General features: G+C 38.3%; 3 protein-coding genes and 1 pseudogene across 3 annotated transcripts; 2 read left to right on the top strand and 2 right to left on the bottom strand.

The window, feature by feature from the left end:
- Positions 1-15,616: 15,616 nt before the first annotated feature.
- LOC126071072 (olfactory receptor 7G2-like) lies at positions 15,617-16,549 on the top strand. Its single transcript, XM_049875368.1, has one exon. It carries the CDS (start codon positions 15,617-15,619, stop codon positions 16,547-16,549), a length of 933 nt encoding a protein of 310 aa, XP_049731325.1.
- Positions 16,550-17,938: 1,389 nt separating this feature from the next.
- Positions 17,939-39,188, top strand: LOC126071069 (olfactory receptor 7G3-like). Its single transcript, XM_049875367.1, has 2 exons — positions 17,939-18,057; positions 38,237-39,188. The coding sequence occupies exons 1-2, from the start codon at positions 17,939-17,941 to the stop codon at positions 39,186-39,188; spliced, it is 1,071 nt and encodes a 356-aa protein (XP_049731324.1).
- An 11,435-nt stretch (positions 39,189-50,623) lies between these two features.
- Positions 50,624-54,841, bottom strand: LOC126071068 (mesoderm-specific transcript homolog protein-like; annotated as a pseudogene).
- Positions 54,842-59,035: 4,194 nt separating this feature from the next.
- Positions 59,036-59,974, bottom strand: LOC126071067 (putative gustatory receptor clone PTE03). The gene has a single exon (XM_049875366.1). The coding sequence runs from the start codon at positions 59,972-59,974 to the stop codon at positions 59,036-59,038; it is 939 nt and encodes a 312-aa protein (XP_049731323.1).
- Between the last annotated feature and the right edge of the window lie 12,115 nt (positions 59,975-72,089).

Below are 72,089 nucleotides of genomic sequence, written 5' to 3'. Positions count from 1 at the left end.
TTCTTATAACCAAAAGCACTGGGTGCCCGTGGTCCTTCTGCAGAACCCACCCACATATGTGCTTTAGGGAACAGGGATGCACTTTCCTCACAGACCCTCAGGGGATGGTTGTCAGCCCTCTGCCTTATTTAGAGTGTCGCCCTGCTTCAACCAGATACTGGTAAATACACCAACCACCCCTTCCCCTGTAAGACTGTAGGACAGAGCCGGTACCACACACTTGATGATCAGCTGCCTGGACACATGAGCCGAATCCATACAAGAAGGGTGCATGGACTCCTAGACTGATACACCTGATAAAAGCTCTAGCCATCTGGTGACAGGACGTTAGAGCTTCAAAGGCAAAAACAATCAAGGTAGCTCACTCAAGCAACTTATTTGGGCACAACAAAACAAAACAAAGCAAGAAGCTAGGAGACAGTAAGCAAACATAAAAGAAACTAGTACAATAACTTATAGAAGGCTCAGAGACAACAGTCAATACCAAATCACATAAAGAGGCATACCATGATTGCTTCAACAAGCTCTCAAAACAAAAAATCAAGGAATTTTGTGGATGAAGGGTGCCTTCCTGGAATTACCAGATGCAGAATACAAATGATTCATATACAGAACTCTTCAAGATATCGGGAACGAGATCAGGAAGGAGATCAGGTAATATGCAGAACAAGCCACAGAACACACAGGTAAAACACTTGAAGAAATTAAAAAGGTTACTCAGGAAAATAATGAAAAATTTAATAAGCTGCAAGACTCCATAGAGAGACAGCAATCAGAATTTCAGAAGGTTAACAATAAAATTACAGAGTGAGACAACTCAATAGAAAGACGGAGGAGCAGAACTGAGCAACTGGAAGGCAGAATTGGTGAGACTGAAGATAAAGCACTTGGCACCAATATATTTGGAGGCAAATCAGATAAAAGAATTAAAAAAAAAAAAAAACGAAGAAACCCTAAGAATCATGTGGGACTCTATCAGGAGACATAGCCTATGAGTGACTGCAGTACCAGAACAGAAAGGGATAATAGAAAAAACAGAGAGAATTGTTGAAGATTTTTTGGCAGAAAGCTTCACCGATATCATGAAAGATTTCTGTCCAAGATGCTCATTGAACACCACATAAGGCAGATCTCAAAAGAAGGTCACCAAGGCATACTATAACCAAACTTGCCAAAACCAAAGATAAAGAGAGAACTTTAAGAGCAGCTAGAGATAAACAAAAAGTCACCTACAAAGGAGAGTCCGTAAGAATAAAATTGGACTCCTCGGCAGAAACCACGCAGGCAAGAAAGCAATGGGATGACTTACAACTGCCAGCCAAAAATCATATACCCAGCAAAACTGTCTCTCAGGTATGAAGGTGAAATTAAGACATTTCCAGATAAACAGAAGTTTAGGGAATTTTTAAAAGCCAAACCGAAACTACAAGAAATACTAAAGGGACTTCTTTGGTTGGAAAATAATATCAGATATCAACCCAAGACTAGGAAACTGGACGGAGCAATCAGATGTCCATCCCGACAGGGAAAGGACAGAAGTAAATCAGGATTAAAGACAATGTTCAAAACAAGGCAACAGCGATGTCATTGTGTAAAAGAGGACAACAACACAACAATAAAGAGGGACTAAGAAATGTAGTCATAGATCTTTCACATGGAGAGGAAGACAAGGCGATATAAGGAAAGAAAAGTCAGGTTTAAACTTTAAAAAATAGGGGTAAATATTAAGGTAACCACAAAGGTGACTAACTATCACATTCATCAAAATAAAATGCAAGAAAAAAATAGAGATTCAGCAGAAACAAAATGAACAACGAATAACAGGAAAAGACAATACACAAAGATAAACTACTCAGCACAAAAAAATAAGTGGAAAATAGAAACTGTCAACAACACACAAAAAAAGACATCAAAATGACAGCACTAAACTCATAAAAAAAAAAAAACTCATACCTATCCATAATTATGCTGAATGTAAATGGACTAAATGCACCAATAAAGAGACAGAGAGTGGCAGACTGGATTAAAAAAAAATCTGTCTATATTCTCAGTACAAGAGACACACCTTAGACTTAGTGACACAGACAAACTAAAATTCAAAGGATGGAAAAGAATATATCAGTGTATCAAGCAAACAACAATCAAAAAAGAGCAGGGGTGGTAATATTAATTTCTGACAAAATAGAATTCAAAGTTAAATCCACAACAAAGGATAAGGAAGGACACTAAATAATGATTAAAGGGACAATATGCCAGAAGGATATAACCATATTAAATATTTATGCATCCAATGACAGGACTGCGAGATACATAAAACAGACTCTAACAGAATTGGACAGTGAGATAGACAGCTGCACAATTATAGAAGGAGACTTCAAAACACCACTTTTGGTGAAGAACAGGACATCCAGAAAGAAGCTCACTAGAGACATGGAAGATATAAATGCCACAACAAAAAACTTGACCTCATAGACATATACAGAATACTCCACCCAACAGCAGCCAAGTATACTTTCTTTTCTAGTGCGCACAGAACATTCTCTAGAATAGACCACGTATTAAGTCATAAAGCAAGCCTTAGCAGAATCCAAAACACTGAAATATTACAAAGTATCTTCTCTGACCATGGAGTCATAGAAGTAGAAATCAATAACAGAAAAAGCAGGGAAAAGAAATCAAATACTTGGAAACTGAATAATATCCTGCTCAAAAATGGCTGGGTCATAGAAGACGTGAAGGATGGGATAAAGAAATTCATAGAATCCAATGAGAATGAAAACACTTCCTATGATATCCTTTGGGACACAGCGAAAGCAGTGCCCAGAGGTCACTTTATGTCAATAAATGCACATATACAAAAAGAAGAGAGGGTCAAAATCAAAGAATAATCCCTACAACTTGAACAAATAGAAAAAGAACAAAAAAAGAAACCCTCAGGCACTAGAAGAAAGGAAATAATAAAAATCAGAGCAGAATTAAATGAAATAGAAAACAGAAAAACAATCAAAAGAGTTAAGAAGACCAAAAGCTGTTTTTGTGAAAAAGCCAACAAAATTGATAAACCATTGGCCAAACTGACAAAAGAAAAACAGGAGAGGAAGCAAATAACACAAATAAGAAATGAGATGGCGATATTAGAACAGATGCAACTGAAATTAAAAGAATCATATCAGATTACTAGAAAAAATTGTACTCTAACAAATTTGAAAACCTAGAAGAAATGAATGAATTTCTAGAAACACACTACCTACCTAAGCTAACACAAACAGAGGTAGAACAACTAAATAAACCCATAACAAAAGAGGAGATTGAAAAGGTAATCAAAAAAACTCCCAACAACAACAACAACAAAAAGCCCTAGGCTGGACAGCTTCTCTGCAGAGTTCTACCAAACTTTCAGAGAAGAGTTCACACCACTTCTGCTAAAGGTATTTCAGAGCATAGAAAAGGATGGAATACTCCCAAACTTATTCTATGCAGTCAGCATATCCCTGATACCAAAACCAGGTGAAGACACCACACAAAAAGAAAATTACAGAAATATATCCCTCATGAACTTAGATGCAAAAATCCTCAAAAAACTTCTAGTCAATAGAATTCAACACATCAAAAATAATAATAATAACTCACCGTGACCAAGTGGGATTCATACCAAGTATGCAGGAATGGTTCAACATTAGAAAAACAATTAATGTAATCCATCATATAAATAAAAAAAAAGACAAGAACCACATGATGTTATCAACTGATACAGAAAAGGCATTTGACAAAGTTCAACACCCATTCATGATAAGAACTCTCAGCAAAATAGGAACAGAAGGAGAATTCCTCAACATAATAGAGGGAATTTATACAAAGCCAACAGGCAACGGCCAACATCATCCTAAATGGAGAGAGTCTGAAAGTATTCCCCTTGAGATCAGGAACCAGACAAGGATGCCCTTTATTACCACTCTATTCAACATCGTGCTGGAGTTCCTAGCCCGAGCAATTAGGCTCGATAAATAAATAAAGTGCATCCAGATTGGTAAGGAAGAAGTAAAAGTATCTCTATTTGCAGATGACATGATCTTATACACAGAACACCCTAAAGAATCCTCAAGAAAACTACTGAAACTAATAGAGGAGTTCAGCAGAGGATCAGGATACAAGATAAACATACAAAAATCAGATGGCTTCCTCTACACCAACAAAAAGAACATTGAAGAGGAAATCACCAAATCAATACGATTTACAGTAGCCCCCAAGAAGATAAAATACTTAGGAATAAATCCTACCAGAGATGTAAAAGACCTATACATAGAAAACTGCAAGAGTACTGCAAGAAACCAAAAGAGAACTATGTAAGTGGAGAAACAAAGCTTGCTCATGGATAGGAAGATATAACATTGTCAAAATGTCTATTCTACCAAAACCTTCCTATAGATACAATGCAATTCTGATCCAAATACCAATGACAATTTTTTGATGAGATGGAGAAATAAATCACCAACTGCATATGGAAGTGAAAGAGGCCCTGGATAAGTAAAGCATTACTGAAAAAGGACAAGGTGGGAGGCCTCACTCTACCTGATTTTAGAACATATTATACCATCACAGTAGTAAAAACAGCCTGGTACTGGTACAACAACAGATACATAAACCAATGGAATAGAATTGAGAATCCAGACATAAATCCAACCACATATGTGCAGCTGATATTTGACAAAGCCTCAAAGTCACTTAAACGGGGAAAAGACAGTGTTTTTAACAAATGCTGCTGGCATAACTGGGTATCAATCTGTAAAAAGAAAAGAAAAGAAACAAGATCCATACCTTACACCATTGAAAAAACTAACTCAAAATGGATCAAAGACCTAAATATAAAATCTAAAACAATAGAGACCATGGAAGAAAAAATAGTAACAATGCTAGGAGCCCTAATACATGTCATAAACTGTATATAAAACATTATTAAAAATGGAGAAGAAAAACTAGATAACAGGGAGCTCCTAAAAATCAAACATCTATGCTCATTCTTTACGCACCTCAACATAAAGAAAACAAAAATCCTCACAACTGGACCAACAAGCAACATCATGAAAAACAGAGAAAAGATTGAAGTTGTCAAGGATTTCATTTTACTTGGATCCACAATTAACAGCCATTCAAGCAGCAGTCAAGAAATCAAAAGATGCATTGCATTGGGTAAATGTGCTGCAAACGACCTCTTTAAAGTGTTGAAGAGTAAAGATGTCACCTTGAAGACCAAGGTGTGCCTGACCCAAGCCATGGTATTTTCAATCATATCATTTGCATGTGAAAGCAGGACAATGAATAAGGAAGACCGAAGAAGAATTGATGCCTTTGAATTGTGGTGTTGGTGAAGAATATTGAATATACCATGGACTGCCAAAAGAACGAACAAATCTGTCTTAGAAGTACAGCCAGAATGCTCCTTAGAAGCAAGGATGGTGAGACTGCATCTTACATACTTTGAAGGTGGATTGACACAGTGGCTGCAACAATGAGCTTAAGCATAACGAGGATTGTAAGGATGGCTCAGGACTGGGGAGTGTTTCATTCTGTTTTGCATAGGGCCTCTATGAGTTGGAACCAAATCGACAGCACCTAACAACAGCAACATGGTCATCCAAAGACTTCACCAAAAGAGTAAAAAGATTATCTACAGACTGGGAAAAAGTTTTTAGCTATGACATTTCTGATCAGTGTCTTATGTCTAAAATCTACAGGATACTGCAAAAAATCAACTATGAAAAAACCCAATTAAAAGATACGCAAAAGATATGAACAGACACTTCACTGAAGAAGACATTCAGGTAGCTAACAGATACATAAGGAAATGGTCTTCTTCATTGGCCATTACAGAAATGCGAATCAAAACTACAATGAGATTCCATCTCACTCCAACAAGGCTGGCATTAATCCAAAAAATACAAAATAATAAATGTTGGAGAGGTTGTGGAGAGATGGAAACACTTCTACACTGCTGGTGGGAATGTAAAATGGTACAACCACTTTGGAAATTGATTTGGCACTTCCTTAAAAAGCTAGAAATAGAACTACCATATGATCCAGCAATCCCACTCCTTGGAATATATCCTAGAGAAAAAAGAGCCTTTACACGGACAGATATATGCACACCCATGTTCATTGCAGTACTGTTTACAATAGCAAAAAGATGGAAGCAATCAAGGTGCCCATCAGCGGATGAATGGATAAATTATGGTATATTTGCACAGTGGAATACTATGCATCAATAAAGAAAAATGAGGAATCTGTGAAACCTTTCATAACATGGAGGAATCTGGAAGGCGTTACGCTGAGTGAAATTAGTCAGTTGCAAAAGGACAAATATTGTAAGAGACCACTATTATAAGAACTGAAAAAACAGTTTAAATAGAGAAGAAAATATTCTTTGATGGTTATGAGAAAGGGGAAGGAGGGAGGGAGAGGAGTTTTCACTAATTAGAAGATAAGAACTACTTTAGGTGAAGGGAACGATAACACATAATGCAGGTGAGGTCAACACAACTGGACTAAACCAAAAGGAAAGAAGTTTCCTGAATGAACTGAATGCTTCAAAGTCCAGTGTGTCAAGGGCGGGGGTTTGGGGACCATGGTTTCAGGGGACATCTAAGTCCATTGGCATAATAAAATCTATTAAGAAAACATTTTGCATCCCACTTTGGAGAGTGGCATCTGGGGTCTTAAATGCTAGCAAGCAGCCATCCAATATGCATCAACTGATCATAACCCACCTGGACCAAAGGAGAATGAAGAACACCAAAGACACAAGGTGATTACTAGCCCAAAAGACAGAAAGGGCCACATAAACCAGAGGCTGCATCAGCCTGAGACGAGAAGAACTAGATCTTGCCCGGCTGCTACTGATGACCGCCCTTACAGGGAACACAACAAAAAAACACTGAGGTAGCAGGAAAAGCAGTGGGATGTGACCTCAAATTCTCATAAAAAGACTGGACTTAATGGTCTGACTGAGACTAGAAGGACCATAGAGGTCATGGTCCCCAGACCATTTCTTGGCCCGAGATAGGAACCATACCCAAAGCCAACTCTTCAGACAGGGATTGTACTGGTCTATGGGATAGGAAATGATATTGGTGAGGAGTGAGCTTCTTGGATCAAGTAGGCACATGAGACTATGTGGGCAGCTCTTGTCCGGAGGGGAGAAGAGAGGGCAGAGGGGTCAGAAGGTAGCCAAGTGGACATGAAAATAGAAAGTGGAGGGAAGTAGCATGCTGTTTCATTAGGGGGAGAGCAACTAGCAGTATATAAGCGAGGTGTACATAAATTTTTATACGAGAGACTGACTTGATTTGTAAACTTTGACTTAAAGCACAAAAAAATTAAAAAGAAAATACACTGTCCATTCATGTTGATATTTTTGAGGGGCTCTCTTTTCAGATCAAGTGGTCTGTTGTATCTATTCCTGCATCAGGATCACAGGTCTTAATTATTATAGCATATCTCTCACCTAAAAATAAGTTTGCTGTCTTAAGGAACATACCCCAAGCAACAGTCAGTTATAACCACCAAGGTACATTACATGAGAGGTAGACTGATTATTTGATTCTTTGTAATCTACTTCAACAATATTGGTAACAAAGAGCCATGATCTCAAACTATAGTGGAAAACAAATGTATATTGAACCTACTAATCTGAAATTGAGAAAATTTGGTAGAAAAATTTTAAAAAGCATGTAAAATGTCTGTTACATGTTCAGTCCATATTGATTACAGAAAATGTATTAGAAAGGGCTAAATATAATATGTACAAACCTGATAAACCTCTAATGAGTAATGTATAGAAATAGTCGTTAGTGTACATTTTTCAGGATACATTTGCTATATTTGTATTTGTATTGGGAATTCATACACCCATATAAACGCACTGTACTTTTGAGCCTGCATGTGGTATCATTCTTCCTGATGTTGTTAGGACAGCAGTTCTTTTCAACATACCTAATGAAAGAAGACTAGAGTCAATTACAGAAGGTAGGTGTGTCCATGTGTGTAAGGTACTTGAAATGGATGTGAGCAGAAGGAGATAGAGAAAAGAGGAAGTGACGGGTATCAATGCGTATTCCTGGCCTCTCAGAATGAGGGAGTCAGCCAAAGTGAAGCTCTTCCTTCTCTGAGACTTACTCCGTAAGGATTTGCAAAAGAATTTGACTAATGAGGAGCTTTGGATATTGAACGCTCTAAGGTTGCAGAGACTATAAATAGTCTGCCTGTGGCCATGCACTCAACAACCCTGACCAGGCCAGTAGGTAGCACATCTGAGCCTTGTCCCAGGGACCATCACTTTCCACAGGAGGCTTCCTGGCCCATCCCCTCTCCTCTGTGCTCCATCAATACAGAGCTTCCATTTTTATCCTTCAACTTCCTGGGAGAACTGAATGTCATTCCTTAGTGCTGGCACCAAGGTAATTTGACACCTAGTTTATCCTTTGAAAATAGGGAGAGGTCTTTGTCTATCAGCCTATTTGGGGCAGCAGTGAGTTGTGTACTGGTAGAAGAGGAGCAGAGTGGAATCATAGGTGAGGTCCCTGCCTAATTATTCATCACCTTATTGACATACTTCCTTGTACATTTGCAGCAATACTTGAGCAGGTCTCATTCTGCTAATCATCTACTCTGACCCTCAAGCTCCATGAATTTTTTTCCAACCCCAAAAGAAACCTGTCCTTGCTCAATTTTTATAAATGTTTTAGATTCTTTAAAATTTTCTTTTATTTCTTTGGCAGGGGGCTGGGGCATGTGGTCAGCTTCTCCTTATCTTTCAGTACTTGGGTCTTGACACCCTTTCGTGGGGGTATCTTTGGCCTTGGCCCCATTACTGGGCTCTGAGGACTCAGAGTGGAGTTGGAGAACCAGGTTGACTCCACAAGCTACATCTGAAGTGTACCAGTGTTCTATTAAATATTTTAAAGAAAATACAGCACAGAGTAATAGGATAAACACCTATGTACCAACGCTTCCAGAATTAATGAATGCTGACATTTTGCCATTTTTTTTTGTTAAAGTAACAAAATGGTACACATAAAGAAGACATACTCTTTATAGTCCCCTCCATTTCCCTTCTTTGCTTCCTAAGAGGCAACCACAGTCTCGAATCTGGTTGGTCTCCAGTGCAGTTTAAAGTGTGTGTGTGTGTATGAAAAATATATAATTTTTTATATATACCCCAGTAAAAATGCCCATCACCTGGAAAAAGCATAAATTGTGATGTGATCGACTGGAATATCTTAAGGTAGTTAGAGTTAATGAATCAAAACAAAGAATACCAAGACTGATAAATTATTAAATGTATTATTTTTAAGGAGTAATTAGAGTATATAAATGTATTAAAGCAAAACAAAAACATTGCTTATGGATAGCATCATAATAATAAATATATTGAATACACAGGGGACTAATGTATAGAAGTTCTGTGTTGTTCACCTGGAGGAGGGAAAAATACTGAGATGTGAAAAATAAAGGAGGATTTCAAATAAACATGCATTATTTCATTAAAAAAAATAATGGAAACATGGCAACATATTTTTTAGATAATATTGTGTTTTTGATGAAGATTTACATAGCAGGTTAGGTTTCCATTCAATAATTTCTACACAAATTGTTCAGTGACATTGATTTTAATTTGATGGTGCAGAGTGGTGAAAAACCAGGATTTTATTATTTTTCTCTGTACTTCTCAGCATGCTTGAAATGTTTCGTGATAAAAAAAATGTAAATTTATATCTATGTTATTTTAAAACTTATTTAAATTTTCCCTTCCTATACCTGTCATTTTAGACAAGGTACTTTTTTCTTCTGAGTTTTCATTATTTGTGTTGATACATCTAGATCTAATTTATTCAATTTAATTGCTACATATTTTATAATATATCATTAGAGATGAACATTGATATCATTCATATTCATTGAGGTTCTTTCTTCCCTTTGCTTTTTTACATGAGGAAGAGTCCCAGTGGACTTTTAGCATATCTATTCCTCCGTAAAATTTGTAATTATCTTGCTAGGTATGTCCTTTCTCTCTCTACTCTTCCCTGATTCTTGTGCAACAATTACTCAGTTCTATAATAAGCCATCAGGTTATGCCCATGCAGAACAAATCAGAACAGGAAATATTGAGACGATGTCATTTGTTGAACACCATACTTGATGGTTTTGTCTATTCATTTTCATCCTTACAAAATTGCAGTAAGGTTTTATGATGGTTCCTATCATACAATGAGGTGATGGAAGATTCTCAAGGAGTTCTAAAAATATCTTTGTTGATAAAGCAAGTGCTACAGGCTGGATTAAAGTCAGGAGTGTCTGTGACCGAATGTTAAACCAATTGATTGATGCTATTAAGGTTGCTGGAAACCCTGGTGGCATAGTGGTTAAGGGCTACGGCTGCTAACCAAAGGGTCGACAGTTCAAATCCACCAGGCGCTCCTTGGAAACTCTATGGGGCAGTTCCACTCTGTCCCATAGGGTCACTATGAGCCAGAATTGACTTGACAGCTCTGGGTTTCATGGTTTCTGGTTATTAAGGTTGCTTGTTGTCAGAACTTCATGCTTATGGCCAGAGCCTCTTTTCAAGCAGCCTGGATGTTTGTGTTGGGAGAGCAGAGTTTGTTTGCCTTGTGCCATTAAGCTAAAAAAACAAGGATCCTAATGAGTTGTTCATTTTTGAAATAGACACTTTCACAGACTTTTTCTACAGCATTGGTTTATAAGAATAAAGGGGAAATGTATCGAAGATGTAGTCGATCAACTGTTACCTGTTTTAGAGATCGAGATATCTTCAGGGGTCTCATCTTAATATCGGAAAAATGGGAGTGTCCTGGAGTTGATCTCAGTACACAGCCTCAGGATTCCCAGAAGAGCCAGTGCCCATGCTTCCTGACCCAGGTTTGATGGGGCCAAGCCAGGAACAGAAGGAAAGAAGATTCAAAGTATCACAATTGATTTTCATATTACCTTTTCTAACATATGCTAATTATACAGTGTAGACTATGAGTCAAAACATAAAAAGGAGAGGGAATGGATGAAGCTATTGAGCAGGGAGGGGTTATTCGAATACTCTGTCATAAAAAGGGAACGAGGAAGGGAGGAACAGATCCAACGTGCTATCTGGAAAGAGAGGAAAGGAATGAAAAAATTAATCTGAAAGTAATAATCTATTAATAGAGATTAATTATGAGTTCTATTCCATTTGAAATTTGAAATTCTATGGTTTCTTTTTCCATTGATTTACATGTAAAAATGTGAGTGGCAGTCAAACAGAAAAGAGTTTATATGTGTTTATTTCATACATTGTTGCATTTGGGAAGGTCAAGAATTTCTAAAAATAAGTTCCATTATCTTATTCAGTCATCTCTATAGCCTTAAATAGTACTTCACAACGACCAGATGTCAGGCTCCTTGCTGAGCAACTTGTATTGATTGAATTTTTTAAGTCCCACAACTACATAAATATTTGAGGTGTCCAGTTGTACTTTGCTCAGTGTCTTTTTTCTCCTTTAAGGCTGACTTGACAATCTTTCTTCTTTTTCTACTACCATTGAGATCCTCCGGTAAGCAGCTTAGATGTTTGTGTTGGTAGAGTGTGTCTTTCTTATTCTTGGCTCTGCTCGTTGTTGTTGTTCGGTGCTAACAAGTCAGTTCTGACTCCTAATGACCCTATGTACAATAGAACAAGTCACTGTGCCATCCTCATGATTCTTGTTATGCTTGAGCCCATTGTTTCAGCTGCTGTGTCAATCCATCTGGTTGAGGTTCTTCCTTGTTTTTACTGACCCTCTACATTACCAAGCATCATGTTCTTCTCCAGGGATTGGAGATAACATGTTCAATGTAAGTGTGACAAATTTTCACCTACCTCACTTCTAAGGACAATTCTGGCTGTATTCCCTCCCAGACATATTTGTTCATTCTTCTGGAAGTCCATGGTATTATAAATATTCTTTGCCAACACTATAATTCAAATGCATCGATTCTTCTTCAATCTTCCTTATTCACTGTCCATCTTTCCCATGCATATAAGATGATAGAAAATACCATGCTTTGAACCAGGTGAATCTTTGTCCTCAAAGTGACACTTTTCATTTTTAAGACTTTAAACACCAGTGACTGAAGACCAGATGAGTTGTGGATGACATCAAGGACATCATGCATTAAGAAAGAAAAAGGTCATTAAAAAGACAGGAAATGAAGTAAAGACCAAAATGGATGAAGAAAAGACTCTGAATCTTGCTCTTGAACTTCAGTAGCTAAAGCAAATGGAAGAAATGTTGAAGTAAAAGAGCTGAACAGAAGATTTCAAAGGTCAGCTAAAGAAGAAATATTAAAGTATTATAATGAAATGTGCAAAGACCAGGAAATATAAAACCAAAATGGAAGAACATGCTTGGCATTTTTCAGGCTGAAAGAACTAGGAAAGAATTCAGACATAAAGTTGCAATTCTGAAGAATTCTATGGGCAAAATATTGAACAACACAGGAGGTCTCAAAAGAAGATGGAAGGAATACAGAGTCACAACACCAAAAAACATTGATCAATGTTCAACCATCTCAGGAGGTAGCAGATGATGCAGAACCAGTTGTATTGAAGGAAGAAGTCCAGGCTGCACTGAAGTCATAGGTTAAAAACAAGTCTCTGGAAATTGATAGAATACCAATTGAGATGTTTCAAATAACAGATTTAATGCTGAAAGCAGTTGCTTGTCTATGCCAAGAAATTTGGAAGACAAATTTCTGGACAACTGACTGGAAGAGATCCATATTTGTGCCCTTTGCAAAGAGAGGTCATTCAATGGAATACAGAAATTATTGAAAAATTTCATCAATATCACAAGTAAAATTTTGCTGAAGGTAATTAAAAAATGGTTGTAACATGTTCATCAATAGGGAACTGTCAGAAATTCAAACAGGATTCAGAAGAGGATGTGAAACGAAGAAGAGAATTTGAAATGAGGTACATCATTGCAGATGTCAGGCTGATATTGGCTAAAAGCAGAAAATACCAGAAAGATGTTTACCTGTGTTTTATTTACTATGCAAAGACATTCAGTTGTGTGGATCGTAACAAATTACGGATAACATTGTGCAAAATGGGAATTCCAGCACACTTAAGTGTGCTCTTGCAGAACTTGTACATAGACTGAGAGGTAGTTGTACAAACAGAACAAGGACATACAGCATGGTTTAAAATCAAGAAAGGTGTGCAACAGGGTTTTATCTTTTCACCATGCTAATTCAATCTGTATTCTGAGGAAATAATCTTGGAAGCAGAACTTTATGAAGAAGAATGGGGCATCAGGATTGGAGGAAGACTCATCAGCAAACTGCAATATGCAGATGATACACCCTTGCTTGCTGGAAGTGAAGAGGACTTGAAGCACTTACAGATGGAGATCAAAGACTACAGCCTTCAGTATGCATTAGACCTCAACAAAGAGAAGACAAAAATCCTCACAACTGGACCAATAAGCAGCATGATGAACAGAGAAAATGTTGAAGTTATCAGGGATTTCATTTTACTTGTATCCACAATCAGTGCCCATGGAAGCAGCAGTCAGGAAATCAGATGACATTGCATTGGGCAAATCTGCTGCCAAAAACCTCTTTAAAGTGTTAAAAAGCAAAGATGTCAGGATTTTGCTTAGGACACACTAACAAATTGTTGCTTTTTTTATTTTCCAGTTTTTGAAGACTCATGCATTCCTCTTTCCTCCCATTCTTCTGTTTTGGGAAAAAAGGATGTGCTACGTATCACCTTGTTGCCCTGGTGGTGCAGTGATTAAGAGCTCTGTTGCTAACTGAAAGGTTCGCTGTCCAACCCACCAGCTTCTCCATGGGGGAATGATGTGGCAGTCTATTTTCCCAAAGATTTCAGCCTTGGAAACTATATAGCAGTGTCACTCTGTTCTATAGGGATGCTGTAATTTGGAATCAACTCTGTAACAATGGGTATATACCATTTATGAAGATAATGTTTCCATCTTGAAATAAATGGAAGAAAAGAGTCTCATTGACATAATAGGATAACAGCTTGAGATTTCAGGTAGCACATTCTGTCTTGACTTCAGTTCCTGAGTGTGGGTCCTGTCTTGATGCTGTCACTACCTATGTGGTCAGAGTTTAGATAACCCTGAATACCGGGGAAAGCACTTGGGTTTTAATTCAGCTGGAACTTTTCAAAAGGCAAGTGATGGAATCTGTTGACCCTTCAGGATGCCTGGTCATCCCCTACACAGAGGTTGTATCATGTGGTGGTATGATGTATGCTCTAAGATCTCACAGCCTGAGTTCAAATCCTGTTAGTGCTGTTTTCCAGAGTACCATGTACTTTGTATCTGTAAATTCACCACACTTCTCCTTTACCTTCACTTGAGGTCATGGATATAATGTAGGAAAATAGAAGTTCCTAATTCACATCTCTGTTGTGAGAATAACTAACAGCAAATCCTGAAAACTTCCTGAAATAGTCAGGACTCAGTAAGTGTTAGTAGTAGTAATGGCAGCAGTTTTTGACAATTATGATATTTATTATTATACATTCTAATAATACTGCTATTAATTAGAACAATAATAACAAGGACTAAGAACTTAAATGATGGGACTTTAAATGGAAACAAAAAATTGAAAGGTATGATTTTGAGGAAGAACTGAAAATGATTGAGTCAAGGGCTTGAACTCCTAGCCAAGTCCCTCTGCAGAGCCTGGTGAGCCAGGTCCCCATCTCCTCATGAAGTGCACCACATCTGTTCCTCCCTGCAGATGAGCTGATTGTACATGGGCCATAATGGTTGATGTTCTAGAAGAGTGGCCCTCAAAGTGTGGCCCCAGGCCATTAGCAATAGCATTTGAGAATTTGTTAGAAAGAACAAATTTAGAGCCTTAGATTCCAAATTCAGAAGCCAATACTCTGTGGGGGCTCAAAAAGCCCTTCAGCTAATTCTGATGAAAAGCAGTTTGAGAACCATTGCTCTAAAACACAGATGTAGAATTTGTTTTTCTGCTAGTTTGAAGGCTTTGGAAAATTCCAAAGGTAAAAACCATGTACTTTTTTCTATTTCATTCCTATTACTGGGCACAATGTTGATAAACAGTATTCAATAAACACATAGATATTACCTACGTGGTCAGAGACTTCAAGACTTTTAAAGCAAAGAGCCCTGGTAGCATAGCGTTTAAGAGCTTGGCTGCTAACTAAAAGGTCAGCAGTTGAAATCCACCAGCTCCTTCTTGAAAAACCCTAGGGGCCAGTTCTACTCTGTCCTGTAGGGCTGTTATTAGACTGATATCACTCAAGGCACACAACAAGAACAAAATCAAGGAGACCACTTGGGTATTTATTCAGATGGAAATGTTTTTGTTGATATGATAACAGAAGTGATAGAAAACAGAAGAAGGGAGGAAGGTAGAGAGGATGGGACAGAGGCAGATGAAAGGAAAGAGTGGGAGAGGGAAGGAGACAGAGAAAATATTTGTAGTGTTCACTTCATTTCACAATACAAATGTGAGGATTTCTCTAAAATAAGCAATCTTTGTAGATCTCTTTCCTATCACTTCCATCATCAGACTAATCAACAACATGACATCAGAAAACCAAACTGGTGTAGCAGCATTCTCCCTCCTGGGGCTCTCAGAGGATTCAGAACTGCAGCCCTTCCTCTTCGGGCTATTCCTGACCATGCACCTCGTCACTGTGTTGGGGAACCTACTCATTATCCTGGCCATCAGCTCAGACTCCCACCTCCACACCCCCATGTACTTTTTCCTCTCCAACCTGTCCTTCACTGACATCTGTTTCAGCACCACCACGGTCCCCAAGATGCTGATGAACATCCAGACACAGAGCAAATCCATCAGTTACACAGGCTGCCTCACCCAGGTTTGCTTCCTCATGATATTCGCAGGCATGGAAAATTTTCTTCTTGCAGCAATGACCTATGACCGCTATGTGGCCATCTGCCAACCACTGAGGTACACAGTCATCATGAACTCTCACCTCTGTGGCCTGCTGATTCTCCTCTCCTTGTTCATTAGTTTGGTGGATGCCCTGCTCCACAGTCTGATGATACTAAGGCTGTCCTTCTGCACAGACGGGGAAATCCCTCACTTCTTCTGTGAGCTTGCTCTGGTCATCAAACTTGCCTGCTCCAATACTCTTGTCAATAACATCCTGACATATTTACTAAGTATACTGGGTGGTGTTACTTTCCTTGGGATTATTTTCTCTTACATTGAAATTGTTTCTTCCATTCTGAGAATACCATCAGCTGGTGGAATGTATAAAGCTTTCTCCACCTGTGGGTCTCACCTGTCAGTGGTTTTCTTATTCTATGGGACAGCTTTTGGGGTGTACATTAGTTCTGCAGTTACTCATTTTTCCAAGAAGACAGCAGTAGCCTCAGTGATGTACACTGTGGTCCCTCCAATGATAAACCCATTTATCTACAGCCTGAGGAACAGGGACATGAAGGGAGCCTTGAAGAATCTCCTGTGGAGAACATCTTTTTCATGATTGTATTATCTGCCTTAGCCTTGGGCTTCTAGATGAGTCATAGTGAAATTGTACTGGGGGAATCAGAATGTTACATTTTTGTGGTAATGAGAGTCTTTTTTTTTTTTTTTCATTTTGATGATAAAAAGCTTTATATGTTTATCAATTCAAATGCATTTTTACTTATGAGTATATTTATTTATTTATACATGCTTCTGTCTTGTGACAATTTTTACCTTATTAGCAAGGCGTGTTAAAGCATTTATTTATTTATGTTTATTTTGGTAACTATATACGTAATGAAACATTTGTCATTTCAACATTTTTTACATGTGCCATTTAGTGACATTAATTACCTTCTTCATGTTGTGCAATCATCACCACTATTCATGTTTAAATTTTTCCATCACTCTTAGCCAATGTCCCTAAGCAATGAGTCTCCCTTTCTTTTTTCTTACTCACTGACCCTGATAAGCAGTAATAAACTTTGGTCTCTATACACTCGCTTATTCTAGGTATTTCATTTATGTGGGATCATATAGTATTTGTCCTTTTGTAACTGACATTTCATTCAGCATATTGTTTTCAAGGTTCATCTATGTTGTAGGATGTATCAGGACTATTTCTGTTTATGGCAAGTAGTACTCCATTGCATTATGACATTTTGCTTATCCATTCATCTGTTGACGGGCATTTAGCCTGTTTCTGCCTTATGGCTATTGTGAATATGCTGCAATGAACATTGGTGTACGAGTATCTGTGTTCTTGCCTTCAATTCTTTTGCTACAATGGCTATATACCATAGTGACTAACAGTAGTGCAAAATAGGTATGGAAGCTGACTTTGCTCCTCTCTAGCTTTGTGATATTTGATTGACTGTGTGCTAGGACAGGTTTCCCTCCAGGTTACCAGATGGCTGCATCACTTACAGGCATTGTATACCGGAAAGCTGACCATGCCTTTTTTTCTTTTCTTTTTCTTTAATAAAGAGGTTACTTTTCCAATGACTCTTTTAGAAGACATCCTTTCACAGCTGATGTGCCTGAATTGGGACATACAAAACCCTTCATAAACCATTCTCTGGTTAAGGGAATGGAATTATTATGAGTGGATTTGACATATCACCTACAGCAGTTGTTCTCCAGCGTTAATGTGTATGAGAACTGGTGAAAAGAACTTGTTAATTCCCAGATTCCTGGGCTCATCCTCAGCGATTTTGGTAGCCCTGGTGGTGCAGTAGTTAAGCATTTGCCTGCTAACCAAAAGGTAGTGAGTTTGAATCCAACAAATGCTCCTTGTAAACCCTATGGGTGCAGTTCTACTCTACCCTATGGAGCTGCTATGAGTCAGAATTGACTCAACAGCAATGGGTTTGGCTTTGGTTATTGTGAAGTGGGCCTGTGAATGTGCATGTCTGACAAGCTCATAGCTGATTTCACTGTGGACAGTCCAAGTATTACAGTTGAAGTGACACTGATCAAGAATGCAATTACCGTTGGGAACGCAGTAGGCACCATGTCTGGCATACCGTAAGTACTCAATGAAATTTAGCTAATATTGTATTCCATATATAGCCATCTATTCTTGGACCTTGCAATCTTTTTGCTTTCACACATTTTTTAGCATTTGCTTTAGCAGTTAGTTTTCCTCATCTTTATTTAAATATGTATCAGTGTTTTGAGTGAATCTAGTAATATAATCAAAGACACAATTATGGGTTTTGCAGGCTAAGATGAATTATGTTTCCCTGACAGTTAATTTGCTTTGATTCCTTCTCATTGATTACCTGCTAGCAATGAGTTTGACTTCTTTTTACCTCGTGTCACCCTTTCTGTTGTTTCTTATTCATTTCAGATGAAATCCACACATCAAATGTGCTTGAATAAAGCTAATAAGGCCACTGTAGTCTTTGAAGGACTCAACTGTATAGGGGAGGTGTTGGATGTGACACTATAGGGAAGCAAGGAGAAAGTTTGGTTTTATCGAGGATCTTTTTTGATCTAAGGAGATAATTCACAGTGAGAATGGATGACTCCCTGGAAAACTGAATGCCAGAGAGCCTTTTGTTCTCATCCTCACTGACTTCCATTATTTTCACCACCACTTCTGGGGACAGCTCTCGGACTGGCCTCCACGGCATTTGCTAGGGCAGAATTTCACCCAGTGATGGCCTTAGCCACCTGCAGCATCTTGGGTCTTTGTTAAATCTGCAGCTAGCTGCCCCTCATTCAAGGACCACTGACTCTGGACCCTGTGGATAGGCCCTTAGAGAAAACATGGTTAAAAAAACCCTTGTGAAATAGTGATGAGTTCTATATTCTGGAAACATATCTTTAATACTAGAATGTATTTAAAATATGATACATGAAAGATTACTTTTTGTGAAATGTAGCACACGTATAAAATTTGTGTAATTTAACTATTTTTCTTATAGAATATTCATATAATATGAACATATATGTCCACCACTTAAATGGAAAAATAACATTTACAGTCATCTAGAATCCTCCTGTAAGACTCTCAGTCTAATCATCCTCCCTCTTGCCAAGAAATAACCACTATCCTGAATTTTGTATTTAACATTTTCTTAGCTATTCCTTATATTGGGTTGAATCCTATGAAATTCCCAGCGTTTCACTCTTTTTGACATATAAAAGTACTGTTTTCATGTATTTCAACATAATAGTCTTACTACCTCTACATATATTCCTTTCTTCCACTTCATAAATGGAATCTATGGAAAACCCGCAGCTAACATTGTACTTAATGGACTGCATACTTTCCTTTTGGATCAGGAACAAAAAAAGGGTGTCCACTCATTCTATATCTATTCAACTTGCGGGGGAGGTTGTAGACAGGGCAATTATGCAAAAAAGGAAGAATAAGAAGAGGAAGAAGAAGAAGTAAAAGGCACCAACTTGGAAAGGAAGAAATAAAACTCCCTCTATTTGCAGATGACATAGAGAAAATCCTAAAGAATCTGCTAAAATCCTATTTGGACTAATATACACTCTCAGCAAGGTTGCAGGATACAAGATCAGTGTGCAAAAGCCAACTGAATTTTATATACTTGAAATAAACAATCCAAAAATTGAAACTAAGAGGAACGATTCACTTTGCAAAAGCATCAAGAAGAATACAATGAAATGCTTAGGGATAAATATAATAAAAGAAGTGTAAGACACATTTTTAAAAGTGCAAAATATTGTAGAAATAAATTTGAGAAGATCTAAATAATTAGAAAAAATACACAATATTCATGAATTGGAATGCTGCAAAAGGTCTCTTTAAAGCCCTGAAAAGCAAAGATGTCACTTTGAAGATTAAGGCATGCCTGTCCCAGACCATGGTGTTTTCAATTGCCTCATGTGCATGGGAAAGCTGGATAATGAATGATGAAGACCAAAGAATTGACGCCTTTGAGTTATGGTGTTAGTGGAGAATATACCGTGGACCGCAAAAAAATGAACAAATCTGTCTTGGAAAAAGTACAACCAGAATGCTCCTTGGAAGCAAGGATAGCAAGATTATGTCTCATCTATTTTGGACATGTTATCAGGTGGTATCAGTCCCTGGAGAAGGATGTCATGCTTGGTAAAGTGGAGGGTCAGCAAAAACGAGGATGACCCTCAACAAGATGAATTGACACAGTGGCTGCAACAATGAGTTCAAGCATAACAACGACTGTGAGGATGGTGCAGGACCATGCAGTGTTTAGTTCTGTAATTCATATGGTCACTATGAGTCGGAACTGACTTGATGGCACCTAACAACAACAACATGAAATACAGATGGCCTCTAGAGTGGGGACCCAGGATAGGGACTCCTTTTGTCTAGATCTAAGTGTATTACTGCCTCCAAATTATAAGATTAAATTTTAATGCTACCTAAAAGATTCTTTAAAAAGTGTTTTTTTTTAATTAAAAAAAAACCTAGTGGCATAGTGGTTAAGTGCTATGGCTGCTAACCAAAAGGTCGGCAGTTTGAATCCACCAGGTGCTCCTTGGAAACTCTACGTGGCCAAGAAATAATAGGTACCCAAATTAGAAAGAAAAACATAAAGCTATTTATATTTGCAGGTGACATGAGAGATGATGTAGAGAAAATCTTAATCCGCTAAGACACTATTTGGACTAATAAATGCAAGGTTGTAAGATACAAGATCAATATACCAAAATCAATTTTATTTCTATATACTTGCAATGAATAATCTAAAAATGAAATTAAGCAAAAAATTCCATTTAGAAAAGCATCAAAAATTAAAGAATAAACTACTTAGGAATAAGTTTTAGAAAAGAAGTTTAAGACATGTATTGAAAAGTAAAAGCCATTGTTGACATAACTTTAAGATCTAAATAATTAGAAAAAATACATCATGTTCATGAGTTGGAAAAATTAGCATTTTTAAGATGGCAATATTCTCCAAACTGATCTACTGATTACACAATCCCTATAAGAATTCCCCCCACGTGTCTGTCAGTTTGTCGTACTGTGGGGGATTGTGTGTTGCTGTGATGCTGGAAGCTATGCCACTGGTATTCAGATACCAGCAGGGTCACCCATAGAGGACAGGTTTCAGCTGAGCTTCCAGACTAAGAAAGACTAGGAAGAAGAACCCAGCAGTCTACTCCTGAAAAGCATTAGCCAGTGAAAACCTTATGAATAGCAGCAGAACATTGTCTGATATAGTGCTGGAACATGAGCCTCCCAGGTTTGAAAGCACTCAAAAGATGACTGGGGAAGAGCTGCCTCCTCAAAGTAGAGTCGATCTTAATGATGTGGATGGAGTAAAACTTTCAGAACCTTCATTTGCTGATGTGGTACAATGCAAAATGAGAAGAAACAGCTGTAAACCTCCATTAATAATCGGAACCTGGAATGTACAAAGTATGAATCTAGGAAAATTGGAAATTGTCAAAAATGAAATGAAACACATAAACATCGATATTCTAGGCATTAGTGAGCTGAAATAGACTGGCATTGGCCATTTTCAATCGGACAATCATATGGTCTACTATGCTGGGAAAGACAACTCGAAGAGCATAGTGTTGCATTCATCGTCAAAAAGAACGTTTCAAGATCTATCCTGAAGTACAACGCTGTCAGTGATAGGATAATATTCATATGCCTACAAGGAATACCAGTTAATACAACTATTATTCAAATTTATACACCAACCACTAGGGCCAAAGATGAAGAAATAGAAGATTTTTATCAGCTGCTACAGTCTGAAATCGATCAAACATGCAATCAAGATGCATTGATAATTACTGGCAATTGGAATGAGAAAGTTGGAAACAAAGAAGAAGGATCAGTAGTTGGAAAATATGGCCTTGGTGATAGAAACAATGCCGGAGATCGAATGATAGAATTTTGCAAGACCAACGACTTCTTCATTGCAAATACCATCTTTCACCAACATAAACGGCGACTATACACATGGACTTCGCCAAATGGAACACACAGAAATCAAATTGACAACATCTGTGGAAAGAGATGATGGAAAAGAGCAATATCGTCAGTCAGAACAAGGCCAGGGGCCGACTGTGGAACAGACCATCAATAACTCATATGCAAGTTCAAGCTGAAACTGAAGAAAATCAGAGCAAGTCCATGAGAGCCAAAATATGACCTTGAGTGTATCCCACCTGAATTTAGAGACCATCTCAAGAATAGGTTTCACACGTTGAACACTAGTGACTGAAGACCAGATGAGTTGTGGAATGACATCGAGGACAGCATCCATGAAGAAAGCAAGAGGTCACTGAAAAGACAGGAAAGAAAGAAAAGACCAAGGTGGATGTCAGAGGAGACTCTGAAACTTGCTCTTGAGCATCGAGCAGCAAAAGCAAAAGGAAGAATTGATGAAGTAAAAGACCTGAACAGAAGATTTCAAAGGCTTCTCGAGAAGACAAAGTAAAGTATTATAATGACATGTGCAAAGAGCTGGAAGTAGAAAACCAAAAGGGAAGAACATGCTGGGTGTTTCTCAAGCTGAAAGAACTGAAGAAAAAAATTCAAGCCTCAAGTTGCAATAGTGAAGGATTCCATGGGGAAAATATTAAAAGACGCAGGAAGCATCAAAAGAAGATGGAAAGAATACACAGAGTCATTATACCAAAAAGAATTAGTTGATATTCAACCATTTGAAGAGGTGGCATATGATTAGGAACCGATGGTACTGAAGGAAGAAGTCCAGGCTGCTCTGAAGGCATCGGCGAAAAACAAAGCTTCAGGAATTGACGGAATATCAATTGAAATGTTTCAGCAAACAGATGCAGTGCTGGAGGTGCTCACTCATCTATGCCAGGAAATATGGAAGACAGCTTCCTGGCCAACTGACTGGAAGAGATCCATATTTATGCCTAGTCCCAAGAAAAGTGATTGAACTGAATGTGGAAATTATAGAACAATATCATTAATATCACATGCAAGCAAAATTTTGCTGAAGATCATTCAAAAACGGCTGCAGCAATATATCGACAGGAAACTGCTAGAAATTCAGACCGGTTTCAGAAGAGGACGTGGAACCAGGGATATCATTGCTGATGTCAGGTGGATCCTGGCTGAAAGCAGAGAATACCAGAAGGATGTTTCCCTTTGTTTTATTGACTATGCAAAGGCATTCAACTATGTGGATCATAAACTATGGATAACGCTGTGAAGAGTGGGAATTCCAGAATACTTAATGGTGCTCACAAGGAACCTTTACATAGATCAAGAGGCAGTTGTTCAGACAGAACAAGGGGATACAGATTGGTTTAAAGTCAGGAAAGTTGTGCCTCAGGGTTGTATTCTTTCACCATACCTATTTAATCTGTATGTTGAGCAAATAATCCGAGAAGCTGGACTATATAAAGAAGAACAGGGCATCAGGATTGGAGGAAGACTCATTAACAACCTGCGTTATGCAAATGACACAACCTTGCTTGCTGAAAGTGAAGAGGACTTGAAGCACTTACTAATGAAGATCAAAGACCACAGCCTTCAGTATGGATTACACCACAACAGAAAGGAAACAAAAATCCTCACAACTGGACCAATGAGCAACATCATGATAAATGGAGAAAAGATTGAAGTTGCCAAGGATTTCATTTTACTTGGATCCACAATCAGCACCCATGGAAGCAGCAGTCAAGAAATCAAAAGATGCATTGCATTGGACAAATCTGCTGCAACGGACCTCTTCAAAATGTTGAAGACCAAAGATGTCACCTTGAAGACTAAGGTGTGACTGAACCAAGTCATGGTATTTTCAATCACATCATATGCATGGGAAAGCTGGATAATGAATAAGGAAGACCAAAGAAGAGTTGACGCCTTTGAATTGTGGCATTGATGAAGAATATTGAATATACCATGCACTGCCAAAAGAAGGTACAAATCTGTCTTGAAAGAAGTGCGGCCAGTGTGCTCCTTAGAGGCAAGGATGGCGAGACTGCATTTTGTATACTTTGGACTTGATGTCAGGAGGGATTAGTTTCTGGAGGGCATCATGCTTGGCAGAGTACAGGATCAGTGGAAAAGAGGAAGACCCTCAATGAGGTGGATTGACACAGTGGCTGCAACAATGCACTCAAGCATAACAATGATTGTAAGGATGGCGCAGGACAGGGCAGTGTTTCGTTCTGTTGTGCATAGGGTCGATATGAGTCAGGACTGACTCGACGGCACCTAACAACAATAACAACATAAGAATTCCAGATTATTTATTTACACAAATTGACAAACTGATTCTAAAATTCGTATGGAATTACTAGGGACATAGGATAACCAAAGCAATCTTGAAAAAGAAGGACAAAGTAGGAGAACTCACACTTCTTGATTTCAAACTTACTACAAAGCAACAGTAATCAAGATAATGTGCTACTAGTGCAAGAATAGACATATAGATCAATAGATTAGAATTGAAAGTTTAGAAATTAACCCATATATATACAATCTATATATATATATACACACACATGTACGTAGAACTCATCTCAACAAAGGTGCCAAGATCATCCAATGGGGAAAGAATAGTCTTTTTGATAAATGGTGCTAGGACAAATGGATAAAACCACATGCAAAATGATAAAATAGGATGATTACCTCAAATGAGATTTAAAAAAAAAACTCAAAGTGAATCAAGGGCCTGAATGTAAGAACTAAAACTGTGAAATGCTTAGAAAACACACGGACAAATCTTGACCTTGGATTTGGCAAAAGATTCTTAAATGTAGACCAAAAGCACATGCAACCAAGGTATGAGGTCCCCCTGTCTCTCTGCTTGCTTCTCTGTTTTATATCCCAAAAGAAACATGCTCAAGACACAATCCAATCCGTAGATTTGAGTTCTGCCTCGTCAACGCAACTGCCGCCCATCCTGCCTCGTTAACATCATAGAGGCAGGATTTACAACACATAAGAAAATCACATCAGATGTCAAAACTGTGGACAATCATATAATACCGGGAATCATGGCCCATCTAAATTGATACACACATTTTTGGGGGGACACAATTGAATCCATGACAGTTGTTAAAAAATTAGAATCTATTCAGAGGAAACTTTCTGCTCAGATAGTGGTATTTGAAATTACCAATGAGAAGTTTTAAATCCATATTGTGACCCAGAAATTAGCTATGAATTGTGTATATTACGTGCAAACATTGTAATGGGATAGATTTAGGAAATACTATTGGAATCATTATTCCCTTTTCTTGAGCACGCAGAATATGACCCAGCTGGACCTGGACACACAAGAACTCACAAGGGCACATCAACTGGGCCCTGAGTTAAAAAGACAATAGTTAAGACAACGTTGGAAAATATCTTTTAGGGATCCTTTCACATAAACCAATCAAACAGAACACAAAAGACTTTCCACTCTTTTTTTTTCTATTAGCATTTAGTGAATAGAAAATTGGTTGGACCAATGAAGACCCTCTGACTGTCATTACTGAAACCTGTACCAATGATTGTAGATCACATTTTCTAGCTAATTCCTGAAAAGAAGAAGCTTTTCCAATGGTTTTGACCATTTGTAATGTTAATATATACTGATGACTCTGTAATGTTCCTTGGACTCTGGCAGACATAGCTTTAGGAGCATGCTTCCCCGTTTTCCCATTCTTCCCTATTCTGTAATATTTCCTTGGACTCAGATAGACATGAGTCTAGCAACATCCTTGTTTGTTTTCCCTTCTTTCCTATTCTGCAATATTTCCTTGGATCTGGGTAGACATGAGCTCTGGCAGCATGCTTGTCCACTTCCCGCTCTTGCCTTTTTGAATATATGCTGAATAAAACTTTCATTTTGCTTTATTAAACTTTGTGATGTTTTTACCCTACAACAGGTTATATATGGTTTTATTGCAGAAAAAAAAATAAACACTTTTACTTTTATCATACACCTTTTTTAAAGCACTGTATAGATTCTTAATGTAAACATAGTATCATGTTTCATGTATATTACATCCTGTATAGGTACAGATTTAAAAGTAATATAAATTGTAATATAAATATAATTTAATATATATTTTATGTTGAAATATAAATTTAAAAATGAATTGCAAAATGTGCAACAGTCGCAAATATTGAGTTTGCTGTGAGTACCACTGCAATGCCTTTTGGAACATGAAGAGAATACACAACAATACTGAGAAAAGAAACTTCATAAAAACTAAACATTAATGCTATCTGAGGAGAAGGATTTGATAAATTAGCTAATTTGTGTTTTTCTGATTAAGTACTTCCTCCATTCAAATTCAACCTGCTTTCTGGAGCTTAATCTCTCACTGATGTCATCAGCATCACAACCCATAGAGCTTCATGGCATTTAGATGTACTCACCTTTGTCTCAATGATTTAGGCCAAAAATGATGAAATATTCTTGCTGGGGCCCTGCATGGTATTGTAAATCTCAAGAGTGGAAGTTCAAGGTTATGAGTCATACAAGATTATAAGTGTTGGAAGTGCTCAAGGCTCATGTATTCTTTAATAAATCTATTTTTTGAATCTTTATGAAATATACAGAGCTTCTAGAGTGGGGCCAGGGTAGGGATTCCTTTTGCTTAAATCTAAATTTATTGTTGTTGTTGCTGGGTGCCACTGAGTTGATTCCAACTCATAGCGACCCTATGCACAACAGAACGAAGCACTGCCCGGTTCTGAGCCATCCTTATAATCGTTGTTATGCTTGAGCTCATTGTTGCAGCCACTGAGTCAATCCACCTCATTGAGGGTCTTCTTCATTTCCTCTGACTGTGTACTCTGCCAAGCATGATGTCCTTCTCCAGGGACTGATCCCTTCTGACAACATTTCCAAAGTATATAAGACACAGTCTCGCCATCCTTGCCTCTAAGGAGCATTTTGGCTGTTCTTCTAAGACAGATTTATTCATTCTTTTGGCAGTCCATGGTGTATTCAATATTCTTTGCCAACGCAATTCAAAGGCATGAATTCTTTTTTGGTCTTCCTTCTTCACTGCCCAGCTTTCACATGCATATGATGCGATTGAAAATACTATGGCTTGGGTCAGGCACACCTTAGTCTTCAAGGTGACATCTTTGCTCTTCAACACTTTAAAGAGGTCCTTTGCAGCAGATTTGTCCAATGCAACGCGTCTTTTGATTTCTTGACTGCTGCTTCCATGGGTGTTGATTGTGGATCCAAGTAAAATGAAATCCTTGACAACTTCAATCTTTTCTCTGCTTATCATGATATTGCTCATTGGTCCAGTTGTGAGGATTTTTGTTTCCTTTCTGTTGAGGTGTAATCCATACTGAAGGCTGTGGTCTTTGATCTTCATTAGTAAGTGCTTCAAGTCCTCTTCACTTTCAGCAAGCAAGGTTGTGTCATCTGCATAATGCAGGTTGTTAAAGACTCTTCCTCCAATCCTGATGTCCCATTCTTCTTCATATAGTCCAGCTTCTCGGATTATTTGCTCAGCATACAGATTGAGTAGGTATGGTGAAAGAATACAACCCTGATGCACACCTTTCCTGACTTTAAGCCGATCAGTATCCCCTTGTTCTGTTTGAACAACTGACTCTTGATCTATGTAAGGGTTCCGCATGAGCACAATTAAGCGTTCTGGGATTCCCATTCTTTGCAATGTTATCCATAATATGTTATGATACACACATATTATTAATGATATTGTTCTATAATTTCCACATTTGGTTGAATCACCTTTCTTGGGAATAGGCATAAATATGGATCTCTTCCAGTCAGTTGGCCAGGAAGCTGTCTTCCATATTTCTTGGCATAGACGAGCGAGCACCTCCAGCACTGCATCTGTTTGTTGAAACATCTCAATTGATATTCCATCAATTCCTGGAGCCTTGTTTTTCGCCAATGCTTTCAGAGCAGCTTGGACTTCTTCCTTCAATACCATCAGTTCCTGATCATATGCCACCTCTTGAAATGGTTGAATATCGACTAATTCTTTTTGGTATAATCACTCTATGTATCCCTTCCATCTTGTTTTGATGCTTACTGTGTCATTTAATATTTTCCCCATAGAATCCTTCACTATTGGAGCTTGAGGCTTGAATTTTTTCTTCGGTTCTTTCAGCTTGAGAAACCCCAAGTGTGTTCTTCCCTTTTGGTTTTCCATCTCCGGGTCTTTGCACATGTCATTATAAGACTTTACTTTTTACCCATCACTAGCTTAAGACAAAAACATTACTATCACCATAGATTCCACTGGAACAGGCATCTAATCACATTACCCTCCCCATTCCCAGTGACAACTGTTACCAGGAATTCTGTATTTATATATATATTTTGATGTTTTTCTATTAGGTTATATTCTATGAAATTTCTATCATTTGATTTTTTTTTTTTTTTGCTTTACAATCTGTCATTTTCAAAGTATTCAATAGACTATATCACTGCTGTATGAATCCCTAGATGACTTATGAAAAAACGTGCCTCTTTTTTTTTTAGGGAACATATTAAAAGTTTAATTGTAACGGATAAATTTGGGGTCTTGATTGTTTTTCTCACCATTGTGCTTCTCAAGTTCAATCCTATTGTTGGGTGTAGCACTAATTCATTTATTTTCAATGCTGTATACTTTTATATTAAGCATGGAAAATTAAAGAAAAAAAGCCTCTTCTCTGATGTCACTGAGACTGTTTTGAGATAGTTTTTTGCTATTGTGAATGAAATTGTTTCAGTATTTTTGTACACGTCCCTGGTGCAAATTAGCAAGAGTTTTATATTTGGGATGATGTTTTTGGGTATTGAGGAGGGTCTCTTCACCTCCCTGTAGTTTCAAAGAGTTTTCCTAAGTGATTGAATCAATTAAAATTCCCATTAGAAGTCTCTGCTGTTTTGCATCTTCACCAAAATATTTTCATTTTTTGTGACTATTTAGTGGGTATAAACTACTGTTGTTGTTGTTAGGTGCCGTTGAGTTCATTCCGACTCATAGTGACCCTATTCACAACAGAACGAAACACTGCCCAGTCCTGCGCCATCCTCAAAATCGCTGTTATGCTCGAGCCCATTGTCGCAGCCACTGTGTCAATACACCTCGTTGAGGGTCTTCCTCTTTTCCACTGACCCTGTACTTTGCCAAGCATGATGTCCTTCTCCAGAGCATGATCCCTTCTGACAACATGTCCAAAGTATGTAAGATGCAGTCTCGCCATCCTTGCCTCTAAGGAGCATTCTGGTTGTACTTCTTCCAAGACAGATTTATTCGTTCTTCTGGCAGTCCATGGTATATTCAATATTCTTCGTCGATGCCACAATTCAAAGCCATCAATTCTTCTTCGGTCTTCCTTATTCATTGTCCAGCTTTCACATGCATATCATGTGATTGAAAATACTATGGCTTGGGTCAGGCACACCTTACTCTTCAAGGTGACATCTTTGCTCTTCAACACTTTAAAGAGGTCCTTTGCAGCAGATTTGCCCAGTGCAATTCGTCTTTTGATTTCTTGACTGCTGCTTCCATGGCTGTTGATTGTGGATCCAAGTAAAACGAAATCCTTGGCAACTTCAATCTTTTCTCTGTTTATCATGATGTTACTAATTGGTCCAGTTGTGAGGATTTTTGTTTTCTTTCTGTTGAAGTGCAATCCATACTGAAGGCTGTGGTCTTTGATCTTCATTAGTAAGTGCTTCAAGTCCTCTTCACTTTCAGCAAGCAAGGTTGTGTCATCTGCATAACGCAGGTTGTTAATGAGTCTTCCTCCAATCCTGATGCCCGATTCTGACTGGAAGAGATCTACGTTTATACCTATTCCCAAGAAAGATGATCCAACAAATGTGGAAATTATTGAACAATATCATTAGTATCACACAAAAGCAAAATTTTGCTGAAGATCATTCAAAAATGGTTGCAGTAGTATATGCACAGGGAACTGCCAGAAATTCAGGCCAGTTTCAGAAGAGGACGTGGAACCAGGGATATCATTGCTGATGTCGGATGGACCCTGGCTAAAAGCAGAGAATACCAGAAGGATGTTTACCTGTGTTTTATTGACTATGCAAAGGCATTCGACTGTGTGGATCATAACAAATTATGGATAACATTGCATAGAATGGGAATTCCGGAACACTTAATAGTGGAGGAATCTTTCCATAGATCAAGAGGCAGTTGTTTGAACAGAACAAGGGGATACTGGTTTAAAGTCAGGAAAGGTGTGCACCAGGGTTGTATTCTTTCACCATAACTATTCAAAAAACTATTGTTACATAATTTTAATATATATTACGAGATTGAGAGCTCTTTCACATGCTAATATTTATTATGAGATTGAGAGCTCTTTTGGGAAGTATATGTTTATGGTATTTCTAGTGAGCTCTTTGTTTTTATTAAATAATGGATCCATTTTCTGTAACACCACTTCATACATTAACTCTCCATTTATATGTTGATCTTTTTGAGAGGGCTCTATTTTCAAACCAAGAGACCTGTTTTATCTATCCCCGTATCAGAATTGCTGGTCTTAATTATGGTAGCATACCAGTCAGAAAAAAATAAGTTTGCTGTCTTAAGGAACACACCCCAAATAACTGTTAGTTTACAACCACCAAGTTACACTGTATGACAGTGACTGGTTATCTGATCATCTGTAATCTACTTCAACATTATTGATAACGAAATGTGCTAAACTCAACCCACTGTGGAAAAGAAACGTATATTGCAGCTACTACTTTGACATTGGGAAAAGTTGGTAGTAAAACTTTAAAAAAGGGAATAAAATATCTGTTACATGTTCAGTCCATATTGATTCCTCAAAGTATTTTAGAAAATGCTGAATATAATGTGTAGAAACCAGATAAAACTTCAATGAGCAATATATACAGAAATAGTTGTTAGTATTTGCATTTTTAGGATACATTTGATATATTATCACTTGTATTTCTATTAGGAATTCATATCACTACATAAATACACTATATTTTTTAGCTTAAATGTGGTGTCAGTCTTCCCAATGTTGTAGTTAGCATAGCGATTACTTTCAATGTATATAATGGAACAAGACTAGCATCAGTTACAAATGGAGGTGTGTCCATGTGTGTGAGGTACTTGAGATGGATGTGAAAAGAAGGAGGTGGAGGGAACAGGAAGTGATGCATACCAGCGCATCGTCCTGGCCTCTCAGAATGAAGGAGTCAGCCAAAGTGATGCTCTTGCTCCTTTTAGACTTGCTCCATAAGGATTTGCAAGCAAGTTTGACTAATGAGGAGCTTTGGATATTGAACCCTCAAGGGCCACAGAGACTACAAATAGTCTGCCTGTGACCACCCACTCAGCAGCTGGCCCAGGTCAGTAGGCAGCACACCTGGACCTCCTCCCAGGGGCCATCACTTTCCACAGGATCCTACCTGGTCCTTCCCCTGTCTTCTGTGCTCCCTCAATACAGAACTTCCATTTTTATCCTTCAACCTTCAAGGGAGAACTGAATGTCATTCCTTAGTGATGACACCCAGGTAATCTGGTATCCTCTAGTTTATCTTTTGAAAATAGGGAGAGGTGGTTGTCTATGAGCCTATTTGGGGCAGCAGTGAGTTAAGTACAGGTAGAAGAGGAGCCGAATGGAATCATCTGTGAGGTCCCTGCCTAACTGTTCATCATCTTCTTGACATAATTCCTTGTACTTTTGCACAAGTACTTCAGCAGCTCTCAGTCTCCCAATCACCTACTCTGACCCTGAAGTTGGAGAGATTTTTTTTTTTCATCCTCAAAAAACTGTCCTTGCTCAATTTTTATGAATGTTTTAGAATTCTCTAAAATATTCTCTTATTTATTTGGCAGGGGGCTGGGGCATATGGTCAGCTTCTCCAAATCTTTCAGTTCCTTGGCCTTGACACACTTTAGTAGGGGGGATCTTTGGTCTTGACCTGATTACAGTGATACGAGGACTCAGAAAGTAGACGGAGAACCAGGGAGACTGCACTAACTACATCCCAAGTGAACCAGTGTTCTCTTAAATATTTTAAATGTAGCACAGCACAGAGTAATAGGGCAAACACCCATGTATCAATGTTTCCAGAATTAAAAGATGCTGATATTTTGCCATTAAAGTTCTTCTTGTAAAGTAACAAAATAATGCGCATGAGTAAGACACATCCTTTATATTTCCTTTCATTTCTCTTCTTCCTTTCCTAAAAGACAACCATGGTCTTGAATTTCATTGGTCTCCGGTGCATTTTAAACTGTGTGTGTGTGTGTGTGTGTGTGTGTGTGTACCACAATAAAAATGCCCATCATCTAGAGAAAGGATAAATTGTGATGTAAACAAAGAATGGAATATCTTAAGGTAGCTGGAGTTAATGAACCAAAACAAAGTATACCAAGACTGATAAATCATTAAATGTATCATTTTAAGAAGCAATTACTGTATATAAAAGTATCAAAGCAAAACTAAAATATTATTTATGGATAGAATCATAATAGAGGTATTGGAAACACAGGAGATTAACACATGCAAATTCTGTGTTAGTTTTCCTGAAAGAGGGAAAAACATTGAGAATGTGAGAAATAAGGGAGTATTTCAAGTAAGTACACATTATTTTATTAAAAAAAAAAAAAGTGTGGCAACATATTTTTTAAAATAATATGTTATTGTGTTTTTGCTGAAGATTTACACGGTGGTTTAGGTTCCCATTCAATAATTTCTACAGAAATTATACAGTGACGTTGGTTTTAATTTGACGGTGGAGCGTGGTGAAAAAACAGGCATTTATTGGTTTTCTCCATACTACTCAGATCCTTGAAATGTTTCAGAATAAAAAGTGTAAATTTATATGTACGTCACTTTAAAACTTATTTAAATTTTTCCTTACTATAGATGTCATTTTAGACAAGGTACTTTTCTCTTTTGGGTTTTCATTATTTGTGTTGATACATCTAAAAAGGTGTACTTTATTCATTTTAATTTCTATACGTTTTATATCATTAGAAATGAACACTGATATCATTCATATGCAGTTGGATTCTTTCTTTCCCATGCTTTTTTACATGAGGAAGAGTCCCAGGAGAGTTTTAGCATATCTATTCCTCCCTAAAATTTGTAGTTATCTTGCTAGGGATGTTTTTTCTCTCTTTATACTTCTTTTATTTTGGTGCACCAATTACTCGCTTTTATAATGAACCATCAGGTTGTGCCCATGCAGAACAAAACACAACAGGAAATACTGAGAGGGTGTCATATGCTGAACATCTTGTTTGAGGGTTTTACCTGTTCATTTTTCATCCTTGTAAAATTCCTGTAAGGTTTTGTGATGGTTCCCACTATACAATGAGGTAATGGAAGATTCTCAAAGAGTTCTAGAAATATTCTTGTTGATAAAGCAAGTGCTAGAGACTGGATGAAAGTCGGGTCTGTCAGAGTCCAAATATTACACCAATTAATTGATGCTGTTAAGGTTGCTTGTTGTCCAGACCCCAAGCTTAAGGTCAGACTCTCCTGTCAAGCTGCCTGGATATTTGTGTTGAGGGGGCAGAGTTTGTTCACCTTGTACAATTAAGAGAAAAATGTAAGATTCCTAATGAGTTGTTCACCCTAGAAACAGGCACTTTCACGACTTTTTCTAGAGCATCCGTTCATTAGAAAAATGGGAAAATGCATCGAGATTGTAGTCAATCAACTCTTACCTGGTTTCAGGGATCCAGGTATTTTCAGAAGGCTCATTTTAACATCAGAAATGGAAGTGTACTAGAGTTTAACTTGGTACACAACCTCAGGATTCTCATAAGAGCCAGTGCCCATGTTTCCTACCCAAGGTTTGATGTGGCCCAGCCAGAAACAGAAGGAAAGAAGTGCCAAAATTCCACGACTGATTTTCAATATTTCTTTTCATAACACCTGCTGCTTATACTATGGAGACTATGAGTCAAAACATAAAAGGAAGAGGGGATGAACGAAGCTACGGAGCAGTGAGGGATTATTCCAATCCTCTGGCATAAAATGGAAGAGAGGACGAGAAGGACAGATCACAGTGGGCTATCTGAAAAGAGAGGAAGAAGACAATAAATTTAGAAGTAAAAACCTATTAATAAGAGATTAATTATTCCATATGAAATTTGAAATTCTGTGGTTTCTTTTTCCATTGATTTACATGTAAAAATGTGAGTGGCAGTTAAACAGAAAAGAGTGTATATGTGTTTATTTCATACATTGCTGCATTTGAGAAGGTAAGGAATTACTAAAAAATAAGTTCCGTTATTGTATTCAATTATTGTGATGGTCTTAAATAGTACTTCACACTCACCAGATGCCAGGCTCCTTGCTAAGCAACTTGTATTGATTAAATTTTTTAAGTCCTACAACTATATAAGTATTTAATGTGTCCTCTTATACTTTACTCAGTGTCTTTTTTCTCCTTTAAGGTGACTTGGCAATCATTCTTTTTCTACTACCATTGAGACCCTCTGTAAGAAGCCTAGATGGTTGTATTGATAGAGCATGTCTTTCTTATTCTCAATTCTGCTTGTTGTTCTTTTTGTTAGGTACTAGCGAGTCAGTTCTGACTCATAGTGACCCTATGTATAACAGAACAAAACACTGCCTGGTCCTGCACCATCCTCATGATCCTTGTTATGCTTAAGCCCATTGTTGCAGCCACTGTGTCAATCCATCTTGTTGACAGTGTTCCTAGTTTTTGCTGACTCTCTACATTACCAAGCATCATGTTCTTCTCCAGGGACTGGAGATAACATGTTCAATGGATCTGAGACAAATTCTCACATATCTTGCTTCTAAGGACCATTCTGGCTCTACTCCCTCTGAGACAGATTTGTTCGTTCTTCTGTAAGTCCATGGTATTGTAAATATTCTTTGCCGACACCATAATTCAAATGCATCAATTCTTCTTTAATCTTCCTTATTTTTTGTCCATCTTTCCCATGTGTATGAGACCATTGAAAATACCTTAGCATGAATCAGGTGCATTTTAATCCTCAAAGTGATATCTTTCATTTTTGACTTTAAACACCAGTGACTGAAGACCAGATGAGTTGTGGATGACATCAAAACGTCATACATTACAAAAGCACAGGGCCGTTAAAAAGATAGGAAAGAAATAAAAGATCAAAATGGATGTCAGAAGAGACTCTGAATCTTGCCCTTGAACACAGAGTAGCTAAAGCAAATGGAAGAAATGTTGAAGTAAAAGAGCTGAACAGAAGATTTCAAAGGTGAGCTTAAAGTATTATAATGAAATTATAAAGTATTATAAAAATTAAAGTATTATAATGAAATGTACAAAGACCTGGAAATACAAAACCAAAAGGGAAGAACATGCTTGGCATTTTTCAAGCTGAAAGGACTGAAGAAAGAATTCAAATCTTGAGTTGCAGTTCTGAAGAATTCTATGGGCAAAATATTGAACAATACAGGAAGCATCAAAAGAAGATGGAAGGAATACACAGAGTTACTACACCAAAAAAAAAAAAAAAAAAAAGATCTGTGTTCAGCCATTTCAGGAGGTATCATATGATGACAACCAGTTGTATTGAAGGAAGAAGTCCAGGCTGCATGGAAGTCATTGGTGAAAAACAAGTCTTCAGAAATTGATGGAATACCAATTGAGATATTTCAACTAACAGATTTAATGCTGAAAGTGGTCACTCGTCTATGCCAAGAAATTTGGAAGACAGCTACCTGGACAACTGACTGGAAGAGATCCATATTTGTGCCCATTGTGAAGAAAGGTGATTCAACGGAATACAGAAATCATTGAACAATTTCATTAATATCACAAGTAAGTAAAATTTTGCTGAAGATAATTCAGAAGAGGATGCAGAACAAAGGAGAGGATGTGATATGAGGGATATCATTGCAGATGTTAGATGGGTATTGGCTAAAAGCAGAGAATACCAGAAAGATGTTTACCTGTGTTTGATTTACTATGCAAAGACATTCAATTGTGTGTATCATAACAAATTATGGATAACATTGAGAAAGATTAAAATTCCAGAACAGTCAAGTGTGCTCATGCAGAGCCTGTACATAGGCTGAGAGGCAGTTGTTCAAACAGAACAAGGGGACACAGCATAGTTTAAAATCAGGAATAGTGTGTGTCAGAGTTGTATCTTTTCACCATGCTAATTCAGCATGTATGCTGAGGCAATAATCTTAGAGGCTGGACTTTATGAAGAAGAACAGGGTATCAGGACTGGAGGAAGATTCATTAACAACCTGCAATGTGCAGATGACACAGGTTTGCTTCCTGAAAATTAAAAGAGCTTGAAGCATTTGCAGATGAAGATCAAAGATTACAGCCTTCATCACCATGGATTACACTTAAATATAAAGAAAATGGAAATCTCACAACTCAGACATTAAGCAACATCATGATAAAGGGAGAAAATATTGAAGTTGCCAAGGATTTCATTTTACTGAGATCTACAATGAACGCCCACGGAAGCAGCAGGCAGGAAATCAGATGGCGTATTGCATTGGGCAAATCTGCTGCCAAAGACCTCTTTAAAGTGTTAAAAAGCAAAGAGATCAGAATTCTGCTTAGGACACACTAACAAATTGTTGCTTTTTTTTTCTCCAGTTTTTGAAAAGCACGTATTTTCTTTTTCCCCCCATTCCTCTGTTTTGGGGGAAAAAAAGATGTACTACATATCACCTTGGTGCCCTTATGATGCAGTGATTAAGAGCTCTGTTGCTAACTGAAAGGTTGGCAGTTCCAATCTGCCAGCTTCTCCACCGGGGGATGATGTGGCAGTCTGTTTTTGCAAAGATTTCAGCCTTGGAAACTCTATACAGCAGTGTAACTCTGTTCTGTAGGGATGCTATGAGTTGGAATCACCTCGTGGCAATGGGTATATATCATTTATGGGAATAAAGTTTCCATCTTCAAATAATTGGAAGAAAAGAGTCTCATTGCCATAATTGGATAACAGCATGAACTTTCATATAGCACACTCTATCTTGACCTCAGCTCCTGACTGTGGGTCTTGTTTTGATGCTGTCACTACCTACGTGGTCAAAGTTTAGGTGACTTTGAATACCACGGAAAGCAACTGGGTTTTAATTCAGCTGGAACTTTTCAAATGGCAAGTGACGGAATCTGTAGCAAATCCTAAAAATGGCTTGGAATTGCTAGAGCTCAGTAAGTGTTAGTAGTGGTAATGGCAGCAGTTTTTGACAATTTTGACATTTATTATTATCAATTCTGATGATACAACTATTAATTAGAACAATAACAACAAGGGATAAGAACCTAAATGATGGGACATTCCAATGGCAATAGAAAATTGAAAGGACAAATTTTGAGGAAAAAATGAAAATGAAGAAGCTTGATTGAGTCGAGGGCTTGAACTCCTCCCCAAGTCCCTCTGCAGAGCCTGGTGAGCCAGGTCCCCATCTCCTCATGAAGTGCACCACATCTTTTCCTCCCTGCAGATGAGTTGATTGTACATGAACCACAATGGATGACGTTCTAGAAGAGTGGACCTCAAAGTATAGTCCCAGGCCATCAGCAATAGCACTTGAGAATTTGTTAGAAAGAACTATTTTAGAGCCTTAGACCCCAAATTCTGAAGCCAATAGTCTGAGTGTGGGGGCTCAACAAGTCCTTCAACTGATTCTGACAAAAAGCAGTTTGAGAACCATTGTTCTAAAACACGGATGTAGAGTTTGTTTTTCTGCTAGTTCGAAGGCTTGGGAAAATTCCCAAGGAAAAAGCCATGTATTTTTTTCTCTTTTATTCCTATTACGTGGCACAATGTGGATAAAGAATAGATATTCTATAAACACATAAATACTACCTATGTGGTCAGAGAGTTGAAGACTTTTGAAGCAAGGAGCACTAGTGTCATAGTGTCTAAGAGTTTGGCTGCTTAACAAAAGATCAGCAGTTCAAATCTACCAGCTGCTCATTGGAAACCCTAGGAGGCAGTTCTACTTTGTCTTACAGGATTGCTATGAGTCTGATTTGACTCAAGGCACAGAACAACAACAAGAAAAAAAAATCAAGGAGGCTATTTGGGTCTTTATTCAGGTGGATATTTTGGGGGAGATATGGTGCAGTGGTATGGTAATGGATAAGAGAAAAAGCAGAAGGAGGGGGGAAGGGAGGATGGGAGAAAGACAGATGAAGGAATAGAAAGAGGGGGAGGGAGAAGGAGAGAGACAGAGAGTAGAAAGATTTGTAGTATTCACTTCATTTCACAATACAGATGCGAGAATTTCTTTGAAATAAGCAACCCTTTTAGATCTCTTTCCTATCACTTCCATCATCAGACTCATCAACAACGTGACATCAGAAAACCAAACTGGTGTAGCAGCATTCTCCCTCCTGGGGCTCTCAGAGGATTCAGAACTGCAGCCCTTCCTCTTCGGACTATTTCTGATCATGTACCTCGTCACTGTTTTGGGGAACCTGCTCATCATCCTGGCCATCAGCTCAGACTCCCACCTCCACACCCCCATGTACTTTTTCCTCTCCAACCTGTCCTTCACTGACATCTGTTTCAGCAGCACCACGGTCCCCAAGATGCTGGTGAACATCCAGACACAGAGCAAATCCATCAGTTACACAGGCTGCCTCACCCAGGTTTGCTTCCTCATGATATTTGCAGGCATGGAAAATTTTCTCCTTGCGGCAATGGCCTATGACCGCTATGTGGCCATCTGCCAACCACTGAGGTACACAGTCATCATGAACTCTCACCTCTGTGGCCTGCTGATTCTCCTCTCCTTGTTCATTAGTTTGGTGGATGCCCTGCTCCACAGTCTGATGATACTAAGGCTGTCCTTCTGCACAGACAGGGAAATCCCTCACTTCTCCTGTGATCTTGCTCAGGTCATCAAACTTGCCTGCTCCAATACTCTTGTCAATAACATCCTGGTATATTTACTAACTAGTATACTGGGTGGTGTTCCTCTCCTTGGGATTATTTGCTCTTATATTAAAATTATTTCTTCCGTTCTGAGAATACCATCAGCTGGTGGAATGTATAAAGCTTTCTCCACCTGTGGGTCTCACCTGTCAGTGGTTTTCTTATTCTATGGGACTGCTTTTGGGGTGTACATTAGTTCTGCAGTTACTCATTCTTCCAAGAAGACAGCAGTAGCCTCAGTGATGTACACTGTGGTCCCTCCAATGATGAACCCGTTTATCTACAGCCTGAGGAACAGGGACATGAAGGGAGCCTTGAAGAAACTCCTGTGGAGAACATTTTCTTTTTCATGATTGTGTTATCTGCTTTAGGTTTGGGCTTCTAGAATGAGTCATAGTGAAAGAATACTGGGTGAATCAGAATGTTAGAACCTTCTAGTAACAAGTTTTTGTTTTTTACATTTTGATAATAAAAATAATTTTATCTTTATATTTATTCTTATGCATTTTTACCTATGTATGTATTTACTTACACATGCTTCTGCCTTGTGACAATTTTTACCTTGTTAGCAAGACATGTTAAAGCATTTATTTTTTTATGTTTAATTTGGTCAATATGTATGTAACAAAACATTTGCCATGTCAACATTTTTTGCTTGTACTATTCAGGGACATTAATTACATTCTTCATGTTGTTCAACTGCCATTACTACCCATTTTCAAATTTTTGCATCACTGTTAGCTTAGTATCCCCTACACAATGAGTCTTCCTTTCTTTTTTCTTCCTCACCACCCCTGACAACCACTAATAGAGTTTGGTCTCTATATACTTGCCTATTCTAGGTATTTCATACAATTGGGATCATAAAGTATTTATTCTTTTCTAACTGACATTTCACTTGGCATAAGGTTTTCAAGGTTCATCTATGCTGTAGCATGTGTCAGGGCTTTATTTATCTTTATGTCCAGCAGTATTCCATTGTATGGATGATATTTTGTTTATCCATTCATCTGTTGGTGGGCATTTAGCCTGTTTCCACCTTATGGTTATTGTGAATAATGCTGCAAGGAACATTGTGTACAAGTATCTGTGTTCCTGCTTTCAATTCTTTTGCTACAATTATTATATACCATAATGACTAACAGCAGTGCAAAATAGGTATGGAAACTGATTTTGCTTTTCTCTAGCTTTGTGATATTTGATTGATTGCATACTAGGACAGGTTTTTCTGACGGTCTCCAGTTGGCTGTATCACTTGCATGCATTATATCCCAGAAAGCTGACTATGACTTCTTCTTCTTTTTTTTTTTTTAAATAATGAGGTGACTTTTCCAGTGAGTCACTCAGAAGACATCCTTTCACAACTTATAAGCCTGAACTGGGACATACAGACCTCTTCTTTATTCTCTGATGAGGGGAATGGAATTATTATGAGTTGATTTTACATATCGTCTAAAACAGTTGTTCTCCATCCTTAATGTGTATGAGAACTGGAGAACTTGTTAATACACAGGTTCTTGTGTCCTTCCTCTGCAATTTCGGCACCCTGGTGCCATAGTGGATAAGCATTTGACAAATCCGGCAGCTGCTCCTTGTAAACCCTATGGGGGCAGTTCTATCCTGTCCTATAGGGTCGCTATGAGTAGGAATTGCATCAACAGCAATGGGTTTGGTTTGGGTTTTGGTTAGTGTGAGGTGGGCCCATGAATGTGCACTTCTAACAAGCTCATATGTGATGCCTGTGTGCATAGTCCAAGTATTACACTTTGTGTGACACCGATCTAAAATGTAATTACTGTTGGAAACTCAATAGGCACAATATCTGGCACACAGTAAGTACTCATTGAAATTTAGCTAGTATCATTGTATTCCATATCTAGTCCCCTATCCTTGGTCCTTTCAATTCTTCTGCTTTCACACATTTTTTAACATTTTTTTTAACACTTAGCTTTGCTTACCTTAATTTAAATATATATCAGCATTTCAGGTGAACCTAGTAATATAAACAAAGACATAATTATTGGGTTTGCAGGCTAAGGTGAATTATATTTTCCTGACAGTTGATTTGCTTTGATTCCTTCTCATTGATTACTTGCTAGCAACGACTTTCATTTTTTCATTTATTTCTTGTGTTACCATTTTGATTGCTTCTTTTTCATTTCGGATAAAATCCACACATCAAATGTGTTTTAATAAAGCTAATAGAATCACTGCAGTCTTAGAAGGACTCTGCCATGTCGGGGAGGTGTTGTATGTGGTGCTATAGGCAACCAAGTAGAAAGTTTCCTTTTACTGGGGATCACTTTTAAACTAAGGAGATTATTCCTGGCGAGAATGGATGACTCCTTGGAGAATTTAGTGCCCAGAGAGCCTTCTGTTCTGGTCATAACTGAGTTCCATTGATTTCAGCACCACTTCTGGGGACAGTTCCCAGACTAGCACCAAAGGCCTTTGCTAGGGCAGTGGTTCACCCAATGATGGTCTTAAATCTCCTGCAGCATTTTGGGCCTTAGTTAAAGCTGCAGCTTCCTGGACCTCATTCAAGGACCAAAGATTTTGGACCCTGCGGATTGATCCCTAGGGAAAGTATGTTTAACAAGACCCTTGTGAAATAGTGATGAGCTCTATGTTCTGGATCCATAGTTGTAATACTAGAATATATTTAGAATCTGGTGTATGAAAGACTTTTTTCAATTTTATTTGTGAAATATGTCATACGTAGAAAGTGTGTGTAACGTACCTGTAGTTCTTGTAGAATCTTCATATAATAAAAGCACATAACCATCACCTAAATTGAAAAGTAGATAATTATGGTCATCTTAGAATCCCCCTGTGAGGCCCTCCCTATCTCCCAGAAGTAAGTACTATCCTGAATTTTGTATTTATCTTTTTTTTTTTTTTTGCTGTTCCTTATTTTGAGATGAAGCCTATGAAATTGCCGGCATTTCAATTTTTGATCTACTGAACTTCCAATTCCATGCATTTCAACAAAATAGTTTTACCACTTCTACATACATCCCTTTCCTCCATCTCATAAATGACATCTATGAAACACTCACAGCTAACATTGCACTTAATGGGCTGGGTGCCTCCCTCCAGGATCAGGGAAAAAAAAAAAAGAATGTCCATTCTTTCTACTTCTACCTGTGGTGGCAGTTCTAGCTAGGGGAATTATGCAAAAAATAAAAAAATAAATAATTAATAGGTACCCAAATTGAAAAGGAAAAAGTAAAGCTATCTGTATTTGCAGATGTTATGAGAGACAATGTAGTGAAAATCCTAAAGAGTCTACTAAATCACTATTTGGACTAATAAACACACTCAGCAGAGTTGCAGAATACAAGATCAACATGCATAAATCAACTGTATTTCTACATACTTGCAATTAATAAACCAAAAATATAATTAAGAAAAGAATTCCATTTACAAAAGCATCAAAAAGAATACAATACTTAGGAATAAATGTAAACAAAGAAGTATAAGACGTATATTGAAAAGTACAAAACATTGTTTAAATAAACTTAAGAAGATCTAAATAATTAGAAAAAATACACCATGTACATGAATTGTTAAAAAAAATTTTTTTTGAATTGTTAAGATGGCAATATTTTCCAAGCTGATCTACAGATTAAACACAGTCCCTATCAGAATTCCAGATTTTTTTTTATATAAATTGATGAACTGATTCTAAAGTTCATATGGAATTGCAAGGACACAGAATAGCCAAAACAATCTTGAAAAGGAAGAACAAAGTAGGAAAACTCACACTTGTTGATTTCAAACTTACTACAAAGCAATAGTAATCAAGATAGTGTGGTGCTGGTGCAAAGACAGACATATAAGTAGATTAGAACTGAGAGCCTTGAAAGATATATATATACATATATAAAACTCATCTCAACAAAGGTGCCAAGATCACCCAATGGGGCAAGACTAGTCTTTCTGACAAATGGTACTAGGACAAATGGATAGCCACAAGCAAAAGTATAAAGTAGAACTCTTACCTCAAATGAGATTTAAAAAAAAAAAAAACTCGAAGTGAATCAAAGACCTAAATGAAAGCACCAAAAGTGTAAAACATTTAGAAAACATAGGGGCAAATCTTGACCTTGGGTTTGGCAAAGGATTCTTAGATATGGTACCAAAAGATGCAAAAAATAAAAAATAGATAAATTGAGTTTGAAAACATTATGCTTCAAAGGGTACCATGAAAGAAATAAAAAGACAATCCATAGAATTAGTGAAAATATTTGCAAACCACATATATTACATTTTTAATCAAACATGAAAAGACAACCAACTAAAAAAAAAAAGGACTTGAATTGATGTTTCTTCAAAGAAGAAATGCATAAGAAAAAATACTCAACATCACTAATCTTCAGGAAAATGCAAAGCAAAACTTCAGTGAGATACCACCTCACATCCACTAGGATAAAAAAAAATAGCACCTATTAAAAAAATTTTTTTAATAAAAGAAAAAAAAAACAAACGTTGGCAAAGATGTGGAGAAATTGGAACTTTTACACATTGTTGAAGGGAATGTGAAATGGTACAGCCATTTTGGAAAATATTCTGGTAGTTCCTCAAATAATTAAACATAGTTGCCATATGACCCAGTAATCTCATCCTAGGAATATATAAAAAAAAAGAAAACATAAGTCAACTCAAAAAATTGTACACAAATGTTTATCACAGCATCTCAAATGACCATCAAGTAATGGATGGATAAACAAAATGTGATTTGTATGCAAATTGGAATATTATTTGGCCATAAAAATGTATGAAGTAGTGCTACATGCTATAACATGGATGAAGTCTGAAACATTATACTAAGTGAAAGGAGCCAGTCACAAAAGACCACATATTACATACTCCTATTTAAATAAATTACCCAGAACAGGGAAATCTATAGAGAAAGAGAATAGCTTAGAGTTAGCTTAGGGCTAGGGGTGGGTGTGGAATGAGAGGATAGGGAGTGATAACTAAAGGGCACACAGATTCTTTTCCAAGTGATGAAAATGTTCTAAAATTGACTGTGGTGATGGTTGCATATATCTGTGAATAGACTAAAAACCATTGAATTGTGCACTTTGAATTAGTAAATTGTACAGCATTTGATTTATATCTCAATAAAGTTGTTAAAAAATTAAAATCAATTTGGAGGAACTTCGCTTAGATGGCAGTAATTGAAACTATCAATGAGAAGTTTTAAAACCATATTGTGACCCAGAAATTAGGCATGAATTTATATATCACATGTGCACATTGTAATGGATTATAAATGGTAAGTTATTATTGCAGAAAAAAATTATAAATGTTTTTAAGTTTATCATATACCTTTTTAAAAGCATTATCTAGATTATTACAGTAAACAAATAGTACCAAGTTTCATGTATATTACATCCTGTGTAGGTACAGATTTAGAAGTAAAATAGTATTGCAGAATGTGCAATGGTTGCAAATGTTAAGTTTGATGTGAGTACCCTTGCAACATCTATTGAAACATGAAGAAGATACTCAGCACTACTGGGAAAAGAAACTTTACAAAAACTAAACATTAATGTCATTTGAGAGGAAGGATTTGACAAACTAATTCGTGTTTGTTCTTACTTAACTAAATCCACCATTCAAATTCTCCCTGGTTTCTGGAACATAATCTCTCACTGCTGTCCTCAGCATCACAGCCCATAGAGCAGTGCGGCATTTAGGCACAGTCACCTTTGTCTCAATGACAGGCCAAAACTGATGAAAAATTCTTGTGAGGGGCCTGAGTGTTATTATAAATCTCAAGAGTGGAACTGTAAGATTATGAGTCATATAAGATTACAAGTGTTCGAAGTGCTCGAGGCTCCCATACGTTTTAATAATTTTTTTTTGAACGTTTATGACATCTAGAGGGCCTCTAGAGCTGGGGCCCAGCATAGGGACTCCTTTTGCCTAGATCTAAGTGTATTACCGCCTCCACATTATAAGCTTAAATTTTAATACTACCTAACCGATTTAAAATCCTAGTTTGCAACATAATTGGATTGTATTAATAACATCAAGAATTTCTTAACATTATGTTCATAATAAATTATGAATTTAATGTGAGTTTTGTGAAGACAAGAATTCACAGAGAGAGGGCACCTGGGCTCAATGATAAGCTGTTCTTTGATGTTAGATGTCATCGAGTCCATTCCAACTCATAGTAAGCTTATACACGACAGAGTGAAACACTGCCCAGTTTTGTGACATTCTCACAATCCTTTCTATGTATGAACCCATTGTTGTAGCCACTGTGTCAATCCATCTCGTCTAGGGTCTTTCTCTTTTATGCTGACCCTCTGTCATACCAAGCATGATATCCTTCTCCAGGGACTGGTCCCTCCTGATAACATGTCCAAAGTATGTGAGATGAAGTCTTGGCATGCTGGCTTCGAAGGAACACTCTGTACTTCCAGGACACACTTGTCCCCTTTTATGGTAGTCCATGGTATATGCAATATTCTTTGCCCAAACCATAATTCAAATGTGTCAATTCTTTTTTGGTCTTCCTTATTCATTGTCCAGGCTTTGCTTTCATACGAGACAACTGAAAATGTGATGGGTTGTTTCATGTGCACTTTAATGTTCAAAGTAACATCTTTGCTTTCCAATGCTTGAAAGAGGTCTTTGCAGCAGATTTGCCCAATGCAATGTCATTTGATTTCTTGACTGCCTCTTCCAAGGGTATAGATTGTGGATTCAAGTAAAATGAAATCCTTGACAACTTCAGTGTTTTTTTCATTTATTGGGATGTTACTTTTAGTCTGGTTGTGAGGATTTTTTTGTTTGTTTTGTTTATGTGGAGGTGTAGTCCATATTGAAGGCTGTAGCCTATGAACTTCATTAGTAAGTGCTTTAAGTCCTCTTCACTTTCAAGCAAACAAGGCTGTCATCTGCATGTAGCAGGTTGTTAAATCAGTCTTCCTTCCATCCTGATGCTGTGTTCTTTGTATAGTCCAATTCTCAGATTATTTGCTCAATATACAGATTGAATAAGAATTGTGAAAGGATATAACCCTGACACACACTTTTCCTTATTTCCAACCATGCAGTATCCCCTTGTTCTGTTCTTATGAGTGCTTCTCGGTCTATGTATAGGTTCCACATGAGATGATTATTTGTTCTGTAATTCCCATTCTTCAAAATGTTATTTGTATTATTTTATGATCCACACAGTAGAATGCCTTTGCATTGTCAATGAAACAAAGGTATTTCTGGAATATTCTGCTTTCATCCGAGATCCATCTGATACCTTATTCCAATTTCTCTTCTGAATCCAGCTTGAAAAAAGTTTTGATATCTTCACAAAATTTTACTTATGTGTGATAATAAAGATATTGTTCAATAATTTCCACGTTCTGTTGGGTCACCTTTCTTTGAAATGGGCACAAATAAGAATCTCTTCCACTCTGTTGGCCTAGCAGCTGTCTTCCAAATTTCTCAGCATAGACAAGTGAGCACCTCCAGCACTGCATCCATTTGTTGAAACATCACAATTGGTATTCTGTCAATTCCTGGAGCCTTGTTTTCATCAATACCTTCAGTGCAGGTTGAACTTCTTCCTTCAATACCATCAGTTCTTGATTGTATGCTACCTTGTGAAGCCATTGAAGATGGACAATTCTTTTTGGTACAATGAATCTGTGTATTTCTTCCATCTTCTTACAATGCTTCCTACGTCTTTCAATATTTTGCCCATAGAATACTTCAAAACTGAAACTCAAGTCGTGAATCTTTTCTCCAGTCCTTTCAGCTTGATAAATGCCAATCCTGTTCTTCTATTTTGGTTTTCTAACTCCAGGTCTTTGCCTATTTCTTTATAATACTTTGTCTTCTCAGGCTGCCCTTGGAAATCTTTTGTTCAATCCTTTTATGTGATTATTTCTCCCCTTTGCTTTAGCTACTCTAAGTTCAAGAGCTAGTTTCAGAGCCTCTTCTAACAGCCATTTTGGTCTTTTCTGTATTTTTGATGACTTTTTTGTTTTCTTCATGAATGATGTTTTTGATGTCATCCTGCAACTTGTCTGATCTTGGGTCTTTAGTGTTCAATGTGTCAAATATATTCTTGAAATAGTTTCCAAATCCAGGTGTGAGATACTTAGGGTTGTTCTTTGGCTCCCACTGACTTGTTTTAATTTTCTTCAGCTTCATCTTGAACTCCATATGAGCAATGGATGGTCTGTTCTGCAGTAGTCTTCTGGTCTTGTTCTGGCAGATGATATTGAGCTTTCTATTGTCTCTTCCCCCAGATGTACTCAATTTTATTCTTGTGTTTTCCATATTGTGATGTTCACGTGTATAATCACCATTTATGTTGTTGAAAAAAAGATATTTTCAACGAATAAATCATTGGTCTTGCCTAAATCTATCATGCAAGTTCCAGTATAGTTTCTATCATCAACGCCATATTTCCAATTATGGATCCATCTTCTTTGTTTCTAAATTTCACATTCCATTCAGCTCTAATTATCAATGTATCTTGATTGCATGTTTGATCAATTTTAGACTGCAGAAGTTGGTAAAAAATCTTCAATTTCCTCATCTTTGCATTAGTGGTTGGTGCATAAATTTGAATAATAGTCATATGAACTGATCTTCCTTATAGGTCTATGGATATTATGTTCTCACTGACAGTGCTGTACTTCAGAATAGGTCTTGGAATGTTATATTTGATGATGAATGTGATGCCATTCCTCTTCAATTTGTCATTCCCAGCATTTTTTTTTTTAGTTATTTTTAGCTGAATGGTATGACAGAATAAGTAAGACATGATATTGATGCAGGGATACAACAGACCTATTGATCAGAAGATAAAAAAAAAATCCAGTTGCCATTGAGTCAACCCAGACTTACGGTGACCTCATGTGTGTCAGAGTAGAACCGTGCTGCGTAGGGTTTTCAATAGGTGATTTTTCAGAACTAGACAATGAGTTCTTTCTTCTGAGTTGCCTCTGGGTGGACTTAAACCTCTAAACTTTGGGCAGTGGCTGAATGTATTAACCATTTGCACCACTTAGAGACTGATTAGAAGATAGAGCCCAGATAAAAACCAACACATAAATGGGCAGCTTAGCCATTGCAGCAGTGTACTTACAGTGAACGGATGAACTATTTAATAAAAAGTTAAAAGATATAAAAATGAATTTTTGTTCTTACCTCACATTGAAGGCAAAAGCAAACCTCAGGTGGGTTCAGGCCTCAAATATAAAGGTAACACTACAAATCCTGTGCATTGAGATAGGTAGGGATTTCATAAACAAGACTTTTTGAGCACAAACAAAAAAACTGACAAATTTAACTATATTTAAACTAAGCACTTGTGTTCATCCAGAAAACACTATAAGCGATATGCAAAACAAGCTACACAGCTAATGAAGAAATTTGCAGTGCATATAACTGACAAAGGATAATTATCCTAATTAAATAAATGACTCATGAATTAATAGAAAAAGAGAGCTCAATTGTTGTTAGGTGCCATGGAGTCGGTTCCAACTCCTAGTGATCCTACGCACGAGGGAATGAAACATGACCACACCCTGTGCCATCCTCCCAGTCCTTGTTATACTCGAGCCCATTGTTGTAGCCACTGCGTCAATACATCTCATCAAGGGCCTTCCTCTTTTTTCTGACCCTCTACTTTACCAAGCATGATGTCCTTCCAGGGACTGGTCCCTCCTGACAACATGTCCAAAGTGTGTGAGATGAAGTTTTGCCATTCCTGATTCTAATAAGAATTCTGGCTATACTTCTTTCAAGACAGATTTGTTAGTTTTTCTGGCACTCCATGGTATATTCAACATTCTCTACCAACACCATAATTCTAAGGCATCAATTTTTCTTCAGTCTTCCTTATTCAGTGTCCAGCTTTCACATGCATACAAGGCAAACGAAAACACCGTGGCTTGTGTCAGGTGCACCATAGTACTGAAAGTGACACCTTTGCTTTTTAACACTCTTTAACACTTCTGTCTGTAGGTTCCCCACACATCTGTCAGTTTGTCACACTGTGGCGGCCTGCATGTTGCTGTAAAGCTGGAAGCTATGCCACCAGTATTTCAAATACCAGCAGGGCCACCCATGGAGGACAGGTTTCAGCAGAGCCTCCAGACTTAGACGAGGAAGAAGGACCCAGTGGTCTACTTCTGAAAAACTTAGCCAGTGAAAACTGTATGAGTAGCAGTAAAGATTACAGCCTTGGAAACCTATGGGACAGTTCTCTACTCTGTCCCATAGGGTTGATAATTCAGAACCCTCCAGCAACAGATTTTTTTTTTCCTGTAAATCAGGCCACTATTGTTGACCAATGAGATTCTGACAGTGCTTCAATAGTGAATTGTATAAGCCAATCAGAAATAAACTTTTCTTTCAGTATTTTGTCAATATAAGCCAAGTCCCTTTCTACATGTGGTTTGGTGCTATCTGATTGATGAATCTTCTGCCCAAATAAACCTCATCTAATAGATTAATTTTATTATTGACTCAGTTTCTTTTGACAAAGCTAAACAAATATAACCACTGAAGCAAGTAGTAAAATATAATAATTTATATTTATATTCATAAAGCCTGCGAGATAAAGAATTATAAGGTTTATGAATATAGGCAAGATATGGAACACAATGCATTAGTTAAACCTCACTGAGTACTTATTATGCGCCAGGAATTGAACTAAGTGCTTGCGGTGGTTATGGGGTTGACTTCCCAACAGTCAAAGCAGGAATCAAATCAAGATGGGTCACAAAGGGGCATTTTAGACAAGGTGGTCAGGGAAGGATCTGAGGGAATAATAGGTCCAGATGATAAATATTTTAATAATGCTGGAGGAAGAAAAAAACATTGCAGGGAACAGGAAATGAAAAGGAACTGAGGTGGGACTGTGCCTGGCGCAGTTTTCATACAGCAAGGAAGCCAGTCTGTGTCTGAAGACGAAAGAGTAAGAGGGAAACACAGAAACGGGGATAGAGGAGGAAGATTGCGGTCTTATAGAGGCAGTGTCTTATTGTTTATGTCCAGCATCTAGTGTTTTAGAATATGTTTGCTGAATGAATAAATACTTGAATAAGGAATGAATGAGTGAATGGACAAGTTACACAGCCTATCTGAGCCTCAGTGTCCTCACCTACCAATGATGATAAGAAAGGACCCACCTCATAATGGGCCATGTAAAGCACTTAGAACTGCTTGGCACATAGCAGACTCACTCTGCATGTGTGCTTAATAAATAAAAGCAGGAGTAAACTAAGAAGTCTTAATTCCTGCCTTTTCAGGAAGAAATCTTTTTTAACAAAATGAATGAAACTGAATTCAAAGTTATGACGAGGGAGAATCACTCTTATTGAAGTGGTATGGCTTAGAGAACTTAAAAGCACATGCCCTTAAAGCTGTTCAAGGAGAGGTAAGGCCCCCTCCTCATCCTTTACTCTCTGATTCCAATTGGGGTTGGACCAGAAATCAGCATTTCTAAATATGTCAGAAAAGCACATAGATGTGTTAAAAAGTCTTTCATGAAAAGGAATGCGTGCCTCTCCTACTGCATCAGGGAGTAGTGGTGCTCATCAGAATTTCCTAATAACACAAAAGACAAAGGCAAATTCATACACTTGATCAGGTGTCAAAGGAAGGGGAAGTGAACTGTTAGGTCAACTCTTAGTCAGAGTTTCTGCTGGTTTTTTACTATACTGTGTTCCGCGACGTGAGTAAAGTGGACTTTTGTGAGAGAATAGTGTTCAGTGAGTAGGACCTCTTTTGGGAATTTCTTCCTAAGTGGAATACACAACAGATAGGGAATAGGGAAGGTAATACAGGGAAGCTACACTTTCCAGCTCAGAAGGAGTTGATGAAGCCCATATATGCATTCAAGAAGCCCATGGGATCCTCTAGCTGTGGGTAGCGGCAAATGTGGTCATCCAGAATTGACGCTGTGGACCTTGGCAGCATTTTCCTATAAAAAAAATAAATAAAACCTATACAGCTCCAAAAACTCCAGGTAAGGATTTATGGGATCCAATGGCCCACAGATAAAATGAATGGGAATAGATACCGAGGCAAGGGCTCCCACCCAGCATCTTCTAAACTTCTTCCTCTGGTTAACATACTGTAGAAGACTATCAATGACTAAGTCTCTGTCATTGTTACTATCTCTGCCCATACGTCCCACAGGTCACTCTCAGAGGCCAAGTGTAGGGCCCAAAGACCGGGATGAGACCTCAAGAGAATAACAAAGAAGTTCATCAAACGTGTGAGGATGGTTGACAGCATGCCTCCATCTTTAAGAAGCTTCTGGAGAAGGAGAGGATGATGAGTCTCGGAAAAGATACCTCCATCTGACAGGCAGAGACTTTATGGTAAGCTGCCCAGACGGATTCCACTTGTACCTATGGAGCAGCTCCTGAGCCACGATGTCTCCATAGTCATGAGACAGGTGGTTGATCCTACAGTTCTGGAGAACCAAAAGCCTCTCAAGCATGCCTCCGCATGCTGGCCTGTTCAAATATGGAGTAGTGGTGTGGTCTCCGTTTGTCACTGAAGCCAAAGCCTAAGAAATCAAGAGCAATTACTCATGAAACCTGAGGGTCAGACCTTCCGAAATCTTGTACCATCATAGCTGGATGTTGGAAAGCCATATAGGAGCACAACTATTTCTGGACTTCCAACCACACCCACGGAGTCTTGGTAAAAGATGCGCAGTCCCTGATAGGTGAAAAATTTGCCTGTGGACTTTCATGAGTGAAGAGCAGGGGAAAGCTGAGCGGGCGGGATGTGCAGGTAGGCCGCCAGCAGGAACACGGCCAGCAACCCCACCTGGACCCACCACTCCCTCACCGTGTGCAGGTTATCTCGGTGCACCCTGGCCGCCCTTAGCTTGTGCAGCCGGTCAGCGCCCAAGCTGCAAGAATGCTGGCACAAGGCCTGCCAGCTACAGCTACCGCCAGCAGCGCGAGAGGGCTGCAAAGCGAGCCTGCTGCCCAGCGGCTCAGCCACCTAAATGGCAGTCCACTGAGGCACTGCGTGAGGACTGGCCGCTGCCACAGCAGCTGTTATTTCCTTTTTTAATGCGTTGAGGCTTTCATCAGACTAAGGGATTCATCTGATTCAGTGTGAATGAGTGAACTTTGTCTTCTCTGGGTCCATTGAGGAATAAAGCCACTTCACAGGAGGGCTTTCCCAGACAACAAACGAGGCAAATAGGAAGGCTGGTGTCTGTCCTTCCTCCAAAGGGAACTCAGGTTAAATCCCAATAAAGTCTGCAGTTTAGTTAATAGTATTGCTCCAATATATACTATGATTATGAAAGATTAAGAGCCCTGGTAGCCCACTGGTTAAGAGCTTAGCTGCTAACTAAAAGGTTGGCAGTTTGAATCCACCAGCCACTCCGCAGAGACCCTTTGGAGCAATTCTACTCTGTCCTAAAAGGCCAGTCTGAGTCCAAATCGACTCAATGGCAAAGGGTTTATTGAGAAAGATTGTGTCACCATGGGAGGACGCTGGGTAAAGGGTACCCAGACAATCTTGGTACTATTTTTGCAATTTCTACTTGTGAATAAATTATTTAAAAATAAAGAGTGAAAAAGGCAGTGAGGAAGCACTGTCTCTCATGGGGTAAATAATCAGATACAGTTTTTGTTTAATAAGAAATTCCCAGGCTCAATGGCTTAGTGTTACCCTCTTATTCCATGAAGGGAAAACTGATTTCCTTTTTCTTGACTGAGGTCTTGACTTGCCTAAACTTAACTCATTCTGAATACCTATGCCTCTTTCTTTTCTTTGGATGAGAAAGAGATTCCATTAGACACAAACAATTATGAGTCAGATAGAATGTGGGGAAGAGCTGTGTTTTCCCACGCAAATGGTTCATCTACTCTGTGCTGGGGCAAGACCTATAATGTGACTACAATGTTCACTACAGGCAAGTGGTATTCGAACTGTGGGTGCAGGCACACTAGAGCAATAAACTCTGGGACATGACTGGTTTGTGGGTGATTTTTATCCATTTACAGAGGGACCTACTGTCCTTGGAAACCTCCCTGCCAAAAAAAAAAAAAAATCTATTGTTTTAGTTACTAGTGCTGCTATAACAGAGGTAACTCTGGTGGCATAGTGGTTGGGTACTACGGCTGCTAACCAAGAGATCGGCAGTTCGAATCTGCCAGGTGCTCCTTGGAAACTCTATCGGGCAGCTCTACTCTGTCCTATAGGGTCACTGTGAGTCGGAATCAACTTGACGGCAGTGGGTGGGTGTTATAACAGAAATATAAGTGGATGGCTTTAACAAAGAGAAATTTATTCTCTTACAGTCTAGTAGGTTACAAGCCCAAATTCAGGGTGTCACTTCCAGGGGAACACTTTCTTTCTCTGTCATTTCTGGAGGAAGGTCCTTGTCCTCAAACTTCCCCTGGCCGAGGAGCTTCTCAAGCACAGGGACCCTGCGTCCAAAGGATGTGCTTTGCTCCTGGTGCTGCTTTCTTGGTGATATGAGCTCCCCACTCTCTGCTTGCTTCCAATTCCTTTTATCTCTTGAGAGATTAAAGGTGGTGCAAGTCACACCCCAGGGAAACTCCCTTTACCTTGGATCAGGGAGGCGACCTGAGTAAGGTTGGTGCTACAATCCCACTCTAATTCTCTCAACATAAAATTACAATCACAAAATGGAGGGCAACCACACAATACTGGGAATTGTGGCCTAATCAAGTTGACAAACACATTTTTGGAGGAGCATAAATCAATCCATGACATTCCATCTTTTGCCCACCCCCAAAATCACATCCTCGCAACATGCAAAACATATTAATCCCATTATATCATAGCAAAAGTCTTAACTCCAAGTCCAAAACCCCAAAATTCCTCTTCATCTGTGAAATCTAGAATACGAGTTATCTGCTTCCACTGGCACAATGGCAGAACAGGCATAAGGTAGACATTTCCATTACAAATGGGAGAAACTGAAGGGAAAAAAGGCATAAGCAAGTCAGCAGAACACATTACATTAGCTCTCAAAGCTTTGAAAATAATCCTCTGTTCCCTGAGACAATTTACACAATAACCCTGCCCTCCAGCCTCTAGGTATTGGCCACACTCTCCGGATTCTGTGTGGAAGCCCCTTGGCCCTGGGCTTCAGCTCCGCCTTCCAGGCTCACTGGGACCGAACCTCTGCTCCCTCAGCTTTAGGCACACCATTCTCCTAGTCCATCTGAGTGGTGACTCCACCCTTAGAAACACCAGAGGCCATGGCTCCATCCTTTGAAACCCCTGAGGTCATGGCCATACATTTTGAGACTGAGGCAGCTCAGTTTCTTGTGTTTTTTGTCTCTTCAGCTTCTGTTCCCTGGTTTCTTGGCCTCTTGGCGCCTCAGGCCTCACATCTGCATCTGCCCTGCTGGAGCAAGTGTTCCAAAGCTCAGTAGCTCCACCGATAAGTTCCTGGAGGCTCCCCACTCTGCCAGGAAGCCTCCTGCACACAGGCACTCAGCTTTCTTGCTCCATGGGTCGGCAAGCCTAGCTCCACCGATAAGTGCCCGGAGGCACCCCAATCCGCCACTGCATGTTCTCTGCTGCTGTTGGTCCTGTGCCATTGCTGCAACTCTATCCATTCACAGAGAGACTTATATCAGGGAAATGGCTCACACAGTTGTAGAGGCTGGAACATCCCAAGTCCGTGGGTCAGGATAGAGCGTTCTCCTGATTCACGTAGCCACAGGGCCTGGCGAACCCAAGATTGGCAGGTCAGGGGGCAGGGTTATTGTTGACAGGCTGCAAATACCAATGAATTCCAAGATCAGCAGGCAAGGCTGCAGGTAAGCTGCTAGCTCAAGTCCCAAGAACCAGGGGTCAGACGAACAGAAGCAGCTGAAGGATCCAGCAGGAGCAAATATCTCATGAGCCTTGCCAGAATGTCCACTTATATTCAATGCAGGCCACACACCCAAGGAAACTCCCTTCCAACTGATTGGCTACTCACAGCAGATCCCACCACGGAGGTGATCATAACATCTTACAACTGCCAAACCCCTGAAAATCTTGGCCCACAAATACCTAGGAGTGAAATTGCTGGTCATGTGGTAATTCTGTGTTTAATGATTTGAGGAACTACCAGAATATTTTCCAAAATTGCTGCACCATTTCACTTTCCCATCCACAATGTACAAGAGTTCTGATTTCTCTACATCTTTGCCAATTCTTGTGCATATTTTATTTTTTTTAAATACAGACTATAAAAAAAGCCCATTGCCATCGAGTTGATTCCGACTCATAGCGACCCTATAGGACAGAGTAGAACTGCCCCATAGGGTTTCCAGGGAGCACCTGGTGTATTCGAACTGCCAACCTTTTGGTTTGCAGTTGTAGCTCTTAACCACTATGCTACTAGGGTTTCCAAATAGACTATATCCTAGTGGATTTGAAGTGGCATCACATCGAAGTTTTGGTTTGCATTTCCCTGATGACTAATGATGCTGAGCATCTTTTCCTGTGCATTTCTTCTTTGTAGAAGTGTCTGTTCAAGTGCATTGTTCATTTTTTAATTAGTCATTTGTCTTTTTAGCTTGAATAAAAATATATGAACACATACAATTTGCAAATTTTTTCTCTATGTGTTGTCTTTTCACTTCTTTGATGGTATCCTTTGAAGTAAAGCATTTTAAATCCAATTTATCTTTTTTTTTTTCTTTTGATGCATGTACTTTTGGTGTCATATCTAAGAATTCTTTGCCAAATCCTAGGTCAAGATTTACCCCTATGTTTTCTAAGCATTTTACAGTTTTAGTTCTTACATTTAGGTCTTTGATCCACTTTGGGTTCTTTTTCTTTTTTAATGTCATTTGAGGTAAGAATCCTACTTTATGCTTTTGCATGTGGCTACACATTTGTCCTAGTACCATTTGTCAAAAAGATTATTATATCCCCGTTGGATGAATCTTGGCACATTTGTTGAAATGAACTGACCAGGTATATATGGGTTTTTTTCTAGGCTCCCAATTTTCATCCATTGATCTATATGTCTATCCTTGTGCCAGCACCACACTATCTTAATTACTGTTGCATTTGTGGTAAGTTTTGTGTTGAAAATGTGAGTTTTCCTACTTTGTTCTCTTTTTCAAGATTCTTTTGGCTGTTTTGGGTCCCCTGTAATTCCGCATAAATTTAGAATCAGTTTGTCAATTTGTATAAAGAAATAATCTGGTATTCTGATAGGGATTATGTTTCATCTGTAGGTCACTTTGGAGAATATTGCCATTTTAACAATGTTAAGTTTTCCAACTCAGGAACATAGATTTTTTTCTAATTATTTAGATCATCTTAAATTCATTTCAACAATGTTTTCACTTTTCAATATATGTCTTCCACTTCTTTTATTAATTTATTTCTAAGTATTTTATTCTTTTTGATGCTTTTATAAATTGAATTTTTCCCTTAATTTTGTTTCTCGGTTGTTCATTTCAAGGATATAGAAATACAACTGATTTTTACATAGTGATTGTGTATCCTGCAAGCTTGCTGAGCATGTTTATAGTCCAAATAGTTTTTTTTGATGGATTCTTTAGAATTTTCTGTAGGTCATCTCTCATGTCATCTGCAAACATAGTTTTAGTTCTTCCTTTCCAGTTTGAGTAACTTGTATTTATTTTCTTTTCTTCTTATTATTTTTTCCATATTTGCACTAACTCAAACCTTCACCACAAATGGAATAGAAGTAGAAAGAGTGAACATCCTTTTTTGTTCCTGATCTTAGAGGAAAGCACCCAGTCCGTTAAGTACAATGTTAGCTGTGAGTTTTTCATAGACGCCATTTATGAGGTTGAAGAAAGGGATACATATAGAGGCAGTAAAACTAATGTGTTGAAACACATGAACATGACGGTTATGTAGATCAAAAACAGTGAAATGCTGGCAATTTCATAGAGTCCAAACCAATATAAGGAACAGCAAAGAAAATAATAAATGTGAAATTCAAGATACTGGTTACTTCTGGGACAGAGAGAGGGTGATTAGACTGGGAGGCCCTACAGGGGGATTCTAAGATGATTGTAAATGTCCATTTTCCAATTTAGGTGCTGAGTATATGTGTTTTTATTGTATGAATATTCTATAAGAACTTCAGATATATTACACACATTTTTACATATATTTCACAAATAAAATTGAACGAATATATTTCATACGCCGTATTTTAAATACCTTCTAGCATTAAAAGTATGGTTTCAAAATGTAGAGCTCATCATTATTTCACAAAGACCTTGTTAACAATACTTTTCCTAGGGACCTATCCCCACAGTTCAGAGACAGTAGTCCTTGAATGAGGTCCAGGAACCTGCAGCTTTAACAAAGGCCCAAAATGCTGCAGGTAATTTAAGGACATCATTGGGTGAACCACTCACTAGCAGAGGACTTGGATGCCAGTTTGGGAGCTGTCCCTAGAAGTGGTGCTGAACATAATGGAACTCAGTGATGAGCAGAGCAGGGGGCTCTCTGGGCATTCACTTAATTTTCCAGGAAGTCATCCATTCTCAACATGAATTCTCTCCTTAGTGTAATAATGATCCCCAATAAAAGCAAACTTTCTCCTAGCTTCTCTATAGTATCACAATTGACTCCTCCGATACATGGCAGACCCCTTCTAAGACTGCAGTGATTCTATTTGCTTTATTCAAACACATTTAATGTCTGTATTTCATCTGAAAAAGAATCAGAAACAGAAAGGGTGACTCAAGGAAAAAAGGAAGAAGTCAGTCATTGCTAGCAAGTAATCAGTGAGAAGGAATCATAGGAAATCAACTGTCAAGAAAAGATAATTCACCTTAGCTTGAATGTCTAATAATTATGTATTAGATTATATTGCTAGATTCACTTAGAATGCTGATACATACTTAAATTAAGGTAAGCAATGATAACTGCTAAAGCAAGTCTTATAAAACGTGTGAAAGCAAAAGGTTTTAATAGCAAAGAATACAGGGCAAGATAAGGAATACAATGATACTAGTCTAATTTTATTGAATACTTCCTGTACCAGTGGGCTCCCCTCACACTACTGAGCCCAAATCTCTTAGAATAGGCTAAGGAATCTGTTATTTAACAAGTTCTCCAGTTCTTATACTCATTAAGGTTGGAGGACAGCTTTTCTAGATGATTGGTCAAATGCACTCATAATAATCCCATTCTCCTCACAAAAGAATAGTTTAATAAGGGGCTTGTACATCCTAATTCAGGTGTCTAAGCAATGAAATGATGTATTCTTAATGACTCATTAGAAACACCACCTCTTTATTAAAAAACAAAAAACATGAAGTCATAGTCAGCTTTCTGGGATATGATGCCTGTAAGTGATGCAGCCATCTGGTGACCTTGAGGGAAACCAGTCATAGTATGCAACCAGTCAAATATCACAAAGCTAGAGGAGAGCAAATTTAGATTCCATGTTGAAATACTGTTATTCACTGTGGTATACGATGGTTGTAGCAAAAGATTTGAAAGCAGAAACACAGATACTTGTATACCAATGTTCGTTGCTGCACTATTCATAATACCTATAAGGTGGAAACAGGCTAAATGTCCATCAACTGATGAATGGATACACAAAATATCATACATACTATGAAATACTACTCAGCCATAAAGAGAAATAAAGTCCTAATACATACTACAACATAGATGAACCTTGAAAACATTATGCTGAGTGAAATGTCAGCTCCACTTATATGAAATACCTAGAGTAAGCAAGTGTATAAACTCTGAAGTTTATTAGTGGTTACCAGGGCCATTAAGGACGAAAAAAGAAATGGAGACTCATTGCTTAGGGGACACTGAGTTAAGGGTGATGAAAAAACTGTGAAAATGGATAGTGGTGATGGTTGAATAACATGAAGAATGTAATAAATGTCACTGAAAGGTACAACTAAAAAATGTATAAACGGCAAACGTTTTGTTAAATATATATCTGCCAAAAATAAAAACAATAAATCGACATTTTAACGTACTAAATTATCAAAGTAAAAATTGTGATGACAGAAGTGTGCAAGTAAATATGCACACATATGTAAAAATTATTTAAAATTAATAATAAACAAAAATATTATCACAATGTAAAAAAAAAACTTGTTACTGGAAGATTCTAACCTTCTGATTCACCAAGTATTCTTTCACTTTGACTCATTATAGAAGCACAAGCCTAAGGCAGATGATACAACTAAGAAAAAGAAGATGTTCTCCAGAAGAGTTTCTGCAAGGCCCCCTGCATGTCTCTGTTCCTCAGGCTGTAGATAAAGGGGTTCATCATTGGAGGGACCACAGTGTACATCACTGAAGCTACTGCTAAGTTTTTGGAAGAATGAGTAACTGCAGAACTAATGTAGACTCCAAAAGCTGTTCCATAGAATAAGAAAACCACTGACAGGTGAGACCCACAGGTGGAGAAAGCTTTATACATTCTCCCAGCTGATGGCATTCTCAGAATGGAAGAGACAATTTTAATGTAAGAGAAAACAATCCCAAGGAGAGGAACACTACCCAATATGCTAGGTATTAAATATACCAGGATGTCATTGATGAGGGTATTGGAGCAGGCAAGTTTGATGACCTGAGCAAGTTCACAGAAGAAGTGAGGGATTTCCAGGTCTGCACAGAAGGACAGACGCAGCACCATCAGACTGTGAAGCAGGGCATCCACCAAACTAATGAACAAGGAGAGCAGAATCAGCAGGCCACAGAGGTAAGAGTTCATGATGACTGTGTACCTCAGTGGATGGCAGATGGCCACATAGCGGTCATAGGCCATTGCTGCAAGGAGAAAATTTTCTACACCTGCAAACATCAGAACAAAGCAAGCCTGGGTGAGGCAGCCTGTGTAACTGATGGACTTGCTTTGAGTCTGGATGTTCACCAGCATCTTGGGGACCGTGGTGGTGCTGAAACAGATGTCAGTGAAGGACAAGTTGGAGAGGAAAAAGTACATGGGGGTGTGGAGGTGGGAGTCTGAGCTGATGGCCAGGATAATGAGTAGGTTCCCCAACACAGTGACGAGGTGCATGGTCAGGAATAGCCCGAAGAGGAAGGGCTGCAGTTCTGAATCCTCTGAGAGCCCCAGGAGGAAGAATGCTGCTACACCAGTTTGGTTTTCTGATGCCATGCTCTTGATGAATCTGATGATAGAAGTGATAGAACATATAACAGATTTAGAAGAATTGTGTATTTCAGAGAAATTCTAGCATCTATATTGTGAAACTAAGTGAATACTACAGATTTTTCCTCTCTCTGTCCCTCTCTTCCCTTTTCTTTTCCTTTTCCCTTTCCCTCTTTGTCTTTCTCTCCCTTCACCTGTCTCTGTCCCATCCTCTCTCCCTTCCTCCCTCCTGTTTTCTCTCTATTCTTCTCTCTCTTCCATCACCACATCTTCCAAAAATCTTTCACCTGAATAAAGACACAAGTGCTCTCCCTGGTTTTAAAGATCCTTTACTCTCTGAGCAAATACGTAGTATCTTTGTGTTTATTGTATATCTACTATTTTTTCACGTTGTGCCAACTAACAGCCATAAAGTAAAAAAAAAATACATGTCTTTTTCCTTGGGAATTTTCCTAAGCCTTCAAACTAGCATAAACACAAACTCTACACCTATGTTTTTAGAGCAGTGGTTCTCAAACTCCTCCTTTCATCAGAATCAGCTGAAGAACTTGTTAAGCCCCACCCTCAGAGTATTGAATTCAGAATTTGGGGTCTAAGGCTCTAAAATTTTTCTTTCTAACCATTTCTCAAATGCTACTGTTGCTGGTCTGGGGATCACACTTTGAGGTTCACTGTTCTAGAGCATCAACCATTGTGGCCCATGTATAATAAATTTATATTCAGGGAAGAACAGATTTGATGTACCTCAAGAGGAGATGGGGACCTGGCTCACCATGCTCTGCTGAGGGAGCTGGCCAGGATTTCATTCTCATGACTCAACTAAGCTTTTTCATTTTCAGTTGTTCCTCAAAATCTGTCCTTTATATTCTTATTTCCATTTAAATGTTCCATCATTTAGGTTCTTATTCCTTGTCATGGATTCAATTGTGTCTCCCCAAAATATGCATCAATTTGGCTATGCCATGATTCCCAGTATTATGTGAATGTCCACCATTTTGTTATCTGATATGATTTTCCCATGTATTGCAAATATCCTATCATTATGATGTTAATGAGATGGATCAGCAGCAGTTATGTTGATGAGATCTACAAGATTAGATTGTCTTAAGCCGGTCTCTTTTGAGATATAAAAGAGAGAAATGAACAGAGAGATGTGGGGACCTCATACTACCAAGAAGCAAGAGCCAGGAGAATAGCACATCCTTTGTATCTGGGGTTTCTGCACTGAGAAGCTCCTAGTCCAGAATAAGATTGATGACAAGGGCCTCCCTCCAGAGCCAACAGTAAGAGAAAACCTTACTCTGGAGCTGACACCCCGAATTTGGACTTCTAGCCTACTAGACTGTGAGAGAATAAACTTCTGTCTGCTGAAGCCATCCACGTGTGCTATTTCTGTTATAACAGCACTAGATGACTAGGACGTCCCTTGTTATTATTGTTTTAATTAATAGTATTATCAGAAAGCATAGTAATAAACATCATAATTATTATAAACCGCTCTCTTTACCAACACTAACACTTACTGATCTCTGATTATTGGCAGGCATAGTTTTCAGGATTTACTATACTACCTGTTTTTATTCTCACAATGGACATATGAATAAGGTGCTCCTATTACCTCACATTTTATCCATGACCTCGTGTAAAGGTAAAAGAAAAGTGAAGTTGCAGATACAAAGTACATGGTACTCTGCAAAGAGGTAAAAACAGGATTTGAATTTTGGCTGCCAGAACTTGGAGCTGACCTTATATGACCACTGTTTTGGGGTGATATAATCTCTGAGTAGGGCAGGACAAGGCATCCTGAAGGGGCAACAAATTCTATTACTTGCCTCTTGAAACCTTTCACCTGAATTAAAACCAAGTGCTTTCCCTGGTAGTTGAGGTCACTTGCTCTCTGACCACATAGGTAGTATCCAACAGGTGACAGAATCAAAACAGGACCCAAACTCAGGACGTGATGTCAACCTACAATGTACTAGCTGAAACCTTAAGCTTAACAGCTATTATGAAATGAGATTTCCTTTTCTTCCAGTTATTTGAAGATTGAAATATTATTCTCATAAGTTGATATATACCCATTGCAGGTGAGTTGATTTCCACTCATTGTGACCCTATATGACAGAACTGCCACATAAAATTTCCAAGGCTGAAAACTTAATAGAAGCTGACTGCCATGTCTTTCTCCTGTGGGGAAGCTGGTGTGTTCAAACTGCCAACTTTTGATTAGGAGCTGAGTGCTTAATCACTGCGCTAACAGGGCACCCAGGTGATATGCAGCATATCTTTTTTTACCCAAAGCTCAAGAATGGGAGGAAGGAGGAAATGCATGAGCCTTGAAAAAACTGGAGAAAAAAAGCAACAATTTTTTTAGTGTGTTCAAAGCAGAATCTTGACATCTCTACTTATTAACAATTTTAAAAGATCTTTTGCAGCAGATTTCTCCAAAGAAATACATCATTTGATTTCTTGACTGCTGCTTCCATGGATGTTGATTGTGGTTCCAAGTAAAATGAAATCCTTGACAACTTCAATCTTTTCTCCACTTATCATGATGTTGCTTTTCGACCCAATGTGAAAATTTTTGTTTTCTTTATGTTGAGGAGTAATCCATACTGAGTGCTGTAGTCTTTGGTCTTCATCTGTAGATGTTTCAGCCCTCTTCACTTCCAGCAAGCAAGGTTGTGTCATCTGTACATTGCTGATTATTAATTCGTCTTCCTCCAAACCTGATGCTGCGTTCGTCTTCATAAAGTCACCTTCTCAGATTAAATGGTCAGCATACAGATTGAACAGATATGGTGAAAGGATACGATTCTGACATACACTTTTTCAGATTTTAAACCATCAAGTATTCCCTCGTTGTGTCTGAACAAAAGTCTCTTGGTCTATGTACAGTTCCACAAAAGCACAATTAAGTGTTCTGGAATTCCCATTCTTCCCAGTGTTATCCGTGATTTCTTATGATCCACATGTTTATTTGAATGTGTTTGCATTGTCAATAATAATAATAATAATAAAAGATGGTAAACATCTTTCTCGTTTTCTTTGCTTTCAGTCAAGATCTATGCGACATCGACAACGATATCCCTGGTTCCACATTCTCTTCTGTATCCAGCTTGAATTTCTGGCAATTCCTTGTCGATGTACTCCTGTAATGGTTTTTTTTTAATTATCTTCAGCAAAATTTTACTTGTGTGTGATGTTAATCATATTATTTGATAATTTCCACATTGTTATGTCACCTTTCTTTGGAATGGGCACAAATATGGATATCTTCCACTTGATTGGTCAGGTAGCTGTCTTCCAAATTTCTTGGCAAAGATGAGTACTTCCAGCATTGGATACATTTGTTGAAACATCTCAGTTGGTCTTCCCTCAATTCCTAGAGCCTTGTTTTTCACCAATGCCTCAGTGTACCTTGGACATCTTCCTTTAATACTATCAGTTCTTGATTATATGCTACCTCTTGAAATAGTTCAACATCAACCAATTCTTTTTGTACAGTGACTCTATGTATATCTTCCATCTTCTTCTTATGGTTCCTGCATCGTTCAATATTATGCCCATAGAATTCTTCGATATTGCAACTTGAGGATTGAATTTTTTCTTTAGTTCTTTCAGCCTGAAAAATGTCAATCCTGTTCTTCCCTTTTGGTTTTCTAACTCCAGGTCTGGGCACATTTCATTATAATATTATACTTTGTTGTGTCAAGCTTCCCTTTGGAATGTTCTGTCCAGCTCTTTTACTTTATTGTTTCTTCCATTTGATTAGCTACTCTAAGTTCAAGAGCAAGTTTAAGAGTTAAGAGCAAGTTTTGGTCTTTTCTTTCATTCCTGTCTTTTTTAATGACCTTTTGCTCTCTTCAATTATGATGTCCTTCCACAACTCATCTGGTCTTCAGTTATTAGTGTTTGAAATCTTAAAAAGGAAAGGTGCCACTTGGAGGACTAAAGTGTGCCTGACTCAAGCCATGTTATTTTCAATGGCCTCATGTGCATGAGAAAGCTGGACAATGAAAACAGAAGGCCAAAGAAGAATTGGTGTGTTTAAATTATAGTGTTAGGAAATAATATTGAATATACCATGGACTGCCAGAAGAAGAACAAATCTATCTTGAAAGACATACAGCCAGAATGCTCCTTAGAAGCAAGGATGGCAAGACTTTGTCTCAAGTACTTTGGACATGTTATCAGGAGGGACCAGTCCCTGCAGAAGTACATAATGCTTGGTAAAGTAGAAGATCAGCAAAAAAGTGGAAGACACTCAGTGAGATGGATTGACATGGTGACTGCAACAATGGGCTCAAACAATAGCAACAATCTTGAGAAATGTGTGGGAGTGGACAGTGTTTTGTTCTGTGTAGTACACAGGGTTGCTGAGCCAGAACTGAGCCCATGGCATCTAATAACAACAGCAAGCAGAATCCTAAAACGAGAAAGACACAATCTAACAACACAAACATCTAGGCTGCTTGACAGGAGGGTCCCAACAGTAGAAGAAAATTGAGGAACATTGTCAAGTCAGCCTTAAAGGAGAAAAAAACACAGAGCAAAGTACACCTGGACACTTCAGATACTTGTATAATTGTGGTACTTAAAAAATGTAATCAATACAAATTGCTTAGCAGGAAGCCTGGAACCTGGTGAGTGTGAAGTATTAAGATTATCATGATAATTGAATAAGATAATGTAACTTTATTGTTTTAGAAATTTCTTACCTTGTCACACACAACAATGTATGAAATAAACACATATATACTCTTTTCTGTTTAACTGCCACTCACATTTTTACACATAAATCAGTGGAAAAGGGAACCATTCAATTTCAAAAGTAATGTCACAATTAATATCTATTAATAGGTTATTACTCCTAAATTTATTTTCTCATTTCTTTACTCCCTTCCCATATAGCCCACAGTGATCTCTTCCTCCCTTCCTCTCTCCCTTTTTATGGCAGATGGTGGAAAAAATCCCATGCTGCTCAGTAGCTTCATTGATTCCCTATTCCTTTTATGTTTTGACTCAGCATCTCCATTGTAAAATTAGTAGATGTTAGAAAAAGAAATATTGAAAATCAATCATGGAATTTTGGATCTTCTTTCCTTCTGTAGCTGGTTGGGTCCTATGAAAGCCTGAGTCAGGAAATATTGGCCACTGCCTTGTGTGGGAATCTCAAGGTTGTGTACTAAGATCAACTCTAGGACACTTCCACTTCCTATGTTAAGATGAGACTCTCAAGAATATCTGGATCCCTAAAACCAGGTAAGAGTTAACTGACTATGTCCTTGATGCATTTGCCAATTATTCTTATGAACCAATGCTTTAGAAAAATTCTGTGAAGGAAAACCACAAAACACTACTGCAAGAAACCAAAGGAGACCTACATAAATGGAAAGATATATCATGCTCATGGATAGGTAGACTCAACATTCTGAAAAGGACAATTCTACCCAAAGTTATTTACAAATACAATACAATACCAATCCAAATACCAACAACATTCTTTAAAGAGATGGAAAAAACTTATCATTAACTTCATATGGAAAGGGAAGAAACCCCATAAAGCACAACCAGCTAGGTACTGGTTGTCAAAACAGCCTGGTACTGGTACTGGTATAATGACAGATGCACTGACCAATGGAACAGAATTGAGTACCCAGATGTAAATTCATCCACCTATGGTCACCTGATCTTTGACAAGAGCCTAAAGCCCATCAAATGGGGAAAAGACAGTCTTTTTAACCAATGGTGCAGGCAAAATTGGTGGCTGTCCATCTGCAAAAAAGTGAAACAGGACTCACACCTCACACCATATATAAAAACTAACTCAAAATGGATCAAAGACCTAAATAAGGAGCCTAAAACTATGAAGTTCATAAAAGAAAAGAAAAAAAAAAGATCAACACTAGAGGCCCTAATACATGGCCTTAACAAGATACAAACCACAACCAACAACACACAAACTCCAGAAGATAAGCTATATAACTGGGATCTTCTAAAAATTAAATACTTATGCTCATCAAAATAATCCTCCAAAAGAGTAAAAACAGAATCTACAAACTGGGGGACAAAATGTGGCTATTATAAATCAGACAAAATTTTAATCTCTAAAATTTACAAGAAAATCCAACACCTCTAAAACAAAAAGACAAAATTGTCCATTAAAAAATGGGCAAAGGAAATGAACAGACACTTCACCAAAGAAGACATTCAAGCGGCCAACAGACACATGAGGAAATGCTCGTGATCACTAGCCATTAGAGAAATGCAAATCAAAACCACAATGAAATACCATCTCACCCTGGCATTACTGGCATGAATTAAAAAAAAAAAAAACAGGAAATAACAAAAGTTGGAAAGGTGGTGGGGAGATCGGAACTCTTATGCAGTACTGGTGGGAATGCAAAGTGATGCAACCATTTTGAAAAACAATATGGCTCTTCCTTAGAAAGCTAGAAATAGAAATACCATATGATCCAGCAATCCTACTCCCAGGAATATATTCTAGAGAAATAAGAGTTGTCACATGAGTAGACATATGCACGCCCATGTTCACTGCAGCATTGTTCATAACAGCAAAAAGATGGAAACAACCTAGATGCCCATCAACAGATGAATGGATAATCAAACTGTGGTACATACACACAATGGAATATTACACAACAATAAAGAACAATGATGACTATATGAAGCATCTCATAAAATGGATGAATCTAAAGGACATTATGCTGAGTGAAATAAGTCAATCACAAAAGGACAAATACTGTATGAGACCACTAGTATAAAAACTCATGAAAAGGTTTACACACACAAAAAAACAATCTTTGATGGTTATGAGGGAGGGGAGGAATGGGGATGGAAAAACACTAAATAGGCAATAGATGAGCAGCAACTTTGGTGAAGGCTAAGTCAGTACAAAATACTGGGGAAGCCAGCACAACTTGTACAAGGCAAGATCATCAAGCTCCATAGACACATCCAAACTCCCTGAGGTGTCAAATTGCTGGGCTGAGGGCTGTGGGGACCATGGTCTTGGGGAACATGTAGCTCAATTGGCATAACATAGTTTATGAAGAAAATGTTCTACATCCTACTTGGTGAGTAGTGTCTGGAGTCTTAAAAGCCTGTGAGCAGCCATCTAGGATACTCCACTGGCCTCACCCCTTCGGGAGCAAGAAAGAATGAAGAAAACTAAAGATACAAGGGAAAGATTAGTCCAAAGGACTAATGGACCACATCTACCATGGCCTCCACCAGACTGAGCCCATAAAACTAGATGGTGCCCGGCTACCACCACTGACTGTTATGAAAAGGATCACAATAGACAGTCCCAGACAAAGCTGGAGGAAAATGTAGAACAAAATTCTAACTCAAAAAGAAAGACCAGACTTGCTGGCCTGACAGAGAATGGAAAAACCCTGAGAGTATGGCTCCCGGACACACTTTCAGCTCAGTAATAAAGTCATTCCTGAGGTTCTCCCTTCAGCCAAAGATTAGACAGTCCCTAAAACAAAATGAGACTAAAGGGGCACAGTAGCCCAGGGGCAAGGACTAGAAGGCAGGAGGGAACAGGAAAGCTGGTAATAGGAAATCCAATTTTGAGAAGGGAGAGTGTTGACATGTCATGGTGTTGTTAATGTCATAAAACAATATGTGTACTAACTGTTTAATGAGAAACTACTTTGTTCTGTAAACCCTCAAGCAAGTGTTAAAAATATGTGAGACCCAAATTATTAGAAGACTTATGAATATAGGCCATACCTGGAACACAATAATACTATTTAAGTTTTATTGAATATTTACTATTGTGCCAGACATTTTTTGTAAGTACTCCTTATGGTTATGGGGATTAATGTCCCAACAGGAATTACACTTCAGATGGTCAGTCTAAGATTTTCATACTAACCATTTTTCGCCACACCGGGTATTAGACTGAGAAGGGGCATATGATCCTACTCTCAGTCATGAGATGGGAAGGAATATCTCTAGATGATTCCATGGGAAGGTCTATTACCAATACACCCAGTAAAGCCCAGTAAGTTTTCTCTCTGGGCAACATGTGTGGGTATAACACCTGCATCTGCTGCAGCGATCAGATGACGAGGGGAGCAAGTTCTAGGATGGAACCACTTCATGGGAGACTAAATACAGTGCTTGTGTCCGGTTCTTGTGCATTCTCTATCTGTGAAGTCTTTTCCTTTTCATGAAAATTAACTCTTTGTATAGTTCGAGCACATTAGAGTCAGGATTTATATATCCTTATTGGATCTGGTGAGGCAGTGGTCAAGAGCTTGGCTGCTAAAGAAAAGGTCAGCAGTTCAAATCCACCAGCCACTCCTTGGCATCCTTATGGGGCAGTTCTAGTCTGTACTATAGGGTCGACATGAGTCAGAATTGACTTGACAGCAACAGGTTTGGTATAGTTTTTGTTTTACTAGAATTGAAGACTTCCACATACGGGAAGCTCAAATACCTCAAAATCATCTCAAGCCAATTGAGATCACCTAATTAGCCAATTCTATAGATGACGCCCACCACACATCAGTCAGTTTGTTGTGCTGTGGTGGCTTGTGTGTTGCTGTGATGCTTGAAGCTATGCAACTAATATTTCAAATATCAGGAGGGTCACCCATGATTGACAGGTTTGAGCAGAGCTTCCAGACTAATACAGATTAGGAAGAAGGACCTTGTCATCTACTTCTAAAAAACAAATAGCCAGTGAAACCTCATGAAAAGCAGTGGGACATTGTCTGATATAGTGCTGGGAGATGAGCCCCTCAGGTTAGAAGACACTCAAAATACAACTGGGGAAGAGCTGCCTCCTCAAAGTAGAATTGACCTTAATGACTTGAATGGAGTCAAGCTTTCGAGACCTTCATTTGCTGATGTGCCACTATTCAAAATGAGAAGAAACAGTAGCAAACATCCATTAATAATCAGAAAATGGAACGTACAAAGTATTAATCAAGGAAAATTGGAGTCATCAAAATGAAAAGGAAAGCATGAGGGTTGATATCCTGTGCATTAATGAGCTGAAATGGACTAGTATTGGCCATTTTGAATTCAACAATCACATGGTCTTCTAAAATAACTAGTTACAAATAATTCCCAAACTACAAATGTGCATTATATCACAGGTTGACTGCTTCTCCGATCCTTTGCATTTTACTGCAGCAATATAATAAATGAGAGCCATAATTTCAATCCATGGTCCCCTGGTGGAAAAAAAAAAGTATATTGAAGCTACTGCTTGTATTGGGAAAAGGTGGCAGTGCAGTTCTAACAAGGAAATAAAACGTCTGTTACCTGTTTATTTCATGTTGATGAGAGAAAATATGTTTATAGATGCTGACTATAATATGCAGAAACAGGATCGACCTTCAATGAACCAAGCATAGAATTAGTCCTTAGTATTTGCATTTTTTGCATGCGAGAGCTGAACAACGAATAAGGAAAACTAAAGAAGAATTGATGCCTTTGAATTATGGTGTTGGCGAAGAGTACTGAATATACCATGGACTGCCAAAAGAATGAACAAATCTATCCTGGAAGAAGTACAGCCAGAATGCTCCTTAGAAACAAGGGTGACAAGACTATGTCTCACATACTTTGGAGATGTTATCAGGAGACATCAGTCCCTGGTGAAGGACATCATGCTTGGTAAAGTAGAGGGTCAGTGAAAAAGAGGAAGACCCTCAAGAAGATAGATTGATACAGTGGCTGCAACAATGGGCTCAAGCATAATAAAGATTGTGAGGATGGCGCAGGATTGGGCAGCGTTTCATTCTGTTGTGCATAGGGTCACGATGAGTTGGAACCTACTCGACGGCACCTAACAACAACAATATTTGCATTTTGGGGGTACATCTTCTATATTACCTTTTGTATTTATGCGGGTTATATATATATATGCATATATATATATATTACACTTGTTAACCTAAATGTGATGTCATTTTTTCTGACATTGGTGTTAGGGTTTCCTTTCAACGCACCTAAAGAAAGAAGACTAGAATCAATTACAGAAGGGACGTGTGTCCCTGTGTATATTGTACTTGAAATGGATTTGTGCAGAAAGAGATGGAGGAAAGGGGCTGGCATATCCCTGGCCTCTCTGAGTGTGGAAATCAGCTAAAAATAAGTTCCTCCTTCTCTGAGCCTTGCTCCTTAAGGATTTGTACTGTCCTGAGATCAAAATGACAGCAAAAGGATTTGATTAATGAGGAGCTTTGGATACTGAACCCCAAGGATCGGATCACAGAGACTGAAAATTTTCTGCCTGTGCAAATTACTCAATAGCCCTGCCCAGGTCAGGAGGCAGCACCCCTGAGCCTCATCCCAGGCATCATCATTTCTGCACAGGAGCCTGGTCCTTCTCTCTGACTTCCTGTGCTCCCTGAGCCCAGAGCTTCCATTTTTACCATTCAACCTCCAGGACAGAACTGAATGTCATTCCTTAGTGGTGGTACCCAGGTAATCTGAAGTTCCCCAGTTTATTCTTGACAAATAAGGAGAGGTCTTTTTGTATCAGTCCATCTGGGAGTAGCTGTGAGGTGAGTACATGAAGAAGAGGGGCAAAATGGAGTCACCCGTGAGGTGTCTGCTTGATATTCCATCATCTACTTGCCATGTTTCCTTGTACCTTTGCACTAATACTTGAGCAGCTTTCATTCTGCTTTTACTCTAATCATAATTTCCAGGGACTTTTTCCATCTTAGCAGAAACCATCTCCTACAGTGGTATCACTAAGGAGGTGCAGGTGACACTTTCAGAGGGGGTGACACCGAAATGACTGTCTATAAAATTTTTGTGCAGTGTTTCAGCAGAAATTTATAATTTTTAATAAAAATATCCCTGTAGTTAGCTATAACAACAAAAACATTTTTCATAAGCCCAGCTTACGTGCATCAATATACCTACAAGGCTAAAACTCTATACTAATTTATTTTTTGAACCTTCTAATGTGTTCCAGTCAGAGCTGTCGTTATTACCCAATTACAATGATGCTTCGAAGCACGTGGTTTCATCTGCCCGCACTACAAGTGCACACTGCTGTTTTTGTTTTTGCTGTGTTTTCATTTTGCTGATTTTGTCAAATTTTCTGGTGTTTTAGCTAAAACATTGAGGTAACTCCTATTTGTGAACCTATGTTGATATTTTTTTTAGAATGAAATAGTAATTAAAGGAAAAGAAAGAGAAAAACAAAAAAGCCTTCCGCTCTGTTACTAATAATGTCATTTATTGTACAAATAGACTACAAAACAATTTTGTTAGTATTCATGTAACCTAAGAACTATTACATTTAATCCATTCACAATTATATTTGTCACACATTATTCTATGATAAAAATTAGTAACAGTACAAAAAATATTGCTAAGGATTCTTTATGGTCTGGTATGGGAGGAGGTCCATGGGGGGTACACCATGAGTTATTGACACCATGAGACCCCAGCCCTATATATGCCACCAATCCTAGTGACACACAGTCCTAGAGATGTCACCAATCCTAGTGATTCTCTAAAATTTTCTTTAATTTCTTTGGCAGAGGGCAGGGATGTATAGTCAGCTTCTTATCTTTCAGTACCTGGTTCCTGATGGCTCTTTGTAGGGAAGATCTTGGTCTCAACCCTGTTACCAGGTATAAGGATTCAAGGGGAAGAGATGAAGAACGAGGCAGAGCCCATAAACTATATCCATAGTCTATTGTTCTGTTTTTATTAGCCTGGACAATACATTACAAGGCAGTGCTGTGCAAAGAAAAGAAGAAAGAAAGAAAAAAACAAAAAAAAAACAAATACCTATCTATCCATGTCTTCAGAGTTAGTAAATGTTGATAGCTTGTTATTAGAGTTCTTTTCTCAAAGGAACAAAGTAGTATGCATACAGCTAGTATAACTCCTCAATTCCTTTTCTTCCCTTCCCAGAGGCAACCACAGTCTTGAATATGGTTGGTCAGCAAGCATTATTTTAAACTGTTTCTCTGTGTGTGTGTGTGTTTATGTGTATGTGTGTGTGTGTGTGTGTGTGTGTATGTGTGCATACCACAGTGAAAATGCCCATCAGTTGGGAGAGGGTTAAACAGTGATAGAATAAGACAGTGGAATGCCTTAAGGTATT

This window comes from Elephas maximus, chromosome 3, assembly GCF_024166365.1.
Source record: "Elephas maximus indicus isolate mEleMax1 chromosome 3, mEleMax1 primary haplotype, whole genome shotgun sequence".
Lineage (NCBI taxonomy): Eukaryota > Metazoa > Chordata > Mammalia > Proboscidea > Elephantidae > Elephas > Elephas maximus.
The sequence above is the reverse complement of the archived record's forward strand: the minus strand, read 5'-3'. Positions and strand labels throughout refer to the sequence as shown.

What these genes read in the sequence shown, in the direction of transcription:
- LOC126071069 (XM_049875367.1), top strand. Translation starts at nt 17,939, where the DNA reads ATGTCTGACAAGCTCATAGCTGATTTCACTGTGGACAGTCCAAGTATT. An exon ending in GGCACCATGTCTGGCATACC is followed by an intron (nt 18,058 to 38,236) that starts GTAAGTACTCAA and finishes TTCCATCATCAG; the next exon opens with ACTCATCAACAACGTGACAT.
- LOC126071067 (XM_049875366.1), bottom strand. Translation starts at nt 59,974, where the DNA reads ATGGCATCAGAAAACCAAACTGGTGTAGCAGCATTCTTCCTCCTGGGG.
- LOC126071072 (XM_049875368.1), top strand. Translation starts at nt 15,617, where the DNA reads ATGACATCAGAAAACCAAACTGGTGTAGCAGCATTCTCCCTCCTGGGG.